The sequence below is a fragment of the Quercus robur genome, chromosome 2 (genome assembly GCF_932294415.1).
Source record: "Quercus robur chromosome 2, dhQueRobu3.1, whole genome shotgun sequence".
In the NCBI taxonomy this organism is placed as follows: domain Eukaryota; kingdom Viridiplantae; phylum Streptophyta; class Magnoliopsida; order Fagales; family Fagaceae; genus Quercus; species Quercus robur.
Window position 1 is genome coordinate 39,189,155 of NC_065535.1, and position 65,389 is coordinate 39,254,543.

Sequence of the window (65,389 nt, forward strand, 5' to 3'; positions counted from 1 at the left end):
ATAATTTTCTTCTTTTGGTGCCTTTTCCCTAAAAGCCTTTTATTGACTTTCCGTTTTGGGGTGTCTCTAAAGAGCTAACCTCTAATCTCTCTTTCTTCAAGGCTTCTAAACCTCACCCTTTTCAGACTCAGCTTTTTTGGCTGTCTTTCCTTTTGTCATTTTCCCCAAGTGAGCCGATTTCATCCCTGCCAGGTAGAAAGTTTTCCCAGCTACTTCCCTTCATGGTTTTTCTTCTCCAAGCTCCCCGAGGTACTAGCCCCTTGTTCATGAATTGTTAGTCCCCAAGCTTTCTGGTTCCTTTCTGCATCATTGGTTGGCTGATAAGGACGTATCTATTCTTCGTTTCTTGTGTTTCTTGGCACTCCTTTTAAGCTGTCTTAATCTCATCCTAGTTTTGCTGCACATTCCAAGGACCCTGAGCTCCTGAAAGTCCTTGGGTATCCCGACCCAGTTCTTACCACTAGACTCCCTAGTGATTTTTTGATCTTGGCGGGCTGGGCCTTTTTCTTTCTTCCCTTCGTTTCATGGGTCCTAAGGCCCATCCATTCGTGGGTCTTGGGCTTAGATCTTTTTTAATGGATTTTAGGCCTACCATCTTTTCCCCTTATTGTGAGCTCAACCCTTTTATTTATTTATTTATTTTATGGAGTTCAACTCACTGTGACATTTTGGGCCTTGGTGCAATATTGTAACTTTTTAGACCTCAACATTTAGCCCCCTGAGCTTGTGGGTTGCCTACAGCCCATGTGTAAGTAGACCAGAGCCTTTAATTTCTGTAGGGATTCATTCTTCACTATTTTAATTATCCTCAAGGTCCCCCCTCTTCTTCCTTCAGGGTCCTGTCTTTTCCGCTACTTTTGGGTATCCTGGTTTTCTTTGCATGTTACACTTCTTTCTTTTTGTAACTCCCCCCCCCCCCTTTGCACGGGACGTGGCAGTTGAATTTTGGAGCGAAATCTTTTCCATCCACTTCTCACATTCCCCATAACTCCCATTAATAACTGTCAATAATTCTCCTTTTTTAAAATTAAATTTTGGCAACTGGTGCACCTTTCCATACATCGTCTTCTTTAACTGCTCTTTGCACCATTATTGTAGTCACTTCACACTTTCTTTTTATCTTCTAGAGACCTTTGTTTCCAAACGCATCCCCTTTCTTCCAATCACTTGGTTTCTTTGTTTCTTTTTCTGTGTTTTTCACGCCTTTGACTTCCTTATTCCTCAGTGTATTTGCCGCTCCATGGCTTCTTCTTCCTCACAAAAAAGAAGGGAGCGCACTCTTAGTCCTTCTGAGGGCGAAAGCTCCTTTGGGTCTGCACAGGGTGAGACATAAGGGGTCACGAAGCGCCCAACTTTCCCTTTATGGTACCCCTGGTACACCCCTAGCCTATTTTTCCCTCAGGTGTCTCATAATGAGGCTCCTCCCTCCCCTCACACTTGGGTGTTCTCTGGCCAATCGGGGTTTGCCAGTTCTGCCCAAGTTCCAGATCCAAGGGAGATTTTAGATATTCAAATTAGGCAGGGATCTCAAGAGGCTGTTCCCATTTTCTTTGATTTTGTTCCAAGGAAGATCACCGGTTGGCCTATTTGGGTTGACAGGGAGCTTTCAGATGGTGAAATTGTTAGTTGCTTGGAGCGCGCTGGGATCCTGAAATCAATAGCAATTTCCTAGAATCTTGAAGGTTTTAGAGATACCAAGGGCCTTAAACACTTGGTATGTCGTTGATGCCCTCATTTCACACCTTCTTCTTTTCTGTTAGTGAGCTTACTATCACCTTGGAGGATGTGGTCAATAACTTCCTCCTCTCGGTGTTTGGAGATGAAAATCCTTTTGACATCAGTCTTTCCAGTGAGGATCTTGAAGTGGAAGACAAACTATTCAGTTATTTTGGTGGGCGTACTGCTTCTCTTGGTGGAAAACCAGCCAGAATGGGCAAGTGGGTCATGAACCTTTCTCGAGAGAAGGATAAGGTAGTTAGGTGAGTTAGGTTCTGGGCACTATAGTTCAATAAGTTTTTATTTAACGAGTTCCCCAAGAACGGGGTTAAGTCTATTTTCTTCCCTTTGGCAATTAGACTGGCCCAGGGTGCTCAGTATCCTTTAGCCCCCATATTCTTAGGCCATGTTTACTCCCAATTAGATTTACTTCATGGGGATGAAGCCAAGGGCGATTCTTACTATGCTATCACTTTATTTCTTCACTGTGCCATTCTCTAGGTATTCATGTGGGACCGCTTTTCTGTTACTTTGGTGAAGTGTAGGAGTTTAAAATTTGTAAAAGATAAGTTTCAGGAATCCCTGAATGTGATTAAGGGTTTGTGTGTTAGTCCTACTGACAACCACCCCATCATTTTTCGTTAGGCCAACTTGAAAGGTGGCAGCCTCAATTTGGTCGAGTTGTTTGATTAAGTAGGGCACTTGAGTTGGAGTTCTCCTCGAGAGTTCAGCCTCGAGTTTGCCTATGATTCTGTGTTGGCCTTTTTTCTCAACTATCCAGGGAATACCTTTGATCTGCGTCGTGGGGATGAAGGCAGTTTGGCCTACTTGGCTTGTATCAGTCCCTCATGGCTTCAGGTGGTCCTAGGTACACCCACTATACAGCACACCAGGTACTTCGGTAATTTAGCTTTGATCAAGACATCCCACCAGTGTTTAAGGATATAGTACCTTCTCTTCCTTTTCTGGATTCGTTCCTAAGGCTTCAGGTCTTTTCTTATTGATCATGGAGGAGTTCTAAATTTGTTGTGCCAAACTCCTAGAGGGGAGTCTTTACTTCCAGTGGCTTTGCTGGTTACTGGAAAAGAGTTCAGAAGTCCTTCTCGGACTTCATTGTTTCTAGCAAAATTGGAAAGGTTCCCGATCCTAATATTCTCTCTGCTCCTACCTCCAACAGACACCTGTCCCTCCCTACTGCTAGCATTGTGTCTGCTACCATAAGCAGCAAAATAGGATTTGCGGAGTGGCATGCTTCTAGGGGTGGTTGGGTATGTTATACGCATGATTTTCCGGAGACTTGATCAGGGTGTGACCTCATTGTTGGTGCCTCTTCTGGTGTGCCAATTAAGAGAGGGGCAGTAGAGGCAATTGGTGCTACCACTCCTGTAGGCAAAGGTAAAGAGAAAAAAAATTAAATAGGAAGTTGTTAAAAGAGCTGAGCTTGAAGAAAGTGCTGAAGGTACTGAGGCTGGTCCTGAGACTAAGAAGTGGAAGACTGCAAAATCCTAAAAACAGTTAGTCATTTCTAAGGAACCCGAGAGAATGAGCCCTCCTACAGTTGGAAAGGAAGTTAGCCACCCCTTAATCCCAAGGACTCGAGTGAAGACTAAGGTAGAGTCTTCTCTCTTTCAAGTTCCTATGAGTTCCTCAGCCTAGGGTTCTTCGGGGTCCTTTGATTTCATACCCCAGTCTCCCTTAGGACCCTCTGGGCGTACCCGTAGTAGACAAAAGACCTTTGGAGAATCTGTAGAGAGAGAGAAGGGCAAGGCCTCTTTCCTTATTCTCTCTTTTATTTTGCAGTAGTTTATTGTTCTTGTTGTGTCTCTCTCTTTCTCTTTTAACTGATGAATGGTCAGACCCCAAGAAAGGCAAGAGTTAGTTATCTGGTGATGATGTGGTATGGCCCTTTTCCATTTATGCCTTTTCTGTTCGCTTCCATTCTTTTTTGGTGCTGTGTACATATGCCTTTTGTGATGTTTTGCCACTTGCTTTTCTTTTCCTTTTGCAGGTGGAGGTACCTCCTCTCATAACTGGTGGGACTCAGGTGAAAGAAGTAATGACAACTTCCTCTGCTGTTCCCCAGGCGTGGAAAAGAAGCCCCTTAGTGGTGATATGACTGGGGAAGTTGGGCAACCAGTGAGGGATGTCTAGCCCATTCTGCTTTCTGTTCCCTTGACTGCTCAAGATCCTGAAACTCCTCAGCAACCTATTCCCTAAGATCCCCAACCCATACAGACTCTCAGTCCTACCAAAACTGTGTCACTTGAGCCCATAACTGAGCCTGCGTTAAGCAAAAAGTCCTTGGGGATGCGTTTTCATCCATACAAGCAAGTGAACCTCATCCACCCCTTATAAATATGCTTAATCTTATCTCTTTTATCTTTTCTTTTTTAGGGTTCTCGTTTTCTCCTCCCTTTTAGGTCAAACTAGTGTTCGATCTACCCTTGAGGCCTCCTCTTCCTTGGAGTCAGAGGGTTCTAAAAGTGCGTGTTGTCCACCCTCACTGTACTTTGTTGAGGTCTAAAAAGGATCATGGTGAAGGAAGCCCAAAAGAATGAGTCAAGCCCAAAAGGAAAAATTAAGCTAAACCCAAAGTAGCAGATGCAGGAAACCCATGAAGGAATAAAAAGGCCCAGGGGATCTTGAGGCCCAGACGAAGAAGCATCCAAAAAAAGAAGAAGAGAACCACGGCAAGGGATAAGAAGCGAGGATCCTTAGGAACCATCAAGAGGCGCGGATCCCTTCAGGCACAAAGACAAAAGAAGACTAGGACAGCTCGAAAGAAAAAAGACAGAAGAAGAAAACAAGAAACAAAAGCAAAAAGAACGCGAGCGCCAGTAGAACCCAGCGACCTCTCATGGCACAGACAGAAAAAGTCTCGGGGAACCAGAATAGGGAAGCACAAAAAAAAGAATGATAACAAGCAGCTTTCAAGTTGGCAGAACAAGATTCCGCCCAAATGGGAAAGAAAAGGGAAAAGTGGAAAACGCCAGAAACGGGATGCCGAGAAGGGCATACCTCAGCACATCCCAAAGAGGATGGCCAACCAGGAACTTTCAAAAGGATCAGAGCTGAAAGAAGGAAAGAATGAGAAAAAACGGAAATGGGACTTATTGAGATGATGGGTACAAGACATGCTCTATTTGCAAAAGGGTAAAACAGGGGAACCAACGGTTCCCCGGGAAGACCAAAAACTCCATTATAAAAGGAAGGGATGGGTTGCGAAGAAAGGGCGGCGAAAAAAGAGAGAAACACAAAAAAAGAAGAGATTTTCCAGAAAAACTATCAGTAAAATCTGTGGTGAAGAGAAAATACTAAGGGAAAAACAAACATTGCTTCCCGGTATCCTGTAAAAGCCACTATTGCACATACTCGAATTCAAAGAGAATCAAACTTTGCAAGTTTTGAAGGCTGAAATAGCCATTCAAGACTGTAATTTTTGAGCTTGATTGAACCTTGTATCACGTCCTAGTGAGCTTTCTGTAATTAAACAGACAATGTATTAATGAAATATGCTTCATATTTTCCAGGATCCTCTCAGCATTAATTTTTATCGCTTTGCTAATCTTGTTTCTTTCTGAATTTACCTTGTTAATTTTTTGGCACTCTTCGATATCCTTGCTTGTCATTTTTTATATTTTCAGGAGCATCTCCTGTATACCACTTGATTCTTAAACAGCTCGTTAGCTGCGGTGAGTCAAGGCCCGGTTCACCAAACCTTTTATTTTGGCCCAAGATCCTTGGGCTTGTGTGCTAAAGAAAAAAGCACTCTCACATACTTCCTTCTCCTCATTTTTTCATACTTCTCCCTTGCCTTTTCCTTCTATGGCGAAGCCCCTAGTATCCTTCACTTCCTTTAGTAATTTTGCCAAAATTTCCTCACCCTTTTTCCAAGAAATCAAAGGGGCAAGTGGAGGAAGCTCTACCTCAAGAAGCTGATACTGGTTTCTTAGCTGTCTTTTACCTTCCCACTTTACATTTCTTCCTTTATTCTTTCCCCTTTTTGAATTTTGTCTACTTTTGTAGGTGCTGACATAGGTGTTAAGGGTCCTAAGCTCGTAGTTCCTGAGGTAGCTGTGGAATCTGCTTCTGATGTCCAGGTCGTTGAAGCTTAGGTAGGGACCCCTTAAACCATCTAGAGGGTTGAAAGCTCTCTAATTCCTGAGAGTGGAGATACAAAAATGGAGGAGGCTCCAGGGGTGACTGTCTCGGATTCTGGCTCAGGGCTCCCTGCTTTCCTGGCCCGCTTTGATCTCCTGGAGTCAATAGCCTCCCTGCAAGCCACTTTCATCGCTTTGGGCCTCCCTTTGGTAATTTCTTATGCTTCACTGTGCCATGGAGAGCCTACCACTCTTTGGAGGAGCTGTTCAAGGTCCACGGGTACTTCACCAGTGGATTCAGGGGAGGCGTATTCTTAGGCAATATTTTGATGGAACTCCTGTGTGTTGTTTTGATTTCCCTGAGGGACTCCTCTCCTGATTCCCTGTCTGAGGAGAGGCTTTTGGAGTGGAGAGGGGTGGTACAGGATCTTGTGGAGGCCAAGTTCAATCTATCTTTCCTACTGGAGTACTTGCGATCCTTAGCCCATATGCTATTCCAAATGAAGATTTCTAAGGACCTTGATGCCGAGATTGCTGCTGTTGAGGAGGCCCTGGCCCGTGCTCATAAGGTTTTGCAAGATTTGAAAGTTAAGAAGCAGCGTTTTCTTTCCTCGTCACTTGTCACTGTGATTCCTTTAAGAGGTTCTTTGTTGGCCGGCCTTATACCTTAGTTCCTAGCTTCCCCCCCCCCCCCCCTTTTTTCCGGATGTATTAGTTTCTTTCCCCCTTTTTTTTAAACAATTAAGGCTGTATAAATTTATCTTTACTCCTTGCTTCTGAACAGTACTCCTTGCTTCTGAATAGTACTTCTTTTTTTTCTTTGCAATGTGGATCTGTTTTCTTAAAAAAAAAAAAAAAAAAAAAACTTACTTCTAGCTTTAACAGTATGTGGATCTATTCACAATGTGCACTTTGCTCTTTATTTTGCTGCTTTTCTCTCCCCCCCCCCCCATTTTTTAACTGAGTCTTAAGCCATGGTTCCTACAAGTTTTGTAGTAGGTCCTGGACTAGGTACCCCAATAGTTGTGTGATTACGTGATACTGAACTGGATACATTAAATGTTCTCTTTCCTCTCTTTTTTTTAAGAGAAAGTCCCAAGTCATGAACCAGGCAAACCTTTTTTGACAAGTACTGGGCTAGATATCCTAGGTACTTGAACTAATTGTGGTGTGAGTCCTGGGTTATACGCTAAGGTTCTCCTTCCCCCTTTTTTTGCGTTGACCCAAGTACCCCTCCTAAACTTGCCCATACTTGGGTTATGTGATACTTTACAATTATACGCCTTAGCTATAGTTCAGAGAAAAAAGAAAAGGAAATAAAGAAATTTCATTAAAACACAGCATAGTTATCATACTAAGGAACACAAAAGGGGTTGACAAAGATAGTAAGGATCATAGAATGTCCTCCAACCATGGGTTCCTAAACAACAAGGGAACTTAAACAAAAATCATGATAAAAAAAAAAAAAAGATAAAAAAAAAGAAAAAGAAAAAGATAAAGGCAATGAAAAACTTAGCAGATTGGGGAGCAGGCAAAAGTTCTCGGTGTATTGAGATCTCCCCCTTTTATGCGTAGTATTGTTTCAGCCACTCCCCATTTATGGGATCTGTTAGAACCATCCCATTTTCCTTTGTGAGGTAGTAATACCCACGATCATGATTTGGAGGGTCTTGGAAGATTTTTCCTTACATGCTCTACTGCTCTTAACACCAGCTGCCCTTCAGTGAAGGCCCTTGGGTGTACTGTTTGTGCATATGCCTTAGCCATCCTCTGCTGGTACCTCTGGCCACTTCTCTTTCTTCTTTAAACCCCTTCAGATCTACCAACCTTCTTTCATTATTTGTGTCATCTGGGCCCTCTTGATTTTCTTTAAACACTACTCTTGGCATAGAAACGACTAGCTCCACTGGGCTTATGGCTTCTGTCCCATAAACTAGAGAAAATGGTGAAAATCCCGTGGCTGTCTTCAAAGAGCTTCTGCACGCTTAGAGTACATTTCTCAAGTGGTCACTCCATTTTCCCCTATACTCATGTTTCATTTTTTTTGAGGATCTTCAGCATTACCCTGTTAGTAGTTTCAGCCTAACCATTTCCTTGTGGATAGTACGGGGTAGATCTTTCATGCTTGATGTAATATGCCTCGATCAGGTTCCTCATGTCCTTGTTTATGAACGGGGTCCCATTGTCACTGATCAGTCTTCTGGGGATCCCGAACCTTGTAATGATATGCTCTCAAATGAAGTTTGCCACGGTTGCCCCAGTGGCCTTTTTCAAAGGGATGACTTCTACCCATTTTCTAAAATACTCGGTGGCTACCAAAATCCATACATGGTCGTTGGAGGGAGGGTTTATAGGTCCTATAAGAATAAGTCCCCAAGTGTGGAAAGGCCATGATGTTGTCATATCTTGCAGCACGTTTGGATGAGTATGAATTGCATCTCCAAGTACTTGGCATGCATGACACGTCTTAACCAGTTCCTCGGTGTCTCTTTTCATTGTTAGCCAATAGTACCCAACTGCAATAGCTGCTTGTAGAGTCTTCTTTTCCCAGGGTGACTTCCACAGTCAGCAAAATGGACTTCTCTTGCTACTTCTCTGGCTTCCCTAGGTCCCAGGCATCTTAGGGGATCCCCACTGTACCCCCTTTTGAATAGGACCCCGTTCTGCAAGAAGTATCTGACTACGAGTTTTTTGAGTTGGTGGGCCAATGTCCTGATAGTTGGTAGGGTCTCTTGGGCCAAGTATTCCATGAATGGGGTCCCTCAATCTTCCGTAATAAATATAGCATAACTTTCTTCCTTGTTTACTGAAAGTCAACACTTTTGACATTCCTCTTGCATAGTTGCAATCTCTTTGTTCATATTTGGCTAGTAGTACCCCATGCGCTGCATCCTTCTGTATAGACTGACTTTTTTTTTTTGCAACCCCACAGCTTTCCTTCTCTCTCGTTGATACATCTGGATAGGATCCTCCTGGGTAGCCTCCTATACAGCTCTCCTTTTATCAAAGTGTAATCCTTTAGCTCCTTGATACTTTCTCCATGTCCTAACTCTTTTATTTTTTCTTTGACCTTGTTTCTCCAATCTTGTTGCTCTGATTCTTTAGGGAACATCTTTTTGAGGATCCTTATGATGGAATGTTCCTGCTTACTTACTCTTATCAGAGTGTTTCTTCCTTTGAATGGTACTTGGGATCCTAGGGTGGCTAGTGCATCAGAGAACCTATTCTCACTCATTTGGGCGTACTCCACACTAAAGGTCTGAAATTCATGTTCCAGGATTTGCGCCCAAGTTCTATAGGCTGCTAGACTCTGCTCTCTTAATGCAAAGTTACCCTTCACCTGAGAGACCACAAGATTGAAGTCTCCTAAAACCCTTATATGTTTTACTCCCATGCTGAGTGCTATGGTCAACCCAGTCAAGTATGCCTTGTACTCAGCAGCATTACTCGAACGGGAGAACCCAAGCTTGAAAGATAAAGGCATGGTGTCCCCATCTTCACAACTTAGTATAATTCCCAGTCCATTTGAGGTTGTCGTTGCTGACCCATCAAACCTCATTGTCCACTTCTTTCCCGGGAGCTTTGCTACTACCCCTTCCTTGGGGATCTCCTCGCTTAGTGAAAATTCCTCTTTCCCTAAGAACTGGGCTAGCAGATTTTCTATGGCTTGACTTTTGACAGCCTTAGGGGTCCTGAGGTCAATGTCATATTGAGAAAGTAAGACCAATCACTATGCTATCCTTCCTGTTAGTAGGGTCTGATGAAGGAGTTCTTTTATGGGATGTGACTTAGTTACCAAGAGGATCTGGTGGGTTGAGAAGTATTGTTTTAGCCTTTGGGACACGTAGATAACCACTAGACATGCTCTTTCTATCCTAGGGTACCTGGTCTCGGTATCCTTAAGTGTCTTGCTCACGTAATAAACGGGTTGCTCATTCCCATCATTGTCTTCCTGTGCTAGCAAGGCTCCTATAGCTTGAGAGTTTGATGCTAAATATAGCAACAGGGGTCGCCCACGTACTGGTGCTTGTAAGGTGGGAAGATGATTCATGATCTGCTGGATCCTCTGAAAGGCTTCCTGCTGCTCGATTCCTCAAGTGAACTCAGCTCCCTTTTTCAACAGTTTGGATAAACCACTTGTGACTGAGGCCAATCTTGACACAAACCTCCTGACGTAGGAGACCCTCCCCAGGAAACTTTTGAGCTCTCTATCGTTGTAGGCCTTTTCATTGTTACGATGGCTGTGACTTTGGCTAGATCCACACTTATGCCTCTATGATGTACTAGGAATCCAAGAAACTTTCCAACAGATAATCCGAAGGCACACTTCATAGGGTTCATATGTAGTAAACTTCCTGCACCTTTCAAAAACTTGTTCAAGTATCTAGAAATGTCCTGCCCTGGTCTTTGATTTTACCACAATATCATTCACATAGTCTTCCATTTCCTTATGCATTATATCATGGAAGATAGCTGTCATGGTTCGCTGGTACGTGGCCCCTGCATTTTTAAGGCCAAAGGGTATCACAGTGTAATAAAAGTTTCTGATTGGAGTTTTGAATGCTATCTTCTCTGCATCTTTGGCAGCCATGCAGATTTGGTTGTACCTACTATACCCATCCATAAACAAAAATACAGAGCTTCCTGTAGCTGAATCTATGAGGAGGTCAACATTAGGCAGGGGAAACTCATCTTTTGGACATGCTTTGTTCAAATTGCGAAAGTCCACACAACACCGGATTTGTCCATTCTTTTTCTTCACAGGTACTATGTTGGAAAGCCACTTGGGGTGCTGGATGGGCTTGATAAAACCGGTCGCTAGCAGCTTCTTAACTTCTTGAGTTATTTGAGCTTCTACATCAACATGAAAGACCCTGGCTGGTTGAACTACCAGCTTGACTCCTGGGTCTACGTTGAGAGAATGGACCACCAGTCTTGGATCCAGACCAGGCATCTCATCATACGACCATGCGAACACATCCACATATTTCTTGAGTAAGGCCACTAACTACTCCTTCTGTTATGCTGTCAACTAACTACTAATGAAAACAGGCTTCTGGGATCCCAGCTCAACCCCAAGATTATCTCTTTGAATTCTTCCTCGGGTTGAATTTGTGCTTCCTTAACTAGGTCCTCTAGGATTTCTTCTCGAGCCATCATACAATCCGGTGGTCTAGGACCCTCCTGCATGATGCATCCTGGCCCCGCGCACCTTCATAAACAAAAAATTAACCTTCCTCTAGGTTCCCGTACTACCACGCATTCCCAGGATCCTAAGAAGCTGGGCTCCCTCTTTTGCCTCTTTCTGTCCAAGAGGTTTCTCAGGTCACGGATACCCCCTCTTTCTTCTTTTTCTAAGACAGGTGCTCCTGGGGTCCCCTGCATGGAGCTTTCATCATCTAGTTCCAACTTGTCATAAAATATTGTCTCCACGAAATTCACTTCTCCTTGGCTGAAAGGGTTAGGGTTGATAGGGATCCTTCCATTCAATCTCCCCTTAACACATTGATGGTACGTGGAAGGTATAAGGCGGTGCTTATAGAGCCATGGGCATCCCAACAGAACATGGTAAGAAACTTCTGAGTTAATCACGTGAAATCTTGATAGGGCTACTATTGGGCTTACTATTAAGGCCAACTGCACGTATCCCTCAGTTGATTCTGCTAATCCTCCAAATCCTGTTATCTCCATCGGAGCCCCCAGGATCCTCTTGCTAGTTAGGCCTACGGCTTCCAGAGTACTCAGGACTATAAGGTTGAGTGATGCACTTGTATCTACTAATACTCTTCTAACTTGGACACCGTATATAGTGGCCATCAGGTAAAGGGGCCTACGATAGTCTAGATGCTCAACCTCCATGTCCTTATCAGTGAAGGTTATTACATTGGTTGTTTTCAAGTAAGCTTGACTAGCATGGGATTTTGTTGTGAAACATTTCATCCCTGAATCTGCTGCTATACTCATGAGGGACTCTGTGGCCACCCTTCTTGCTTTTGGCCTAAACTGATTGAATAGCGATCTGAACTTAGGGTTCTTCTAAAAGGTCCTGACTGTGCTTGGATGGAAGGATCCTTTCAGATTCTTATGCTTCAACCAGGTTTCCATGGATCACTACAGCCACCACCCCTTTTCCCTTGTGATTAGGCAGAGGGTTCTGCTGTGACTTAAATAATGCTCCTAAGTGCAGGATTGTTGTGAAGTAATAACTTGGTAAGTCCAAGATCGAATCCACAGGGAAAAGGGAATTGATTAGCAAACCACAAGACAATAAAACTAAAATAATAAAGTTTAATTGAAGAGATTTTTGGTAGTTTGGTAAAGGCAATTTAAATTGAGTGAAAATAATAATATATTAAGGTGCTAAGATTTAGGGATCCACACACAACACATTTATTGATATTCTTAACAATATTTATTTTATAACTCAACTAAAATTCATACGAAGGATGATTTTAGTCGGATGATTTAACAATAAAAACTCAAGAATTAATTGTCTAAGGTAGTTTCATGCAATTGATTGATTTTAGGCAAAACAAAACTAGTGAATTAGTTCGTAGGGAATACTAAGCATTTAATGTGCCCGGAGTCAATGATAAATCAAAGGATTATACAGAACTAAACACTTTTCTAGATGAGTAAAACAATAAAAAACATAAAAACATAAGCATTAAAATCAATAAATAATTGTTAAGAATATACCAATAAACGGTTGGGTTCCACCCCTTGCCTTAGCAAGGCTTCTAACAAGCCATAACACAAATAAAACTCTAAAAACTGTAAAGAAACTTTAAGAAAACCTAAATTATGTTCTACAGTAGCTCCCCCTGAATTTTTCCCTAAAAAGCTGATAAATAGGTCAAGGAATCCTATTACAAGTTGAATTCCCGTTTGGAGGAAATCCCAAGTTTTTAGGCTCCACTTAACCAACATTTTTGGCCCATTTAAATTCATAATTAAGACTTTTGGTAAACTACAAAGTTGTAACCCTTTAAGTTATCTTTCCAGCCCAACTTGAATCACCTCGATTGGACATTGGAGCCAAAAGTTATGCTCCAAATACTAACTGGTGCATAGGCTGGAATCCTAATCCGAATTGGACTTGGATTAGGTGCAAATTTCCTTTGATTCCTTACTCCAATTGGACTTGAATTTAATTGGGTTGGCCTTCTTTGACTTCATCATGGCCCTTGTAAAATTAAAGTCCATTAGCTTTCTTCTCTGCACAAATCCATTTATTTAATTTCATTATCCTACAAAAACAAATTCATGCATTAAAATTCAATTAAGCACAAAATTGATTATTTAGCATTATTCCAAAACCAATTATAAAATGCATGAATTAACTCAAAATAAGTATGATTATGCTTTCTAATAATGATATAAATATGCAAAATTAAGCTATTATCAGGTTCCTTTACACTTCGGGTTTCTTTTGAGTGAGCTCCAAGGTTCCCTCCCTAAGCTTCTTGTGAAAAAGCCTACGGAAGGTCCAACAGCCCTTGGTAGAGTGCTTGACATAGTTATGAATCCTGCAAAACAAGGGATTCTTCCTTGCTTCCTCAGTCGGTGGCCTGGACATAGTAAATGGCCTGACAATTCCATCTCCAATCCATTTATCCAAAACATGATTCAATTCCTCTGTAGTACATAGGATCACAGGTGATTCCTTGGCAATTTTTCCTTTAGGTCTCTTCCTATTTTCTCCTATTGATGCTGTCATGGCCTGGGAAACTGGCACTCTCTTTGTCCTCATGGTTAATGCGATCCTTTTAGTTCTTTGTAACAGATCAGCAAACTGGGTTATGCATAGATTTTCGAGATTAAGCCTGTAGTCAAAAAGCATGTTGGATATGCAGGTCTCCACGAGCTCCTTTTCTTCATGGTCTCCATAACAGTCTAGAGAAACGTCTTCAAACCTTTTAATGAACTGGATAAGATCCTTTCCAAGCCTTTGCCTCACCATCTGAAGGCTTTGGAAGGTAACCTCGTCCTCACCTAGGTAATATTTTGCTTAGAACCTTTCCATCATTTCATCCCAGGTCTTAATGGACTCAGGCCTCAGGGTGGTGTACCATGTATATGCTCTATCCACTAGGGGCTTAGCAAACTCCCTTAGACATAGCTCCTTGTCTCTTGTGTAAAGGCCCATAGTGTGAATAAATCTACTCATGTGTTCCACAGTACTTCCATTTCTTCCATCAAAAGGATGGAACTTTAGGGTTCATATCCTTTGGGATATGGCTTGCCAAGGAGCTCTGGCGGGAATGGGGGATCTCGAGAAAATTGCTTGAGGATCTCCAAGAGTTTTTCCCTTTCCTATTCCAACAGGGCATTAACATCTACTAGCGTGAGGTACTAGGGGTTAGCTCCACCTCCTACCGCCGACCCTCCCTCTGGTTGGGCTTTATCTTGGTTGACCATAGGCGGCGTTATCCCTGATTTCTTGGGTCCTACCCTCTTTGATGAGGTGGATCTCTTACTGCAAATCCTTCAGCATTTTTGCCATTCGGGCCATAGGGTTTGGCTCCTGCCCTGCGCGCCTTTGTCCTGAGATGATCTCCTGTTCCACCAGAGGTACTTTGTTCCTTTGTCTAGAAGCTACTTCATTTTCTCCTACGGGCTCGATGCCGCAAGTGGCACATTGGTACCTTTGCTGTTCCTTGGTCTTGGAGATATGCTTTGCGAAGGGACTACTTCTTCCCTCTCCTTTACCCAGTCCTCAGTGGAGTCGTCAAAATGTAAAAGTCCTTTTTTTGGACAGTGTCCAGGCCCAAGTAGAAGCAAGGACCTGGGGCCTTTACTTATTGTTTTAAGAGACTGGGATTGGTTCACTGCAGCTAAATGGGCTGATTACAAACCGAGTGATGCACAGAACAAGAATTCTACAATACATACATACTACAAAATAACGTTAAGGATCTTTAAAACAATGTGAGATATTCCTTTACTTTTCTTAATTGTGTATTATAATATGCTTACTAAGACATGTTACAAGGTCTAAATAAGCTAAAAAATAACAGACTTAGATGGCTCTCCAAGTCTCTAAGACTTGCAAAGTTTGAATTCCTTTGAATCCAAGTATGTTCTATAGTGGCTGTTTGAGAATACTGGGTGGTATTTTCCTTTCTTTTGCTATTTCGTTTGAATCTTTAACAGAATTTTCTCAATGATTCTATTCTAATTCACTGTTGCTGAATACCCCTTCACTGTTGGCTACTTCCCCCTTTTTAAGTGTCATTCTAGGGTTCCGGGGTACCATTGATTCCTCTCATTTACTTTCTTGGGTACTAGAGTCAATGTTGTGCCAGCAACTTTGGTGGCTGGTCCCTTCCTTATTTCTCATAATTTTTTTCTTTTGATGTTTTTCCCCCAAAAACCTCTTGCTGACTTTCCGTTCTGGGGTGTCCCTAGAGAGTTGACCTCTAATCTCTCTTCCTTCAAGGCTTCTAAACCTCACCCTTTTCAGACTCAACTTTTTTGGCTACCTTTCCTTTTGTCATTTTTTCTAAGTAAGGCGATTCCATCCCTACCAGGTTGAAAGTTTTCCCAGCTACTTCCCTTCATGGTTCTTCTTTTCTGGGCTCCCCGAGGTACCAACCCCTTGTTCATGAATTGTTAGTCTCCAAGCTTTCTGGTTCCTTTCTGCATCATTGGCTGGCTGATAAGGACATATCTATTTTTTTGTTCCTTGTGTTTCTTGGCACTCCTTTTGAGCTATCTTAATCTCATCCTAGCTTTGTTGCACGTTTTGAGGACCTCGAGCTCCTGGCAGTCCCTGGGTATCCTAATCCAGTTCTTACCACTAGACTCCCTAGTGATTTTTTGACCTTGGCGGGCTGGGCCTTTTTCTTTCTTCCCTTCATTTCATGGGTCCTAAGGCCCATCCATTCTTGGGTCTTGGGCTTAGATATTTTTTAATGGATTTTAGGCCTACCATCTTTTCCCCTTATTGTGAGCTCAAGCCTTTTATTTATTTATTTATTTATTTTATGGAGTTCAACTCACTGTGCCATTTTGGGCCTTGGTGCAATATTGTAACTTTTTAGACCTCAACACATGTACACAGTAGAGAGTCGAACTTGAATCCAATTTTCTTTATCAATAAGATGTGAATGAGAACAAAATTTTTCTCACAGTGAATGTACATAGAGGTTTAATTTTGGTGAGAAATCATATAGAACACACAGATAATAAGCATAATACAATGTGGCTTCAATTTAGCCTTACTTTATAATAGAAAAAAGTCTTAGCTCCAAACTAATTTGAAGCGATCTACCTACAACCCACTATATGGCAATTGAAAAGCCATCTATGTGTAAGTTTAGTTATATGAATTTTAATGAATTATATGACTTGTTAAAATAATACAAATGGATAATCTAAATCATAACTTGTTTAATAAGTAGCTATCGTCATGTAGTTGGTTGAAAGAGATAGCTCCAAACTAGTTTAGGGCTAAACTTTATCTCTTTATAATTTGATTTCAACTCTCTTTAAAGGACAAATTTTGCCTATAAACTAGTTTGTAGCCAGTGGCTACAAACTCTCACTAAAAAACAGACTACATATTTTGAAAATCTAACTTTTAGATTGCATGTTTTTTTTTTTAAATATTTTTAACATGTATGTGGATTTATTAAAATTCACATCCAATAAAAAGATACAGAAAGAGTTTATAGTCATTGCCTACAAACTACTTTGTAAGAAAATTTTGTTATCAAAGAAAATTTTGTTATCATTCTTTAGTTGCTGTTGAACTTGAACACAAGCAAGCAAAATAGCCCTTTTCTTTTTTAGGCTTGTAATAAAAAGAAAAAAAACAAAACAAAATCATTACATAACACCAAAAGAATTACAAATTGACCGTCCGGTCAAAAATAGATGAGGAAATGGTAATGGCTCATTAAGATTATGAAATGAAAGTGCCCCCCACAATCTAAAAATAAATAAAAAAATCCACAACAAAATTCACATTTGATAAGACCTACCAAAAAGTTAAGAAAAAAATCTCATTTCTGCAATACACTCTGAAAAACTAAAAGACAGCCAAGACCCTCGTGGCTCTATTAGTACCTAGTGTTTTCAATGGAAACATCTAAGGTTTAAATCCCTCCTCCCAAACTATCGAATTGTTAAAAAAAAAAAATGTCGTTTTATTCCTAGTGCCTTCCGCCAATTAAAAATTAGACGGCAAGACAGCCAGATGCATCAGGGTGTATACTGTTAGTAACACCAAAGGGATTTACAAAATGGCCCACTTTGTGAGAAAATTTTGCGAGGAGGAGACGTGTTTTAAATAAAATTTTTTTTTCTTGTTTTAAAGAAATTGTAAAAATGAACCAATGTGATCTCTTTTAAACAAATCTCTGTAAAGATTTCAAAACTAGTCATTACTTGCAACATCTTCATCAGATGAAGAACGTAATGAGTGCTTTGCATTAGCTGGACCAAATAGCAACTCCAAGCAGAAATCAGGCCCACATATTGATCTTCCTTTTTTCCCAACTTTATCCAATTCCCCCATAGTGAGCTGCAATTAATGTTTTAGAAAGTGTAAGATAAGTATGTCAAAATCAACTCCAAGCAGAAATCAGAAAAAGTGTCAGCTTACGCTTCAGCATTGAAAGGAGGTGATTATAGTTTATAACAACTTACTGATGCAAAAAGCACCAATGTTACTTATTTCAGCTTTACTTTGAGATACCAGATTTTATTTTTAATTAATTTTATGATTGAATTTATGGGTTGGAATCGTGGCTTCAAATAATCCCTGAAGCCTATTAAAAGGATGCTGCAGTGCAAATTGAATAAGAAATTTATTATTAGAGAATCTTTCTCTTGCTTGGAGTTGGTGGTGATGCAATTAAGGTGGTGGTATTTTAAGGTTTTCAGGCAATTGTTTTTTAATATTAGAAACTGTTCTCTCTTTTATCTCTATTTTTCTACACCTGTCCTGTTCTGCATCACTTTCCTGAGTAACTACAGTTCTAATAAGGGTTGTTTATTAGCAACTAAGAATTCTCTTCTTATTATTATAGATAGAACTTAGAAGGCAGACAAAGCCCTGTGTAAATAACCATAACAGTACCTGTAACAAGCTGCTCCTAATAAAAGCTGTATTGAAGCAACAATAGAAAAGTCGACCTCCAAACATTTTTTCGTAGAATATGACGCGCACATCACCGGTAACCTGTCCAATCAAATATACTCAAATTAAGACTTTGGCATGGAACAATTAAGTGGCAAGGATACAAGCTTCCTTAGACACATAAGCTGTCACAAATTTCAATAGGTTCTCAAATTATAAACACTTTGAAGAAGTGGCAATGATATCCAAATTTCCCATGAACCAAAAGATTCCAGATGTAAAGATGAATTTTTTTTTTTTTTTTTTTTTTTTAAAACATGTAAATGTCTCTCAAGATTACTTTATCAATCATACTCAATTCAATACATGTACGCATAAGTCATCAATTACTTACACGTAAAGGTTGAACGAAATAATGGTCAAGGCATGTTTTCTGGTAGATTATGGCATTTTCAGTGTCCATTTGGACGACACGATTTGGTTCTTTTAACTCCAATTCCTTTTCTTCTTCATCACCTCCAATGAAGGATAGATAATACCGTGGACTGCTACCTCTTTGATAACCCTTCTTAACTTGTCTGCAGCTACTCCGTAAAACTTCCACAGATGGACGGTACAGCTGATTGGGTATCTGTAAAAAAAGGGCGATGATAAAGTTATTGTGAGCAGATAAAGAAAGTAGCTAACCAAATAATATTCAAATCTTACAGATTGGTTCAGAAATTAGAGGATCAAAATAAAGAATTCTTGCCGGGAAACAAACAAGCAAAATGGGAACAAAAAAGAAAATAGCAACTGCATGCATGCTTCAAGACCTGTTAAGCAACTTACTTCTCATCAAAAAACAAGATAAAAACATAATCCCAAGTTCTGACATAATGGAATAACAAAGTCACAAGCTTTTGAAAACGAGTCATGTGAATTTCCCTTTGATGAATTTTAGAAAACTTGAAAACAACGATAAAGATCAGAGTTAAACTTTAACCAAGAGCTGAAATAATTGCAGAGTACATTCAACTTAATTGGAACAAAAGAAAATCTTAATGAAGTTTCAGTGTATCATGATTTCCTTATAAAGAATTACAAAGATTTGCATATGAGAAAACCAAGTCCAAGTCAGATCATAAAGCCCTTTTTTCTCTAAGAACTCTTACCTCTTGCATTTCTGAGACCACAAAGAAAACTGTGTCAACATTAACCATGTCATAAAGTCGAATCCGCCACAATTCTCTGCTACATGGTTCAGGCAAATTCACATCTGGCAGTCCATTAGTATTTCCCCCAGGAGGTGAAAGTATACTCTCCCAGTATCCCACATAACGGCGTTGGCTTGGTATCGAGACCTGTGCAACATATGCAAAATAATGCATTCATTTATCAACTTATGGTCAGAAAATATTCACACCATCCATTAAAGAACAACGACAACAGCCAAGTTTTGGTTCCAAAATTTTCGGTCAGCTATAGATCGTTAAGAGACCATTCAACGTCACATGTATTCTTTTTCCACCATTCACTATCCATTAAAGAACATTTGCAGAAAACATATAGGACATTGCACAAAAGTTCACCCAAAAAAAAAAAAAAAAAACTGAAATTGACATTTTTCAGCAGATTTCTTTTATACATTATAAGTGGTCTTGAATGTCTTTGTTAGAAACTCCAGGAAATGTCACCTGAAGTCTCCTGATAATCTCACATCCAAAATTCATGAAAAGTTTCTGTTTTTCTCATTCAAACTTTTGATCTGACCTGCTTTCCTTTCATTTCTTTTTTGTTTCTAAACTGCAGTTAGTTTAAATCCTATAGGTTTGATTACTAAATTCTTGAATAGTTTTAAACAATACTTGTCATATAGATTAACGCATTTGTACTCAGTTATAATTTTTAAACAACACTTGTCATATAGCTTTGATCACTAAATTCTTGAGTTTTAATGGATCACTTATAATTCTATGAGTCATAAATGCCCCCGCCTGGGGTGCCTCAACGGTAAGGGAGAGTATCTAGACTAACTATAAACCCAGAAGTCCTTGGTTCAACTCCTAGCTGAGGCATTTCGTGATTTACCAGATGCCTGCTCAGTGGGATGTGTGTAGGCATCCGGGGTTTGCCCCTCAGGGGTGGTCCCACTGGCCCATAGCTTGAGGGGATTCCTTGTCATAAAAATAAAAATAAAAAAAATAAAAAAAAAAAAGAAAAAAAAATTCTATGAGTCATAAGTGTCACAAATTTCAAAAAAATTTGAATCACTTTTGCATCTGAAGTGGTCTTAGAATGACAATATTATATGATGACAATTCCCTTCTTCTAACATCCATAATTTTTGTGTCACTCAAATTCTTATCACAATATTGTCCTGCCTAATTAAAAAAATTCCAAATAATTTCCACTGGCAAACAATTCAGAATTCTAAATTTGTCAGTAACCATGTCAGCATAGGTTTCACTGAATGAAAGGATCTGGTTTCAAAATTATCAAGCGGCTGACATTGCATTTCACTGCCACACAACAAAATGATAACTTTGGCATTTTAACTTGTTTGTGTTATACCTAATATGACTTACTCCTTCATTATTGGTGGTCCGTCTATCTGCATATAACTGAAGAGCTGCATCTCCAGTCATGCCAGTGTACACTAGATAGGCACATACCATTAAGCCTGTTCGACCTTTGCCTGCCTGCAAAATTGTAGTGAGAACCATTTACACTAAGGCCAAAAAAAAAAAAAAAAAAAAAAATTAATGTTTCACTAAAATTATGAAATCCAGGTTTCTAAACAGATATATACAAAGTTTGTGCATTGTATATTCAATAATTATTTTGAAACAATGGACTGTGTTCAGTGGTCATCAGCAAGTCATGCCACAATGCAATTGTATGGAGATCCATTATACTGTTGCACCAATGAAGGAAACACATGGGAATTATATAACCTGATCTTTCAGTAAACATACTAAAGCCTCTTGTGTATCTTGATATAGTATTTTGTACTTACTAAATGAGCCAAACAAATCTAAGCTAAAGAAATTATTACAAACCAAAGAATGGCAAGAGATATTTATGCTACATGCCAAGCTGCTAAGATTAATAAACAGTAGAATGCTACAAGGATCTTAAGTTGATTATTGAGGTCATGCAAACCAGTCTATGTTTTGTGGTCAGCTAAGTGGCTAGTGGAGTTGTAAGTATTGAAGCTACAATGACTAGATTTTTTAAATTTTACCATAGAAAATTGTAGATTTATCAAAAACGGATATAGGGAAAATGAAAACCACAGGAAATTGAAAAGATAACAAATAAACGAACCCTCTTTCAAATTGAAATGGCAAGTTTGCAACTATTACCATGCAGTGTACAGCCACAATATTTTTTGGATCACTTGATAGCCATGAATGTACACTTTCACAGAAAATCTTGATCAGTTGGAGAGGGGGAACATGGTTGTCATCAAAAGGATATAACTCCACTCGGCCATCAAAATTTGATGGATCATAAGTTTCTTCTATACAAAGATTGTAAATCTGCAAGATTCCATCAAAGAAACATTATATTTACAGAGAGAGGGGAAGAAAGAGAAACTCTATCAGTAGTATAATGCCAACATTTGCGAAGTAAGCAAAAGTGAGGTGATATAATAGATGAGTCAGGGTTGAATGTGTGCACCTTATAATGACCCTGATGTGTCATGTCCAGCACAGACTTGACCTGCCAAAGAGGATTACGAAACATTGCTCGCATACGTTCTGCAGGGAATGACATTGCAAGCACACGATCTGTGATATATGACATGTCAAGATCATAACCAGCAACAAGCATGCGCCTTCGTTGCTTAGATACCATGTTACGGATGTAACAACTTGTGCTGATATAATTAATCAGATGATGCTGTATGGTAAGTTCTTCATCCTGCCCTGGCCCTTGCTTTGAAACTTTTAACCCCATTTGGCTAATTTGGCAAAGCAAATTATAGATGATAATATACCTGTTGAAGAAAATTTAAATATAAGGTATCTTTCTATTCCGAACTATTAAGCCCAAAAGCATAGATTTTGGCTTTCCACAGTTATCAATATTTTTCTGAAAGTGACGAAAGTTCTCTTATCCAATTGACTAAAGTTAAAAAGGTCAAAATCAATGCACAAAGCTCCCATTTTTGCAGAGTTAAGAGAAATGATTTGTAGGTAGCCTTACCCCAAGATGACTAGAGTTGTAGGAAAAAAAATTGCTAAACTTATTGAATGTATGAGAAGCTCTATATCAGTCAAAGACAAACATTTTGATAAACCTGACCAACAATTTCGAAAGGATGGTTGGTCATCTTTAACTCTGTAATTGAGTAGGCTGAGGTGCTATGCATCATTTCTTTCTTTCAATAAATTCTTTATTAGCTACTTAAAAATATATAAATAAATGAAATAAATTCTTTATTAGCTGCAGTATACAATTGCAGAGTCAATAAACATTCAGAAGCATAGGGCATTTGACTATTTGAGGAGATATACCTATGATTTATCAATTGTGGCCGATCATCCATCTGAAAATAAAGTTCAACAGTGGCTAATCAAATGGCTTCATAAATTTTTTTTGATTTATTGAGATGATTATCAAATCTTTTTTGGCTAAGGGTTGAGATTGGAACATCTTCATATTATGTCACAGGCCATTTAATGTCACTTAATATCCATTTGATCCCTCTAGGAAATATGCAATACCTTGAAGAAACAGAACCACTGGAAGTCCCACCATGAAATGCCAAAATTGCTTTACATTTCAAAACAATTCCACATATTGTAATATCTCAAAGTAATTAGTGTCATCGTTATGAACGCACGATAATAACATAATAAGTATAACAAAACTTCTTTCAATGGTTAGTAATTCATCCACAAACCTCCCGCCTCTATAACTCTTATTTAAAACAAAACGAACTTCAATAAAACAAAAATAAAAATCATAACTTTGAATCATTAAAAAAAAAAGGCTTAAAACTTTTTCATGTTCCAAAGCTTTCTCAAAAATATAACAAATTGGAGGTCGTGAGTTCAAGATCCACTGGGTGCGCGTAACAATCATTAAACAAAGGAAAATGGGCTTTTTTTTTTTTTTTTTTTTTTTTTTAATTATTAAAAAAAAAATTGTACCTGAGGTGAACATGAAGCTTGTGATTGAGTCACTTAGAAATACCCCCAATGAAAAAAGAAAAAAGAAAACCGAGAGGGAAGAATAGAAGCAAATCCTAGGGTAAATGTATAGGAAATGATAAAACCCTAGAAAGTGCTATGTGAGAGATGAGGTAAGGGAGGGCGGGAGGTGAATATGAGCTCCTCCATATTTTGGGAGTCCAAAGAAAAAGATTGGAATTCATTTTGTGCTAATTTTGTACCTTTTTCCCTCAGCCCCAAATTTGGAGCAAATCCGGCCGAAAATTTTGCCCCTTTTTTTAATTAAATAAATAAATAAATAAAAGCAATGGATGAAATAACATATTTTAGATGACTATTTCGTTTTGTTTTTGTTTTTGTTTTTGAAAAAATAAAATAAAAAAGCAGACCTTGACCGTTGGAATGAATGGCGGGGAGTTTTGGTTGTGCAGGGTAACTGAAAATGTTTAGGTCATGTTGGCTGTTGGGACATGAAGTACCTCCCTTAAGGTTTTTTTTTTTTTTGGTAAAAAGGGTCTTTCTTTCTTTTTAATTTTTATCGAGGAGAAAGTATGGTGGGAAATTATTAATAGAGAATCATAAATATGTTTCTTTAATAGTATTTTCGACTAAGTTAGAAATTAGATTCTTTAATTTTATCAATTAAAATCCTAAACTTATGAAACCATTTCAATTTGAAGCCCTAGCTATCTTAGTTATTCATTTATATCATTTTGGGCAATAACGAAGAAGAGAAAATTTGTATTTCATCTATATAACCAACTTCAATTTTTTGGCAATCACTTTCTCACTCTACCCTAAATTTTATCTCTTAACTATCTTTATTCAATTTATACCAAATCAATTTATGAACAAATACTAAGTGAAGTAGAGTCTAAGCAATTAATGGTTTCCCACTTTTTTTTTATGCCCCATTACAGCCTAAATTTAAAATAATGAAAATGGTCAAATATTTCAAATTAAAATGATTTCATAAATTTGAGACTAAATTGATAATATATATATATATATATATATATATTGTAGGGATGAAGGGTCCGAATAAGAAATTGGGCTGTGGACCGCGCCCGAGGACGTCAAATAGTTCAAGGACGGATAAGTACTAGCAAAGGCAGATAGATTATTGGGCCACGGAAGAGGTCTGGTCATGATGAGCAGAAGACATTGTCCGAGGAGCAATCTCTCCTCGGCCAACAAAGTGGAGGCCTAAAGTCTGACCACCCATCAAGTACTGGGTAGTAGGCAATCATGTTGGGGAGGATAAGCTTTAGAAAGAGATAAGTCAATAAAGAATTAAGAAATATCTGGGAAGAAAGCTGCTACCACTACATTGAATGCTCTGCATCTAACCCCCTGGTCGCATTAATGTGGAAGTAATACCTGAACAGTGATTTTCAGCCTTACAGCTACCTACAAAGATTTTAGGAAGGTGCTAATGGGACAAGTATCAAGATTATCAATCTGATCTGCACGTGGAGGGCTGAGATGAAAGAGGGAAAGGGAATATAAAAGGGAAGGACTCCATTACAGAAGGGGATGATTAGAAAAACCAGAAGAAAAATCACTGTGTAACCTAGAACTGAAATTTTTGTATAAGTCTAAGAGAAATATATAATAATAGACCTTCCTCGGACTTGATTGAGGAGCACTTTCTTTTTCAAACTGTTTGTTTTGTTCATCTTAATATTAACTAGCCTATTGTGATCAACATCCTAACTCATTGAATGTTCAGTAACAGGCCCACTCTTTAACAAATTTATTGTTTTGGGCTCATTAGGCCATTGTCTAAACCATTTGGGCTTTGGATCAAATCATGTCCTTACATATATATATATATATATAAAAGATCTAATTTGAATTGTGGTATAAATTTTAGTCATTTTTATATAATTTTTCTTAGTATTTTTTAATATAAAAATATTGATGATGCCGTAAATATCACCAGTGAGCTACACGATCTTTGCACGCTCGTAACGATACCTGCATAGCAAAGAGAGAAGACCTAACAGAGAGCATCGGTGTGGTGCTGGCCGAATACCCTCCGAAAGTCAAGTTAGAACTATTCTCACAACTCTAGAGTGTTAGAGAAGGGTAAATTATGCGTACCTCGATTTGTGAAGGTATTGGGGTTTTTATAGTAGTAGAAGGTTGACATCTCTTCCTTGGTGTAGAAGTCTTTTTCTTATAAGAATCCTCTTGAATTGTCCCAAACGTGATGGATAAGACATTTCCTTATAGAGAAGATTTTCATTAATGCGCGTATCCTCCGAAATCCTCTTTGTGCTAGGATTCCATTTACCTTGGGATTTTATGGTGGCTAAGTGTGTGTCGCAAGTATTTCCCATTATGGTTTCTAGCTGCCACGTGGGTGCTCGATCCGTCCTTGTTGCATCCATTTATGCAGGATCCATCCATAATAGACCTTGCACAAGTTGGGCCCGTCCTCTATCGACCCACGGATATGGAACCGTCAAGCCCATTTCATGGAGATCCGTCAACCTAGATTTTTACCCTCTTCAAATATGATAAAATTTGAACTTATTGACACGTTATATGATAATTACTTTTTACTATCAAGCTAAGACATTAATAGGTTCCAAAAAGAAAAAGAAAAAAAAATGTTCGTCTTTTTTGACTAGACAAGATTCAATCTCATGTTCTTTATTCAATAGCAAAAAACTCTATCAATTAAGTTAATTAGTTTCCATATCTTTAATATTACTTACATAGGGGACTTATATTATCAACAAAACTTGATTTTCTTGTATTTGCTACTAAATATTTCCATATAACTAATATAAGTATGTTTAATCTTGAAAGTTTTGTAGATTCAAAATTTTGGAACTGAATAATATGGGAAAGGATCTCCACTCATTTAAATCTTTCAACTCCCTTCAATTTTAATTCAAATGTAATATATATGACATTTAAATAATCCAATGGTCTTAAAACACTCAAGTAAAGCACACAAAATCAAATAAACACCACGTGTCGAACATCTTACAAAAAAATGGAAGAAATTAGAGGATTTTAATCCATATGTTAGTTTGGAAAGCTTGCTACTAAGCATTGCACTGTAGCTCTCATATGTAGCTCTACACTCCATATAAAATGTGTAAAGGAAAGAATCATCCAAATTTTAGTTGATATTAGTAGTGAGATGACTTTAAAACTAACAAAAAATAAATTTTTATTATTCTTTGAGGAAAGATGCAATTTTCTATCTCTCATATTTTACATCCAATGCGATTTCCATGGCTTCATCGGTGACTCTAGGGGTTGACACGAACAAGATTTTATTGAATAATGGGGTAGAAAAGAAAGATGAAGAAAAGATTGCAGACATGATTTTATTCTAGATGGTCATGTGGCCTTATCGACATGAACATTGCAGCATACTGCAGAAGCCTTCTCTCACTGCTTCCATTTTCAGTGGCACAAGGAATCATTGGACCCCTGGTCCTCATCCTGTACCTGCGCCAACCTAATTGTATAATCACAGCAGCCCATGTTCGCCAATTAGATGAGTAATATCTCGCAGTTCGCTTGAGTCTCTCATTGCCAAATTTGTAGCGGAAATGATCAGTGATGTATCTAAGATGGGCAGAATCAAGGCTAAATGCTTCTGTTGATTCAATGCAACTAAATGTTGCTGATGAAGCTGGAAGGCGATCCATAAACGGGCGGCGAAGGCACCAAGAGAGAAGTTCATCACCTAAAAATCCTCCAGGTTCAAGTATACTTGTGGCCACCATGCCTTTGCTTAGGCTTTGACTACGTTTTACACGTCCACGAACAATGAACATTATCCTCAGTACAGGATCTCCTTCTCTGATTATCTGTATCATGGAAATATTTAGAAAGTCAAAGCATATTTATAGTAGTTTGTGATGTGGTAATGTTAAGATTCTAGCAGTATAATTGTGCACCTTCTCGTCTTTAGAGAAGACAAGAGGCTTAACCCGATCACAGATGTTGTCAAGAATAAGATCATCCAAGTTGTGGAAGAGTGGCACCTATCAAAATTGAAATCGCATTAGTTTAAATCAGTCATAATTTCAGAGTCCTGTAATTTATGGGAGAAGGAATAGGATGATTGATTTCTTGGTCACAGAACTCCTTATGATAAGGACTTCTATATTAGATGTTGTTTCTAATCGAATGTGTTCCAAATCACATGCTCAATAATGTTACCTTCTTTACAAGGTCTAGGCAGAGATAGCGCTTAATGTCCCTTCGAAGACCTTCAGGAAGGTCTTTGATCATTTCCATCTCATCTTCTCCCCCCATAATTGCCCATCTTTGGCGTTCAAAATGGCGAACTCTTTGTCTTAGTCGAGAAGGCAACTGTCTCCGCCTCATCCACCATTCCATGTCTCGACATCTCAGCTGCATTTTTCTCTTCTTTGCCATGACTGCATGCAAGAATACCTTCATAGCAGCAACAGGTCCTCATTGTTAGACCATGCTTTACCTCCAAATTTGCATGTTCAACAAATGATTAATTTAAGCATTGATAACAATTAATAAAATGCGCACACCTGGATATTCCCTATCAACAACGTGAAGAGCATCAGGCCACTAAGTACAATGATTATGCTGAAAATCACTTCTAGCCAGTGACTTGTAGGCTCAAGATCATTGCCGAAAGTGCTGTAAATTGTAACAAGAATGTTTGAAAGAGGATCTTAAGATTGTCAAGGTATAATAAGTAAATGTAAATCCTATCTTAAAATTTTTTACAGGGCCATACGGCATGGAATTTAAACATCGTCAATGGCATAATTTTCTTGAATTCCAGTTTTTATCAAGTTTTAGCACCCTTCTAGGTGGATGATGGAGTTCTTGGATCTCAACATTTTAGAGTAGAATTTACATCATTGTCTAAGGCTTGAATTATTAAAACTTGTCTAAACAGAGATTTTAAAGGCTCAAATTCTGATTTCTAGCCACAGCAGAGAAGAGACCATCAAAAAAGGCTTAAAACAACCTATCCTGAAATTTCATTGTACTTTCAAAATCAAATTTAACTAAAACTAATGTCAAAGATGCGAAGCCTGAAAATCTGGCACCCGGAATGCCAATCAAAAGATAAAATCACTCCAAGGCAAGTAGTATCGTTTTCAGAGAAATGCTGTTAATTTCCAGGAGATACATTCACCTAAAAGTTGAATATGTCTTCAACTAATTATTTTGAAGACAAAATTATGAATCTTTATAATTTACCTGAGAGTCATTAAGCCCCAAAATATGGGATAAAGGATCTTAACAGAAACTGAGTTACTAGAAATGACTGGAAGAGCCCACTGGTAGATCCCATAATGGAATGGCCCATTAACATCTAAGCACAATGGCTTTCTGGCCATGGTTGTTAAGTTACCACCACATGGATTTCCAGCTGTGCCTGTAGGTACCAGAAACTGGTAACAAACCTCCTCGGAGCAAGACAATGAGAGATTGCACTTATCTCTTCTCTCACACTGTTGCTGGAGGCACGATGCTACACGTTGTATTGCAAGAACATACCAGCATCCTCCAGCAACCTGTTGACAGGATACAGCACTCATTATCAACAAGATCAAGATAGTCCCCAAATTGGTCTAAAGTGGAAACTTAAGTTCTATACAAATACAATGGTAGATTGAAAAGTAGGCTTACATGAGAGGCAATGAAGTAGGCAATAAGATTGAGGCCAAAACCCCACCAAATGGTGCCAAAGATGTAACCTGTGACTTTTTGCATTCTTCTCATCAAATAAATGCTGTGATAAACCTTGGGGAGGTATTGGAACAAGAATATTAATAGAAGTATTGTCATTATCACTTTAATCTGCTCTTCTCTTATCAACCTCGGTACTACTAACCAAAATACTGCCTGCAAAAGAAACAAGAGAAATATTATGATCAAAGAAACTATCATAGAAAGGAATATAAAAAATAAAAAATAAGAATAGATGGGATGATTTGAGCAAACTAAGTAGCTAGTGTCCCCGCAATTTTGCCACTATAACATGTTGAATTTAAAAGAGAAATAAATCAATAACTTCAGTTTAACAGTGTGCTTTGGAACACATGTGGATCTCACATTTCATGAGAAGGTGGTTTCATAGAACCACTCCTTTGAAATACCTCCTCCATAGCGTAAACATCATTATTGCCTTATTGAAGTGACCCGTGAAGATGGAGGATTACATACACTAGGGAGAAAGCTATGGACACTAATTAACTTTTGCAAAAAAAAAAAAAACAGTATTTTAGAGAAACCCACTAAACCATATTTTGACTAACTTATTCCCTTGACATGATCTAAGGAATCGAGTATTTCATTCTAATCAACCTTTATCTTTATTTACCAGGCCTGAATGCCAGGGCAAACCTGAGGATTAGGAGCCTTGTATTCAGAATTTCAGATTATGTGTGGCTTAACCCATCAATAACGCCAAAAACACAATTATAAGACAGATTATTTGTTCAAACCCCGCCCCCCCCCCCCCCCCCCCCAAAAAAAAAACAGAATCTTTGACTCTTTGCACATTTAGATGATACTATATATGTAAGTAAAAATATGCACATGAATTTTGTATTACAATTTCAATAAAATTAAGATAGATAATTGATGCCGATGGGACGTCGTCCCCTAATATTTAATAATGCTTTCTTTCACGAGACGCAATCCCCAGTTATTTGTGAGAAATTTATGTAGTGCTTAAAGAGAATATGCTTAAGTAAATAGATGTAATAATACACAGAAAGTGTATCCAAAAGAAGTTACCAAATCCAACCACAAAAACAGAAAAAGAAAAAGAAAAAGAAAAATTATTTGTAACAATGCATGGAAAGTCCTTACAAATTAAAATGATCATGATTTGACATTTAAAGGCTTAATTAAGCTTCTTCTATTCAACAATAAAGCTATCTACTATTTTCACCATGATGGTTTTACCAAACAACTAATCAAAATCGTCATGAAAGCAAACAAAACAGTTTCTATCAAGTTAGCCATTAATTAAGATGAAAGATGCTTTTTTTTTTTGTTGCTCTAGCTCTATATCAATTATTTCACCAAAAACAAAATGGAAATATTCAAACTAACAAACATATGGACAGCTTCGCACACAATCACCCATGTGTTAGGCCACAACCAGACCACTTCTTTTTTGCACTATCGCTCTTGAATATTGTCCTTCATGGGGCCAGATCTCTATAGATAAAAACCAAAAGGCACAAAGCACAACCATTGGTTTGCTTCTTTTCTTCACCACGTTCTACTCGTGTAGTCATTTTGGAATCCTATATATAATTATTGATGCCAAAACTCAGCGACTTCATCATAGCAAACAAGAAACAATTACCACTAGGATATAAATTTTTTTCACTTTTTTTTTTAAACAATAATTACCACAGTAGTATCAAGACCGGATAATAGTAAATTGTGTTATTATAGTAATATATATATATATATATATATATATTTACTGCTACAAGTAGAGAAGTAGTAATAATTAAAGAACAGTTACTGCACAGAACAATGGAAGTACACGTGCTGTATGTTTTTCCCTGTGACGGTTACTGCATACTGAAAAAGTGAGTGAACGGTACACACACACAAACACAAACACACACCGAACCAACGCAGAAACGGGGGGTGGGTTGGGTGGCAGTTACGTACGTAAAATAAAGAAATTAATTATAGACTATAGAGGGTGAAAGAAAGAAATTGATAGGTATCCACCTGAGGGACAGGGAGGATGACGAAGGCGTCGAACCAAAAGCCCTTGAGAGAGCGAACATAGTGAGAGGCTATGGCACGTGCGTCCCATACCAGTTTCCCGCATCCCACAACCAGCGACTCCCTCGACACGTACGCCACCCTAAACTGCAGCCACAGGTGGCAGAGGTGCACCGCGTCTACGCAAGTCCGGAGCACCGTCACTATGGCCGCCAATCCACCGTCCATGTACAGGCACGGTTCCCCACCTCTTCCTATCGACAGCGCGTAGAAGAACAACGGGTCCACCGCCAACGCCATCCCCCGTGCCAGCAAGAACGCTCTGTTCCAGCGTTGCACGCGCTTGCTCCTTGGGTCCAACACTCGGCCGAATGGTCCCGACGGTGGCCCTCCTCGGCTCGGGTTTCTGCTCCTGGTCTTTATGGGTGCTAGGTACGAACCCGCTCCGGCCTCCCACTCGGGTTGGTGGGCACCGTCGCAGCTCGTCGAGTGGAACACCGGTACGCCCACTTGGGTGCATGCGTAGCATTCCACGGAGTTCGAAATGGGGTTGTCCTCGTTGACATTATTAGCGTTGTTGCTCTTGCTGCTGCTGTTGTCACTGTCGCTGGTTGTGAAATTCTGGCGACCACGTAGTCCAAGACATCTGTAAATACATTTAAAAAAACAAACAAACAAACAAATGACGAGAATATATTATCAGAACCCATTGAAGAAAACATATATGTGACCAAATACTGAATGGTCTGTCAAGGATTCGTAACTGAATTCAAAACTTGTTGTATGATGAAATTAAAGAGAGAGGGTGGAGTTAATTAATTAGGTACCTTGAGAGGGAAAAGTGGAAGTTGGGATAGGAAGGCATGGTGGAAAGAGTGGAATCATGGGCGAAGAGAGAGTGTTTGCGCGTTTTTTGTTGTTTGTGCGTGTATGGGAACAAAGTGAGAGAGTGGTGGGGTGGGTATTAAATATTAAGAGAAGAGAAAAAGTGAGGTGTGGGGGACTAGATAGGTTTTGTTTTGGAAAGGATTTAAATAAAGAGCGATTACTAGTACTGTTGTGTTTTGTTGTGTTGTGTTGTGTTGTGTGTCAGTTAGCACATGAAGAAGAAGAAGGTAGGTAGGAGAGTGGAGAGAGTTGTCCTGGAGTTTCTTATGAGCGTGAAGAGGTAAGCAAAGTAAGTAGTAACTAGCTATCTTCTCACGGAACGTGGTGGCGATGGTATTGGTGGGGTTCAATATTGTCCGGTGAGGCAGCTGGGTCCACTACCGTTCAAGTGATTACTGACCATTCGAGACAAACGCAAGTAGAGCAGAGTAGGACCACTCCCGCTCGGTAATATCACACTTCACAGCTCATCCTATTTTTTGATTTCTAGTTTGCATTTTCTCTAACCTCTCAACTGTGCCATAGATGAATTATATATGCATGCTTATGATTTTTTGTATGTTAAGTCCTAATCATTTATCACATCCTCTATGACTATCTTCTTCTAAACTTTTGTTTTCTCTTTTTTAATGAAAAATATCATTGGAATCTAGTTTAATTCAAAACCCCACTAGAATCCCTTTTGATTTTATGGTAAAATTATGCAGGTTGTTTCCGGGCTATTTCTCACTCTAGTTTTGAAATTGTTTTGAAATTGGAAAATTCTCTCAATTTATTAGGTGATAATTCATAAAACTATCTACATATAATTATAGTTATATAACCTATTTAGGATCCATTTGGATACAGCTGAAAACTGAAAACACTGTAACAAAATAATTTTTAAATGTGTGAATAGTATCGTGAGACCTATTTTTAATGAAAAAGTTACTGAAAAGTGAAGCTTGTGAGTCCCGTGAACAGTGTATAGTATGCATTGTTCACGGAAATAGTCAACAATCACAGCTTGAAAAAAAAAAAAAAAAAAAAACAACAACAACAACAAACAAACAAACAAACACAGACGCAGACGTGGGAAGCGCAAAACACACTTCCTAAACGCACACTTAATGAGTTATTTGATGATTTTATAAATTTTCATGTAATAAGCTAGGGCTGAACTTTGTTTATTTAATTTTGTTTTTAAAAGATGTTTGATTGGAATTGCCTCAGTAAAGAGGACTTTACCAAGGCAAGATCGTATAATATAATACATGAAACTCGAATTCATGATACTAAGATGGATGCTAAGCTACTCTGACTACATTAATTTTGGCTAAGTGCATGAATTAAATCAAAGATATTGGAAGCAAACCAACTATGCTACTTTGATAGATGCTACAAGGAAATAAATTAAATGTTATAAATTTTAACTAATTTGCAAAACATATTAAACTATGAAAGGAAACTTATTTGAATAAACATAATCAGAAAATCACAATTGATGCTAATTTTACTTTATGATGGAAATTATAAGGATAAACAAGCATACTATGGGTGTTGGATGTCAGCTTTATATATTAATAATTGAGGCTCAATCATTATTAATAATTGTTTTATAACATGTCACGTTTGTCTTGATCCTCTACTTTTAGTTTTATTCTAGTTTTCCAATTAGACTTTAACTCATTTAAATTTTTACTTCATTGTAACTGTCGTGCTACTGCTATATAGCTTTGACACGTGTTAAACATGCTGAAGCCTTCTTTTTCAAACACCAAAACCCTTTTGTGTTAGTTGTCATGTCAGTCCTTTTAAACAATTATTATACAAAAATAGCAGTAACATTAGGAGCGTTTTAAGTTGCCTAGCAATTTTGATGGAAGAGTATTAAAGCATATATAGTTTTCACTATCTTGTTTGGGGGGAAAAAAACACTCTTAATTTACTATAATAATGTAATTGAGAATCTTTTGTTTTGTTTTGTTTTGTTTTTTTTTTTTGAGGAAGAATGCATTTGAGAATCTTAAACTCTTGTGACTTAAGATTTCAGTATTTATTATAATAATGTATTTATGTATGCATGTTATGGTTTAGTTAGCTATCACGTTTCTAAAAAAAAAAAAAGGGAAAGTAGTCACGTTTCTCTCAATCAAAGGTATCACTTTTCCATATCAAAATGAGTAACCATATAGATAATACATATAAAGGAGATATAACATGATTTTTTTTTTTTTTTTTTTTTTATATATATATATAGGATAGAATTCTACTCTAGCCTAATATAAGTGTATATATGTGTGAAGTTCCCTCCTAGAGACTTGAACCTCGGCCCTTGCCCCCCGCACTCCACAAGCACTTATATTTGTGGAGTGACCATCGCATCAAGGGTGTGCGGTGGTAACATGATTTTTAAATACAAGTATGGGTGATACTGTTCTCTTTTTTTTTTTTTTTTTTTTTTTTTTGATAACTCCAATGATGCTAACTGTTTTATTTTTTTATGGATGAAAGTATGAAGAGTCCGGTTAATGTGTGCCCTTAGGACACACATTAAGTTTTCTTTTTTTGGAAACATTTTCTTGGGAATTGAAAAAGCTATCATTACTTTTTCAATTCTCGAGAAAAATTTTTCCAAAAATGGAAATTAATGTGTGCCCTTAGGGCACACATTAGTAAAATCCAAGTATGAAACCCATCTTCCTAGCTAATGTTTGGCATCTGATATAAATTGTGAACATTTTAAAATACATTGCTGTACTTTTTCATGTTAATTGTGTTAATCATTATCTCGTCTAGTTTGCTAGAAAAGTTAGTAGTCCTAATTCAAACTCCATGTCTATCATTTAATTAGGTGATGGATTAATTTATCAGAAAAGACTAGGTGGACTAAAGCATGCATGAGTATCTTAACCCCTCAAAGAAAGCTACATAATTATCAATTTTCGAAACTATTAATGAATTTATTCCCTAAAATTATTTGGAACTAATAGTTTATATTGTACCAGGATATCCACTCCAATTGACAATAACTTTTGTTATTATTATTGCCTTTTTTTTTTACTCTCTCTCTCTCTTTCTCTCAACCGAGCACAAGTCAAACTTTTTAATGCCTTTTCTTAAAGTGAATATATTTTTAATATAAAAAAAAACACCTATGCAAATTGAATAATTTATAGGTATACTATTGCAACATATAATTACTACGACACATTAATAATTTACTATAGTGAAAAAGTTAAGAAAATTTGTTGCCCCATATAAGGATGGGAAATTTTTTTTTTTTTTTCACCTTAATCTTTCATCATGATTACACTTTAACCCATGAACTACTAAAATAGATTAACCCCGCAATTTTAAAAATATGCTACACTTATTTGTAAATTGGTTTTTCAAAACTAAATTATATCAAATTAAACCCCAAGACATATGATAAGGGACACGAGTTATAACTTTGAAAGTTAATGCATTTTGATACTTCAGAGAATTGGGGTTAGTAGTTAGAATGAAAAAGTGTAATTTTTGGCCTATTAATATAAGGATTTCTCAATGCTCATAGTATGGTACTATCCACTCTAACCTAACTACCTGATGTGATATCGTAACTGATGCCAAAAGGAAAAAGTGGTTGAATATATTAAGTTTTCAACAGAATGCGATGACCTAAACTATAAGTAAGCTCTAAAAACATTTTTTTTTTTATGTTTGTTAAATTTTACTAATGACGTTCGATTTACGTATGTGTGTCCTCTGCAACTAGGAAATTTTAAGCCTCCAAAACCATTATGCAGAAAAAAAAAATCATTTTTCATTCAAAAAGCCAAATTCTTAGAAAGCAACAAAGAGAAAATCGGTGTGACTAATTAAACATATCATTCGAGTAGTTTCTTACTAGTGTGCAGTGTGATTATGAAATATGAGACCTATTTGAAAAATCTTGTGAGCCAAAGTCAAGGGAAAAACATATATATATAGAACAGTACTCATTCACGCTCATGACCTTAGTAGGTAGGCATCACCATAATTCACTTTTTTTTTTTCATATTTGCATACTGAGTAAACCTTACTCTTCCCCTAGTAGTTCGTAACTTAAAGCAGATTAACACAAGGTGACGAGATGGAATATCATTTCACCTCTCTTCATAATTATATTGCTTTAAAGCAGATTAACACTAATAAGCTTTTGTAGTTTGTCTTGCATCAAAATACTTTATCCTGTGGTTATCATTATTTTCCAGTACAAATTAATTATGAACTGTCAATCATACTTTGAAAAAATAAAAATTCACAGAAGATCCAAGAAAAAAGAATGGAAGTCAATTTTAATTTGTTGAGCAAATAGCGTTTTACACCTGGCCTCCTTTTATGGGCCGGAATGAAAGTCAATGCTTGTTTAATTCAACCTTACCATGATATGCATGGTAAGGTACGATGATGTCCCTTGTTTAATTCAACCTTATCATGATATGCACCAAGGGCCATGAACCAAAGTTTTTTGAATTCTCAAGTTATTACAATTAGCAACAACTGTACCACCAATTGCAATTAGTCATGAGACTAATAAACGTGGGAGTATAATTTTATAATTTCAACAGATTCACACTTCAATAATATGAAAAATTAGATTATAAAAGAATAATATGAAAAATTAGAATGTTACTACCTCAAGGTTTACATCATCGCCTTTTATACTAGTTTGAATCTCTTACATATGCACGTGGACAATTAAAAAAAAGTACACACAAATCATATATAAGTTTCTGCCCAATAAATAATGATTGTTTATAGTATTATGTAAAAACTTGATATATTTGAATTATTTTTAGCTAGACAAACAAATGATATCGGAAAGAATAATCTTTCAGACTCTCTCTTTTGCTAACTCTAGAGTTTATAATTAGATATATGATTGAGTTTCTTATGATTCATTTATATTGGACTCTTCATATTTTGCATTAAATTAACTTTAGAGAATTTTAATCTTATTCAACGTCATTTGCATATTATTAATATGTACATACCTTTAACGTATATCTCATATATATGTAGTGTTGATATAACGTGTAATTGTTACATCTATGATACAGATAAAAATCCTATAAAAAAAAAAAATGATAGAGATAAAAAGTACACACACAAAACAAAAAAGGTACATATAAAAGATATGCCTACATATATAGATGAGCTGATTTTTCAAAACAATATGCTATGCATGGTTTCTAGTTTCTAGCTACTATATAGTACAAAACTATACTAATTCTCTCTCTCATCATAGCATGTTTCGACGTGATTAATATGAAATTAAACCAACTCATATATAAATATGGTACCGGTTGAGTGAAATCTGTATTTACTGAATAAACTTGACAAAGTGAACAATGATCAAAAGCAGCTGCTAGCTCAGCTTCTCCTCCTTTTTCGTCTCTCTCTCTCTCTCTCTCTCTCTCTCTCCGTGCATATGATGATGACAGTATGTATGTTCCGTTCCCAATTAAGTTGTTTTCTCCATTAGGTGTGTGAGTGGAAGGTTCCTAAAACCTAGGGTTACCGTACGCCACATATATTTTTGTGAATGCATGATTAACAACCATCCAAAAACAATGGAGTCAGTAATATTACATATATGGTAAAACTATGTGGGGGCATTTGGGCCTTGTTTTTCTTTTTATTATATTCTTCAGCGTGTAAGAATCATCTACTTATGAACAATCATCCAAAAACTTTTTTACAACCGCTGCTGTTCCAATATTCTCTTATCTTCATGGATCCACCGTGTTTAATTTGATTCCTCGAGAATTTCAACAAACCCCATTTCCCTTTAGTAGATTTGACAAGCGACTCGATTTGCTAACCAAATCGCATTCAAAAAATCTGACTCCCACTTGCCTTTTTTTCTTTCCATTATTAATCTTACATTACATTGTAGGTGTAAATGCACTTTTAGTCTTTACATTTTAACTTTTTTAAAAATAAAATAAAATTTAGTCTCTACATTTCCATTTCACCACTTTTAGTCTCTAAACCAATTAGCGTGTGTTATTTTAGTTTTTTCCGTCACTCAACAAACGGAAATAATTGAGATGATTAACGGAGGGATTAAAATATTATTAAAAATTCAATGTAGAACTCATCACTCATGCCACATCATATTATAATTTAAAATATTTATTTCTCAATTTTAACAAAAGAAAAAATATGAGTTAAAAATTTTAAAAAAATAAGACCACACCAGAATATAAGAACAAGAATAGAAACCCAAAAACCCAAATTTGGCTCAACGTAAAATGATTTCAAAGTATAAAATATTTTCAAGTGAATATTTTTCAGAAATGAAAATGATTTCAGGTGTTTGGTTGCATTACAATAAATGTTTTGGAAAATATAAGGTGTTTGATTGTGTTTCTGAAAATCCTCTAGAAAACACATTCTCTCATATTTTCTCAGCTTCCAAACAAATATTATAATAGGAAATCTGGATATATAAACCAAATCAACAAAAAAACATAACAAAAAAAATTCAATCTTCCTAAAAAATAAGCATCGATCGTGAGAGAGGGAGAGGGAGAGATAGATTGAGAGAAAGAGAGAGGTAAAGGACCACAGATTGGTGGGTGGGTCTGAAGGAGGCGAGATGGGTGGGTGGGTCTGATAGTGGCGAGATCGGTGGGTGGGTCTGAAGGAGGTGACGGCGACGAGATTGGTTTGTAGATCAGAGATCGTGTTAGCTTCTCGACTTTGATTGGTCAGAGGGAAAGAGAGAGGGAGAGAAAAGAGAAAGCTTTCTTGACCGGCGGTGTAGATTTGTGGCAAAGATGATGACAGTTCGGTGAGGCTAAGGCCTGAACCTACGGCACGATCAGACCGACGAAGGTTGGGTTGTCTTCTTCATTATCCAAATTTTTATTCTTTCATTTTCTTGGCAACCAAACAAAGACTGAAAAAGAACTGAGAAATGATTTTGCTTGGGTTTGAGGATGGGGGCTTTGGAATTTATGATTTATTTATTTATTATGGTGTTTTTATGCTGAATTTTCTGGGTTTATGAATTTTATTTGCTGTAGATTTCGTCGTTGATTGAAAGATGAGAAAATCTGGGTTTGAATTGTGATTTTGTATATCTGGGTTTTGTGGTTTGAGAAAATCTGAGATCTACTACTAGGTTTGTGTTTGTGTTCTTGTTGGAGATCGATTTGTGTTTGTGTTTGGTTGACAAGAAAGGGTAAGAAAATGCACATAAATCTGGGCATGTGTTCTTATGTTTAAAATCTAGGTCTATGTTCTTTGGTGTTCTTGTTGAAGATGAACATAGATCTTGATATATTTTTGGATTTTAATTTTTTTTTTCAATTTTAACTCTGCTAAAAACTTAAGAAGGTTAGATTTTTTTATTTTATTTTATTTTATCTGATGAGTGCTACAGTGAATTTTTAACAATATTTTAATCCCTCCGTTAGTCACCTCAGTTATTTCTGTTTGTCGATTGATAGAAATGACTAAAATAACACGCATTAATTGGTTTAGGGACTAAAAATGGTGAAATGAAAATGTAGGGACCAAAATGGAAAAAAAGCCAAAATGTAAGGACTAAAAGTGCATTTACGCCTATATTGTATTAATTTGTTTAAAATCACAAATTAATCTCTTAACTTATATATTAAAGTATGTTAAACACACAATATTGTAATATGTAGTATGCATTTGGCTTGAGCTTATTTAATTTTTTACTGATTACTTTTTATTAAAAATGTGCTAAAGTATACTTATATTTAAAAAAAAGTGAAAAAAAAGAAGTTTTAAAAAACTATACATAAAAACTAAAAGGTAATCAAATAAGTTTGAGACAAATAGATACTTAAATGGACTCTAAATTTTAATTTATTATTTTGAAACTATAAAATTTATTCATTCGATACATCTCTAATTATTGAGGTGAAAGGGGTTTAAGTGATAGTGTAGCGGTAATGACATCAATTTTTTGCCTCATATTTATTGTTTGAATCCTATCCCCTCCCCACTATCTACTTTAAAAATAAAATAAAAAAATATTAAAACACACTTTTAGCCCTTATAATTTGAAGTTGTTTTTACTTTAGTCAATTTACATTTCAAAATTTTCATTTTGGTCCTTCATATTTGATATTGTTTTTATGTTGGCTTTGTTGTTCATTTTTGTTAGTAAATTGGTGACACCTAGCATTATAGAGGTGTTGTGTCTTAATAGACAACACTAATTTGGCACATAACAGTATAATTACTAACATAATAGACTTATGTAGGTGATGTGTCTTAACGGACAACACTTATCTAAAACTAATAAACCAAATTACTAATAAAAATGGACTTATATGAGTGGCATGTCTTAAAGGATGACATTTCTCTGGCTCTTAACATACCAAAATCACTAATATAAAATGTACGATGGCATATGAAAATGAAATTAAACATGAGGTGTTAAAATAAAAAATTTGAAATGTAAAAATCTAAAATGAAAATGCTAAAAGTATACTTTAATTAAAAAAATATATAAAAATCAAGATTTTTTATATGAAAATATTATAACTTTTATTTTTATTTATTTTTATTTTTTAAGAAACAAACACGCACATACATGAGAGAGGGAATAAAGTAAGTATAAGAAATTTATTAGAAGTAAATTTTAGCTAAATCGACTGATAGAATTCAATATCATTAAATAAAATATATTAATTTAAATATCATCTACACCAATAATTAATTGTTATTTAAGCCTAATTATAAAATGCAATCATAACAGCCTAGTTTAAGGTCTATCTTATCTATTTAAAATAAATAAATTTAATAAAGAAATAGTAATCAAAGGGCAGTAGGGATTTAGATCCCAGACAATTATTGAACGGCGCGAACACTGTGGGTCTGTGAGATGTAAAAGTTGGATAGAAGAAGAAATAATAATAATAATAATAATAATAAAGTTAAAAAAGTTTTTGACTCAAGGGCTGGGATTGGAAGTGAGTTTTTAATTTTTAATCTCAGCCATTGGTTGGGTGACCAAATGTGGATCTGGGCAAGAGTTGCAGGAGTCATTGATGGAGTAACTAGTGTCATGTCACATTACTATTTACTTAAAGCTAAGCGTGATGCACGGTGGCTTATAAAGAAGTTGGGAGAGAGAAAATTTTATCAATGATTGGTTCTCAAAAGCCTAAAAATATTCCTTGGCTGAATCTTTTAAAATTTAAAGTAAAACAGGAGGCATAAAAAATAAAAATAAAAAGGGATATTTCTTCGGAATTTACTATTAGTATCCCGTGCTTCACTACTGGGCTTTAATTTGGTTCCTATGATTAAGAAAGAAAGATATCATATATATGAGGTGGAGAATGGAGATGCTGGGTATCTATATATGTATAGGTAAGCCCTCCTCTTCCATGTGAATCACATTTTCTAAGTATTTAACTAAACGAATATTATTGCACATTATAGTTAAAAAAAAAAAAAAAAGCCAAAGTACGTATTTACTCTCAATAAAAAAAAAAAAAAAAAAAAGAAAAAAAAAAAAAAGAAGAAGAAGAAGATGTTTGGAGAGAATGAATTACTAAAAGTGGAAAGAGCTTCAAAGTACGTATGGGGATGGAAATACCAATAACCACAAATTTGAGATGTCCTATATTAATCATAGCTGTATCGTATATGTATGGAGGGCCACTTAAATTAAGCTTTCGGCGTTTGGCCACTTGACGCATGGCCGTTTGTGGTGTAAGATCGAGGCTAGCTGATGATGAAGAAGCAACATTTCACAACTTGTATGCCTGTCTATATATAAGAGACGACTGATGTTTGATGATGATGAAGTAACATTTAACAACTTGGGTGTTGGGACCATCCATCCTCATGACATTTGCAACATCTGATTGACATGCATGTGAGTGAGATTCTTGCGTCTCTCTCTCTCACTTGTAATTGTATATCATATATTCTCATCACAAAAATTATTATTAATTTTTTTTATACAATATAAAAATTCTACTATAATTTAATTTAAGTATATATATATGTGTGAAACTCCTTTTTGGAGATTTGAATCCCAACCCTTACCTCCCATCACAAAATTAAGCCATCAAAGAAACACAAATATTAATGTAGAGTATCAATTATGCATGCCTTTAACTACTACAAAATTACTCCATTTTATTTGGAAGCAAAGCTATGATCGATGATCTTTTTAATTTATAAGTGTGTTGTCAGAGATATTTGTTTGGGGTTTACTTTATATTGTACTAGTAATACAATACTTGAATTGCAAGCCTATCTTCTGTTATACCCTAATTAAGGCTGCCTTTCAAGGGTTTTCTACTGTGTATGTAAGCCTCTAAAATTGAATCAAATTAATTTTGCTGTACTCTCTCTCTCTCTCAATAACAATTCTAATACGGTGTACTATGTCCTTGTCTACTTCCCCAAAGGTCATCAACTCATTCACATGCCTCACTATGACAATGTCTTCTGATTCCCATAAATAATACTCTCCTTTCTTAATGTCTTCTAGCCTGCAACGGTGTCTTCTCCCCGATATATATATATATATATATATATAAATGTTGCCATCATCTAGCCACCACCTGTTGCCTACTGCCACTAGTACTACCATCGTTTTTCTCATGTCTGTCACCATTTCTCTATCGATGCCCTCCAAGCACTAATGCACCTATATATCCTTAGGCCATACCAACCATCCTCCAACTATATTACTTAGTCATCTTTTGACCACAATTAATTGCTAATAGTTTCCATTCAGTACTTCTAATAACTATCTCTTGGTTCTAGTTAACTCAATTGGTAAAGTTTTATAGTGGTTAAATAAGATATCTGTGATTCAATATCCGCCTACACTAAAAACCAATTGGTGTCTTGCTCTAATGATAAAAAACTATTATTAATTAAGAGCGAACGACATAGGTTGAAACTCTCACTCAAAAAAAAAAAATCTCACACATTCCACTTTACATTAAGCTCAGTCCATTCTATATTATATATATTTGATCTGATGACAACATTTTTTTCCCTAATTACTCAAGGCATCCTTAAAATTTTGCCTTGAGTTTGAAGGGAAATGTTAGAGATATTAGTACTACATCTATTGTAAGCTTATCTTGTACTACTATAAGGTTAATTTACATCATGATTAGAGCTAGTCTTTATAAATATCCTTAATTTACTTAGTGTATGGTACACATCTTAATAATAAAGATATAACTTCTTAAGGGCTTTCTATTGTGGACACAGATCTCTAAGGCCTAATCACATTAATTCTATTAGGAATGGCACTAGGGCAGGATGTGGGGTGTCACATCCTTGCCCCATCCCCTCTTTAGGACAAAGAAAACTTGTGTGAGGTAGAAGTAGGGCAAGCCAAGACAAGATTTCTATGCTAATGAGATAGAGACGATAGAAATATGATTGAGGTGACAATGAGAATACCAAGAGAGAGATGAGTGCCGATCTTGAAATAATAATAGAATAGGTCTAATAAATAAATTATAAATGAATTATGTATAAAAAAAAACTAAATTATATAAATAAATAATTTCAATAAGATTTGTGTGATTTCATATAAATTAAAATATGCATGTATATTTCAATTCGCACAAATCTTTTGAAAATTATTTCCATTGTTATCTTTCCATTGTATTATTTCTTTATCTTTTAATTCTTTTTTATGAATTATTGTTGATTTGCACAATTTCATATAAATTTTAATTATCTTATATTTTTATATTCTTAATAATATATTTAACAAAAGATTCTAGGTGAGGTTTAATTAAATTTTTTATTTCTCTCTCTCTCTCTCTCTCTCTCTCTCTCTCTCTCTCTCTCTCTCTCTCTCTCTCATATCCAAGTCAATATTTCTACCAGAATTTAGAATTAAAAATATTTGGAATTAAAAAAAAAAACTATCTACTATATAAAATTTTAATATGATAAGAATAAATATTTTTAAAGCAAAAAAAAAAAAAATTAATTTATCAAAGGCGTTGATGCAACTTCACTTAATAATATAATCATGTAACAGTCTTCACTTGTCAAAAAAAAAAAAAAAAAAAAAAAAAAAAAAAGAAGAAGACAAATTCAACACATAACTTGATAAATTAATACCAATCAAGTAAAGATTAATTTTATATAAAGAATCATGTATCATGATTCATGTATAAAATTTTATATATAAGAAAGAGATAAATTTTTCAAAAGGAGTGTTGAGAGAGAGAGAGAGGGATTGTTTGTGTGTGAAAGATTTAATGACTAATGTTGACAATCTATGTTGTAGATCCTTGGGAGACTAACTTATGAAAGTTGAAATCCCAAGTTGTTATGAGAAATTAATTATCAATAATGATTTAGGACATTTACATAATTTTTTTATAAAACATTTTAGAATTTTATTTGAGTGAATTTATATTATCCCATAATTTTGGAAGCCTTATTGAAGTGAGTAAGCTCACATATCCACGTTTTTTTCCCCCAAAAAAAGAAACTAAGTATTAATTAAAAATTTGGGGGAAATCCAGTAGTTGATCTATCGAATTAGCTAGCTAGCTAGCTAGAGGAGCTAGCACACACCTCATGATATATGGTGGTAGCAAAAGTCGCCAAAGTTGGGTAAACCAAGCTTCTCGAAGATCACCTGGCGTGCTGCGGTTGGATGTTTATTCTTAATTAAATTTAAACAGAGAGACGTTAGACGTACAAAAATACCGAAATTGATGTGACATATCTAGCACAAATCATTCATGAGATGAGACCATGAACACTGTTAATTTCACACTCCAAAACCATATATACGGTCTATCTAGGATTCGCTTATTTTATTGAAATTAAATTTTTTTTATTAAAAATATTATAAATAAATGTAAAAGTTAATTGAAATAATACAGTGTGATCCATAAAAAATACAATAAAACTCATAAATAATAACAAAAATAAATTAAATAGTAAAATAAATTGGTAAAATTAATCATATCATACGTAACGTTAGATAGATCTTAAATGGATTTCGTGATCTCCTTCTACAGCTCCACAACCCTTAGGGGTGGATCCCACTAAAATTTGGAATTTTGGGAGTAAATGAGGAAAAATTTGACAAAAAGACAAGAGGGAGAGATCGATCAAGATGCTCATCAAAATTCCTCAAATAATTGAAAACGACAATGTCTTACAATCACATGCCCACTTTATACATCACATAATGTAATAGTGTGTGTGGTCATTTTCAAATTTTTTTTCCGTACTTTATTAATTATATGCCGTACCACTTCTTCCTTCCTTTCCCTTCTCTTCCCTTCCTAGAGTAATGCTCAAGTGATTGCCCATCCTCATGTTATATGTTCCAATCAAACCAAAATTTTGGTTAATTTAGAAATTATAGATTTCATAAACTGAGAGAGAGAGAGAGATAGAGAGAGAGAGAGTGATGGAATTATCCCAGATGCATAGCTCATTCTAGGAATTAACACATATTCCATTTTTATTCACTTAAAAAAAAAAAAATCCCATAGGAGTCCCATTTCATCTTTATAAATTAAGGTCGTCTACATAACAAATTTTCTATAATATTCATATATAAATTATTATTCTAAACGTTTTGGAAACACAAATCAAAAGAAACAAAGAAAACTAATATAGATAATACATATCCCATTTTATGAAGAAAAACCTAAAGTTGTATGAATGATTTTGGTTGAGATTTTTTTTTTCTTATAGATATTAGGGGATTTAAAATGTATGATGTTCTCTTCATGTTAATTAATCTTAACTATCAAGTCAATATACCAACGCATTTCTTTCTTGTGTAGGTGAAATATGAATTCAAATCTTTTATTCAAACAAAAAATTTTATCAATCACATGGGGGACCCTTACGTAATAATGAGGTCATATTCAATTTTCCGTAACTTATATGCTTTACCACTTCTTCCCTAGAGTAATGTTGAAGTGATTGCCCACCCTCAAATGTAGCAATCAAGAAAATTTTGGTTAGGAAAACTACAGATTTGAGAAATTGAGAGAAATGGAATTATCTCAGATGTTAACTTCATTCTAGACATACATGTTTCTTGGCTCTAAAAACAATCCACCGTCGGTTTCCAGATTCATCTTGATAAAGGTCTAGAGAACAATGTTCTATAAAATTCAGATATAAGTTATTATTCAAACTCTTAGAAACGAATAAAAGGGGACAAAGAATCTTAATTAATATCGATAATATATAGCCAAAGTTATTAAAAATCTAAAGTTGTATGAATAATTATGGTTGGGACTTATATTCTTCTTATAGATCTATGATGGGATTTGAAATGTATGGTGTCCTCTTAACCATTAAATCAATACAACAACGAATTCTTTTTGGTGTAGGTGAAATTCAAATCCAAAACCCTTTTTTAAAGACAATAAATTTTACTAGGTCATTTATATGGAAATGCTTTCACCTGTAAATTCTTGTGCCTTTTCATTCATTCATATGCAAGATTATGTTTACCATTGAGTATTGAGGTTTCTGAAAATGAAGAATTAAAGCAAAGGTTATCTCATTCTCATGTAACCTTAGCACAAAATAATTAATCCTAAAAAAGGCCACAAAATTCACCAGCGGCTTCGCATGGAGTTCAGGTGGTCACAGGACCACCCTGACCTGGCAAAAAAATTAATTATTATATATAAATTTTAAAAATTTATGATTTTATTATCCTTAAAAAATATTTTTATCACCCAAAATTTTTTTAGGCTCAACATAATTAATTTTTGGACAAAATTTGGTAATAAATTTGATTCTAGACTAAGACTACAACCCCACTCAATATATATATATACATATATATATATATCTTTTTTGGATGTGAATTATGATAAATTCCATTCACCATTGGATTATATTTTCTTTTTATATCCTCCATATTTGCCAAATTTCAAAAAGATCAGAAATTAATAGCTATGTCATCAATCAAATCTTTAAATTTTGAGTTTTTGTAGTCTAAAATTACATAAAAATTTAAGTTTATGAATCAAATAATAAATAACATTCGATTAACATGAAATTTGACATATGTTTTAAGAATAAAAAGAACATGTAATTCAATGATTATATGTTCAAAATATAGTTGTAGTCTTAGGCTACAACTATATTTGTAGCTAAACTTTGTTTTGAATTTTAGCCCCCTTAACAATATATTAAGTCATTACAAACAAAAAGAAAAATCCCAATAAAGTTTTTATCTAACTAAAATTTTTAAGAGATGTAACTTGTAATATTAATAATGAGACTATCATGCAAGTATTTCAAAATAAAAAAATTTGTAGAAAAAAATTGTTAAACTTTATGTATTTGTGTGTGCACGCATTTTGGTCAATATATGAAATTATATTTTTATTAAATTTTGGTCAATAATGACCCCAATGAAAAAAATTTATGAAGCCGCTACCGACAAAATTGCCTAGTATACCCAACAATCTCAATGATGTTGCTATGAGTGTTTAACCCCAAGGCGTAAGAGCGGAAAAGGAGAAATGTACGTGTACGTAGCACTAGCGCCAATGAATTTGTTTCCTGTTATGTAAATATGTTTTACACTTCCAATTCCTTTTATTAGGATATGAATTATGAAGACGACACTTTTTTTTTTTTATAACGATCTAGTTAAGAGAACATAGAGAAATTCATTCAGTTTTCGGTTTTCATTGATTCTGGAAAGATGTAGACAATATATATGTATATAGAATAAAATTGTGTGATATTGGGTGAGTTTATAATTATACATGTGGCCAAATCTAAAGCAGCTGACACAGCATCTCAATTGCAAATAGGAACGAAACAAAGACTTAACAAAAGAAAAAAAGAACAAAACAAAGTGGCCCATTTCGTATTGTCCTGTCCATGTGCCTAAACAGGGTATTTCGTGCCTCCTCATGGCATCATCCACGGAATCTTGGTCTAACTCTAAACTCTAAACTATACAGTGCTCCACAAAGATTGAATTTCTAGTGTATCCAACTTAGGCTCACATCATTGCCACGTTAGTTATATAATTAAGCTCCTTAATAAATTAAAGTTCCCTATATGTATAAAATTTAATCGAGTAAACCTACCATATCTATATACTTATTAGGTTTAGCTAAGGACACATAACTTCTTTTTTTAATATTATATTTAATTAAGAGGATCATCCTTGCTTGGTGAGTGGTGACACCTTAGTCTACCCTACCTAAGATGTATTTTTTACATTAACATGATAATATCAATAAATCCATCACTGCATGATTGATTGAGTTTCCCCCAAACTAAATCCAGAGTAATAGGTTTTTTTTTTTTTTTTTTTTTTTTTTTTTTTTTTTTTTTTTTTTTTTATAAATGAAATATCGTGTTCTGCTACAATGCAAACATTGTCAGTAGAGTCAACAAGACAGGGCAAAGACGAAGACGACGCCGACAAAAACAAAAAAAAAAAAAAAAAAAAAAAAAAAAAGACAATAAGATATATGGAAGAACAGTTCCAAGTTAAATGCATGGAGATTCCAATGCATGCAGGAGCAGGACCACCGGTATCTGGATAATTAATCACATTGAAGCAGACCTATTTGTATGAGTAGTAGTCGTGTCGTTGCTTGTTAGTTTCCCAAATGGCCTCCATCATTACCTACCTGCAAGCAATTGCCAGTTTGTTTGTCTTCTGCATTGGCAAATATCTGCCATATATACCTGCCTACTTGCAAGAAGAACAATTAATGATTTGCTCAGTCAAGTTACTTATTGCTATCTACAATTGCTTCTCTTATACTGGCTACCAGACATGTATATCTATATATAACTGGTTGGTACATATATGCATGGTACATGTCCTGGGCATTCCAAGTGGAACATACCCTAGCCCTAGCTTATTTAGCTAGCTACCCTTACCCATGTCTTTCTTTGCAGATGCAAATTAAGTTTGCCCACCACCTGCATTTCTCAGTTTGTGAGAAGTTACTCGGTTATCTCCAAGTGCTACTTCTATATATATATATATGCACGCTGAAATAAAGATGTTTTCCCACGGTTAGAACTATAGATTTGCCTGCAAAACTGCTTTTTACCTGGAGGCCCGATCCAGATTCTAGACTTGCTGGTTGGGTCGAAGCCCATCAAACTAATAAGGTAGCTAGACCGACTCAATGGCGAAAATAGCCAAATAGCATATTTTTGCAAACAATGTTGTAATTTAACACTGTTTCAGAAATATGTAGGGATCTACCACTTTTTGAATACTTGAGTTTGTTGAAATTGAGTTTTCCATGGTACTCAAGTTTCATGAACTCGAGTACCATAAAAAATGTTTCAGCAAATTTGAAGTATATTTTTTCAAATAAAACAAGTTTTTGGAACTCGAGTTTCACGGCAAACTCGAGTTTCATAAATTCGAGTTTCAAAAATGTGGTAGATTCTTACATAATAGTAGTAGATTGCTAATTTTTTTACTAAATAATGGTAGTGGGCCATTTTCGCCTCGACTTAACACCCGAAATTAAAGTCCAACCAGTTGGCTACCATTTGGTCGGCCTCAACCACATATCTCCACCCTAAATTGCATGTACCATCCAACCTACGTTGATAGTTAACTGACTCGAAGCCCCACAAAGGTCAAGCTTGATTGAGGGTACCCTATCCAATTTAGGTAGGTCAATCACAATACACTCGTCTAAAAGAGAAAACTTAATTTGTGGTTTGATACTCTTAAAGTATAGTGGCATGATACTCTCTTTTCTCGCATAATGAAATTTATTATCATGTAAAAGAAGAAAGTACCACATATAGTTGTACTCCTTATGAAATACTTAATAATGTTTTCAAAAAAGAGTGGCCGTAAAAACTCATTGCCTCTCACATTGTCATTTGTTGCAACCACAACCCATCTCATGTCCTTTCAACCACTTTGGGGGGTGATGCATTCTTAGGCCTATTCCAAATTTTGGAGATCCCCACTTTCCCACTCTCTACATATAATATACAAGGTGACACAATTCCACTCTTCTTTTGATTATAAATATTATTTATAATTAGTAGGAAATAAATTTACAATAGGATAAAAATGAGTGATTGTCAAGAGTCTCGTAACTCAACTAGTTAACTCCTCTTAATTCTACAATGGAAAAATTCAAGATTTAAATCTCTCTATCACCATCAAATTATATATATATATATATATATATATATATTTATATAAAAGAGTGCACAATAGTTTTCCAAAATCTTCTTTAAATAATTAGATTGATATAAAAAATATGCAGTTTTGTATTATATTGGCTTTCCTTAAATCTTTCACATCAACATTATTATTATGTAACTTTTTTGATAGCATTCATAAACTCTATATTAACTGATAGACCAAATAATTACAATCCTCCAGACGGTCCAGCCTGGATGAAGAAGGGTGCCACAAAGACAGCCATTCAATGCCGCAACGGCTACGTATCAACGAGGAGACCATTGGAACCACCATTAAGGCCACATTAAGCAGGCCTGAGGTGTTACAAAGAAAGCAATCAAGCCACCATTAAAGAAAGCCAACGGCTAGCAAGAAGAAGAGCCTATTTATAGGCTCCCCAAAGCTCAAGACAAGGTACGGATAATATCCACTCTTATATACAAATTCTCTCTATTCTTGGATTAATTCCAAAACCATCTTTTTCTAACTTTGTCATCGGAGACTCTATGACCGGCACCACATCGGTGACCACCTGAGAGAATTCCTATTTGCGGTTTCTTACAAGACCTCTGACAAGCCAGTGTTGGGAACCCTTTGGACCAACCTAATTACTGACGATTTCAGCATCATCAGTTTGGCACCGTCTGTGGGGACGAAAACTTTAGACCTTTGTTTGAAAGTGTAGTTCCGTTCGATTCTAAGATCTAGATGGAGTCCAATACACCGCAAGATTCTACAGCATTACCTTTGCAAATCCAGACATTTACAGCTAGCGTGGAAGAACTCACCAGGCAAAACTAGGAGATGAGGTTACAATTACAATAGGATGAAAATCGCTTACCCACGAGGATTAGGACTAACAAAAACAATGACGAAGATAGCCACAAAAGAGATGATTCTCAACGACCAAACTTCCAGATGAAGCAAACTCAGATCTCCTTAGGAACATGAGAAAGGAGATGGATGAACTAATGAACAAGATGAAGGAAAAGACAAATAGAAACTTGAACCGGATGGTTAAGAGGAAAACTCCCCCTTCACTACACAGATTTTGGAGTGTCCCCTGCCACCTAAGTTTCGACTTCTGGAGCTTAAGTCATTTGATGGCCTGAAAGACCCACTGGATCATATAACCACATTCAAGACTACCTTGAGTCTACAACAGACCCTAGATAAGATCTTATGCTACTCTTTTCCTACCACCCTCAAAGGGGCAGCATGAGTGTGGTTCAGCAAAATGGCAACCTCGTCCATCGACAACTTTGAACAATTAGGCAGTTCTTTCGTGCACCACTTTGTTGGCGGGCAATGTCAGAAGAGGCCGGCAGATCACCTACTCACCATCAGGCAAGGTGAAAAAGAATCCCTGAGGTCATATGTGAAGCGTTTTACTAGAGAAGTGCTAGAGGTTGACAAAGCTAATGACAAGGTGTAGTTAACCACTTTTAAAGCTGGGCTGAAATCCAGAGAGTTGATAGTAGCCCTCACGAAAAGTCCTCCGCAAACAATGGTCGAGATCCTATTGAAAGCTCAAAAGTACATGAATGGAGAAGATGCCCTGGCTGGGATAGGAGGAAAGAACATGCCTAAAGAAAAGTATAGCGCTAGAGACCAAAGAGGATGTAAGAGAGAGGGGATTGTTAGACCAGCTCTAACGGGAGTAAGCAGAGAGACAATAAAACGCCAAGAATGGTAAAATTTACTCCTCTGGTTATGCTTGTTGACAAAATTCTGATGCAGATTAAGGACGATCACAACCTCAAGTGGCCAAAGCCATTGCACTCCTCACCCAATGTACGAGACAAGAGGAAATATTGCCACTTCCACAAGGATCACGAACATTACACTGAAGATTGCAGAGACCTAAAGAAGCAGATAGAAGAACTGATTCATAAAGGGAAGCTGTAGAAATTTGTAACAAAAAGGGAGTCCAATTAATCTAGAGACGATCGCAAGGAGAGGTGCGAGACTAATCCTAGGGACAAGGATAATTCGTATAGTCGTCCACAAAGAGCGATAGGAGAAATAAAGATGATCACTAGGGGACCATTCACTGGCGGATCCTTTAGATCCCCAAGAAGTCACAGCAGAGATATATAAACAGTGTCCACAAGATACCTCCCTTGAAACAAAGAAGAAAGACATGCATGGACATCTTGTTTTCAAAAGAAGACTCTAGAGGGGTGAAGCAATCACACGAGGATCCCTTGGTTATCATGCTCATGATAGAAGGATTCAACACCAGATAAGTTCTAATAGATAATGGCAGCTATGCTGACATTATCTACCTTTCGGCTTTCCAACAGTTGAAAGTGGATCCCAAAAGATTGCAGCCTTTCGAATCTCTCCTTGTCAATTTCAACGAAGACCAAGTATACCCCAGATGGATAGTGACACTAATGGTCACAGTAGGATCACATTCCCTACAATTAACCTGATAGCTTCACTTTTTGTGGTGGATTGCCCATCATCATACAATGTGATTATTGGAAGACCCACATTCAACCATTGGAAGCCTGCAACGTCTACGTACTGCTTGAAGGTGAAATTTCCAACGGAGTATGGCATAGGTGAGGTGAAAAGAGACCAAGTGCTAGTTAGGGAATGCTATCAAGCAGTGCTAGCTGCAAAAGAGAACCATACATAGATGATTGAGGAGGAGGAAGAAAAGAAGATAGAAGCCCTGAAAACTATGGAACTGGTGGATGGAGAGTCGGCGAAGACGAAAAAGATAGGGACAAACCTAAATCCTCAAATGAAGGAGAAGCTAGTACAATTCCTTAAGAAAAATTTGGATATCTTTGTATAGAGTCATGAAGACATGCCCAGTATAGCAACAGAAGTCATCCAACATCGTCTACATGTAAATCCTAAGAGAAAGCCCATCAAACAGAGACACGATTCTTTGCCCCTGAATGAAACAAGACCATCATGGACGAAGTAAATAAGCTACTTGCAACTGATTTCATCCGAAAGGTAGACTACCCAGACTGGCTAGCCAATGTCATCTTAATGAAGAAAGCAAACAGAAAGTGGAGGATGTATGCGGTGCCTACTCAAAGGACAATTTTCCATCGATAAGAATAGATCAGCTCATGGACTCCACAGTAGGACATAAGCTCCTCACGTTTATGGGCGCATTCTTAGGCTATAATCATATTAAAATGTCAGAAGAAGATTAGGAGAAAACTGCCTTTATCACCAGCCAAGGGCTTTATTGCTACAAAGTGATGCCTTTTGGGCTAAAGAATGCAGGAGAAACTTACCAAAGGTTAGTTAACAAGATATTCAGCAAGCAGATCGAGAGAAATATGGAAGTGTACGTTGATGATATGCTCGTCAAGAGCAAAGAGGAAGACACACACTTAGACGACCTTAAGGAAACCTTTGCGACCCTCAGGCAGTACCAAATGAGGTTGAATCGTAACAAGTGTGCATTTGGGGTCTCGTTAGGAAAATTCCTGGGGTTCATAGTGTCCCAAAGAGGAATAGAAGCTAATCTAGAGAATGTGCAGGCTATATTGAAGATGACTTCACAAAAAAAAAAAGTGAAGGAAGTGCAGAAGCTGACTAGGAGGGTCGTGGCCCTCAATAGGTTTGTCTCCAAAGCAAGGGAGTTAATTTCGTTCCAGAGGTCATACCGATTTAGCCAATGGAACGATTTATTTCGGAATCGGTCAATATTGGTGTACCGTTTCGGGACTACTGCTAATTCTATAATAATAATAATAATAATAATAATAATAATAATAATAATAATAATAATAATAATAATATCAATAAAAAGTATACAATATTTTTTAAAAAGTTAATACTATTTAACTAATGTATAGAATATGTAATTTATTATAATATATATATTTTTTTGATAACCAGTTTATTATAATATATATATATATACACACACAAACGCTATTGTACTTTCTTTCTTTTTTTGAGTTAAGAGCATCTCCAACAAGAGAGCTAAACACAAAATGCTCTCTACTTTAGAGAGTAAACCCACAAAATAGGCTACTGTTCATTCTCCAATGGACTCTCTATACCCAGAAATGTTTTTGGCTCATGAGCAGTAGCTCAACAAGTTTGATGGGCTATTGTTCATTCTTCAAATTTTTTTTTTCTATTATAATAATAAGGTATTGAATAAAATAATGTTGGAAGATGTGTAGTTGTTAAAAAAAAAGAATAAATAATGAATGAAGAAATAATATTCAAATGAGATAGAGAATGAGATAGAAAATCTATTGGAAAGTGTATTTGAAAAAGTGGATAGTTAAAAGGTAAAAGTCACTGTTCATTCTCTAAACAGTACAAAAATTTGCCTAATCTGCTGGAGATGCTCTAAAGACTAGTACTATAACATAGTTAAAGGGAATAAAAAATACACCATCTATAGGCCACGTGAGTGACATGACCATTTGGATGGGTAAAAAGTGAACTTGAAGACTTGTCTTTTTCACTTCCCATCACTGACCACAAGTTTAAAAATTTTTCATTGAGATTAATAGCCAGATAAAACAAAGAAAAAGAAAAAGTGGGGGACAAGGAACTTGCTAGAAGTAAACGAAGGAGAAGAAGTTCACGAGGTAGCAGTAGAGAAATGAGAAGAAGCAGCAGCTTGATTAATCTGCAATGACGGGTGAAATTTTTTTCAAAGATTCACAAAAGTCTCAACTGCATCTTCTATTTTTATTCTTCTTCAAAGACAAATCTACACCAAAACAATGGAGATTTTTATTTCGGCCTACCGGCCGAAATCCGATATTCACTCTAGTATTGTCGAAATGACTCCAGTATGGCCGGTATTTAAATCAGAACGAAATACTAACATTCCTGTACCGGCCAAGGTTTTGGTATGGTAAACACTGGCCATATCGGCCGATACAGTACAAAATCGACTCCACTACTCCAAAGCCACAAACAAATGTCTACCCTTTTTCAAAAACTTGAAGCAAGCTTTTACTTGGACAAGTGAGTGTGAAGAGGCGTTCCAGGAACTGAAGCGCTATTTAAGCAATCCTCCCCTTCTAAGCCCATCGAAGGAAGGTGAAAATTTGTTTTTATACTTAGTGGTATCAACCACAGCCGTGAGTGTAGCGTTGATTCGAGAAGAAAATAGGGTACAACTTCCTGTTTACTACATCAGCTAAGCATTCCAAAGAGCTGAGGCAAGGTATCCATGCATTGAGAAGATCATCTTTGCCCTAATCATCGCTTCACACAAGCTTCATCCCTACTTTTAGGTAAACCTTATTTTGTTAATGACAAACCAACCAATGAGGAAGTCGATGAACAAACCTGAAGCTGTAGGAAGAATGGTGCAATAGGTAGTCGAGCTGAGATAGTTTGACATCGAATACCATCCCAGAATAGCAATTAAAGCCCAGGCATTAGCTGACTTCATTGTTGAGTTCACTTTGCTAGACGATGAAAAGTTCCAGGACGATTCAAAGAAATGGACGATCCAAGTAGATGGCTCGTTAATTAAGAAAAGATGAGGAGTTAAGGTCGTCATTAACATTCCAAAAGGAGAAATCCTCAAGTATGGGATATAGCTTCAATTCCCTGCCACCAACAATGAGACAAAATACAAAGCCATACTGATAGGACTCAGGGTTGGAAAGGCTTTAGGGGCCAAGAACATGCTCCTCAAAAGTGATTTCAAGCTGGTAATAAGGCAAATAAAAGGAGAGTATGAGGCAAAGGAAGGTAGGATACAAAAATACCTCAGGCTGACAAACCACCTGATCCAAGAATTTGATCAGGTAGACTTTGCGCAAGTCCCCCAAATCCAAAACTCAAAAGCAAATAAAGTAGCAAGGCAGGCATCATCAAAAGAAGGAACAGGATCGCTAGACTTGAAAGTAGAAGTAGAAAAACATCCAAGCAATAAACTCCACACTTTTGCAATTTAAGACCAAAGTAGTTGGACAGCTCCAATCTTCTCTTTCCTCCAAGATGGACGACCCTTAGCAGACAAAGCAAGGAAGATCAAGAAGCAAGCAGCCAAGTTCAAAATCTTGAATGATGTTTTTGTATAAAAGGGATTCTCCATGCCCTACTTGAGGTGCGTCAAAGAATATAAAGCTAAGTACATCTTAGAGGTGGTCTATGAAGGAATATATGGAGACCACGCAGGCCTAAGATCCTTGGTAAACAAAATCATTAGAACAGGTTATTTCTGGCCCACCATGTAGAAGGATGCGAGGGAGTTCGTCGAAAGATGAGACAAATGCCAGAGGTTCGAGAACGTCCAACGCATCCCAGGAGAAAAGATGATGGCCATTACCTCCCCGTGGCCATTTGCTTAGTGGGGAACAGACATCATAGGCCCCTTACCCTAAGGTAAAAGGCAGGTAAAATTTTTGTTAGTTGCAATTAACTATTTCACTAAATGGGTAGAAGCAGAAGCACTATCAACATTCATGGAGGCGAAGATCCAGAACTTTGTGTGGAGAAGCATAGTTTGCAGGTTCGGCATACCAAGGACGATAATATCAGATAATGGTCGTCAGTTCAACAATCAGGAATTTAGGACCTTCTGCTCAGGGCTTGGAATCAAGAACCAGTTCTCTTCACCAGGACACCCATAAGCCAACAAGCAGATAGAAGTGATGAATCGAACGTTGCTAGAGATCATCAAAGTTCAACTGGAGGGGGCAAAGGGTGCATGGCCAAAAGAATTACCAAATGTCCTGTGGGCCTACAGAACCACCGCTAGAACCCTAACGGAAGAGACGCCATTTAGACTCACCTATGGCACTAAAGAAGTGATACTAGTCGAGATAGGAATCACCAACATGAGAAGATAATTCTTTCAAGAAGGCAACAACAACGATCAACTGAAGGTTAACCTGGATTGCCTGGACAAAGTGAGGGAAGAAGCATCTTGGAAAATGGCCAAATACTAGCAAAAGATGATCGAATATTACAACAAGAGAGTAAAGCTCAGAAGACTCAACATAGGAGACCTTGTTCTACGTAGGATCATACCAACAACGAAGGACTCAACATAAAGAAAGCTTGGACCAACATAGGAAGGACCCTACAAGGTCGTCCACTCTTCAAGATAAGGAAGCTACCACCTGGAATCAATAGATGGGAAAAAATTGCCATGACAATGGAACATCAAACATTTGAAAAAATATCATCAATAGAGATAAGTCACTTTTGTAGTCATGAAAGTAATCTCCTTATTCAAAATAAAGCAATAAAAGTACTATTCAACAAATATTTTTGCAAATTGTGTATAAGTATATGAGGGGAAGCAAAGGAAATGAAAGTGATAAAATTCCTTAAATAGATGTAAATCATTGACGAAGCCAAGTAATAAAATTTCTTAAATGGATGTAAATCACTAACAAAGCCAAGTGATAAAATTCCTTAAATTGATGTAAATCACTCAAAAATGGCTATGTGATAAAATTCCTTAAATGTATGTAAATCGCTTAAAAGACAAGCTAAGTGGCATGGTCACTAAAAGATATGATGAGATTAAAAAGAGGTAGACCATATGGCAAAGGTTAAACAACAAAAAGCTCACGCAGAAATTAGTAAAAGATGATCATCAAAAGTAAGACAAACAAACATACGATGTGTGTGTGTGTATATATATAATTGTAAAGTAGGAGGAAATTGTTTCAAAGTTACCATTTAAAGCCCATAAAGTACAAAGAGCACCAAAAATAAAGCCCAAAAACACACTTGGCACCAAAGTAAAAAAAAAAAGCGTTCAAGTAACAGCCTCGTCCCCTCCAGCTGCATCAATAGAGGCACATTCAGAATTAGCAGTGTTTTCCTCTGAAACATTCTCTTCAATAGTAGCTGCTTCAGTAGCCTCGTCAATCTCTATCTCCTTGTCTACCTCCTCGAACTCTAGGTTCTCCAAGTCAACACCAAAGGGGTGCTTAACCAAGTATCGCTTGAGGAGTTGAAGCTTTTATAATACCAATTGAAGAGCACTATATTGTACTCTTCAGTTAGTTGAAAGGCTTGAATAGCCTTGGCAGCCATGGTCTTAACCTTCTAGTTTGCAGTTTGGAGTTGCTCGTCCTTCTACATTATCAACTGCTTCTCAATCTTCAGATCGTCAGCCGGAGCCTTGGCCTTCTCCTTGGTAGATTTGGCCTTGGCCATGGCAAAGATGAGGTCCCTCCTTAGCTTAGAGTTCTTAGCCTCCAAAGCCTCCACTTTGGACCCTGCTGCCTCTGCCTTCACCTCATGGCTCAGATATTCAGAAGTAATGTGGATCGTCTCTCCTAGCACTTGAAACTCATAAGAAAAGAAAGTTACAAACATCAAAAGGAGTTCAACTTCGCATGTTATACAATCCCAAAAAAAAAGGAGGAAAAAGAAAGAAGTATCACCTAAACGAGTTTATGGATGTGACGGCTCACAACCTCATTAGAAGGGACACCTGAAAGCATCTTGAGGTTCTCAGTAGTGACGGCATTATGGGCCCTCATCAAGGCTAGACCAGTATCGTCCCAGACACTGGATGTCTGGGAACCCACCTTCTTTTTGCCTTTTGCCACCGTTCTCTACCTTTTGGTATGAGGAGTAATCTCTTCCAATGAGGTGGTGGAAGAGGCAGTCCTCGTGACCTCAGGGATGAAAGTGGCTGGAGTGATCGAAGTTCCCTTCTCGACGACTCGCACCACTTTCTTCCCCAACCTTGACAGAGGCTCATTCGTCCAGGCCTTCATCTTGGCATACAACTCTTGGTTGAATTTGGTCGTCATCTCTACACAATAGGAAAACGACGAGATAAAAAATAAAAATAAAAGGGGAAAAGAAGAGACTGAGAAAAACTCAAACAAACCAAACTCACTTTTTTCTTCAATCTTGATAGTACGAAAGACGAAGGGAGAATGTTCCGGACCAAGGAAGTGACGAGCTAAAGTTCTGGATCGACAAGGTCGTTAATCATCTTCACGTGTTCGGTGGCTGCCTGGATGCGTGTCTTGTACCTACTCTTAAGCTTAGGGCACTTCTTAACTACAAAAATATAGTAAGTAAAAGGAGAGAAGAAAATAGAGGAACTAACATGAAATAAGTAAAAAGACAGCGCACCTAGCCTCGGGGTCGCCCACCAACGAAGCAGCCTAGGAACTTCACCCTAGAAGTTGCCAGAAAGAGTCTCCCATCCATCCCAGATGCAAAGAAGTACCTGGACTTCCATTATCGGAAGGATGAATGAAGATCCATAATGATCCTCGCCTTCCTAACCTAGGGCACAAACTCATAGTACCCATACTCCTTGGACTCCTTCAAACGGTACAGGTGAACAAACTTGTCCAACCTGATCATGTCCCCCTCAATGATGACCATCCAGATCTCCATACAGCTAATCACCATCCTCCACGAGTTTGGCATAAGTTGCCTAGAAGTGATGTTGAAGTGGTTCAGGAGTTCCATGATAAATGGATGGACGGGAAATCTAAGGCCTCATTGGAAAGGAGGCTCATAAAAGCATACTTCTCTAGGCGAGAAATCACAGGCTTTTTCCCCTTCTTAAGGAAGACAAATCTTGACTTCCTCAGGGAACTAGAATCTATCTCTAAACTTGAAGAGGGTGTCAGCATCTAAAGCACACTCCTCTCTGAGTACATGGAAAGACCTAATATCTATCCGTCCAGACAATGAAGAACCAAAGGCAGCAGTATCTACCTCTGCCTCGATGGGGCCATCGCTAGATGACAACCTAATACTGAGCTCACTAGACCTCACCTCAGACACCACTTCCTTCTCACCTACCATTTCCCTAAACCAATTTAGAGACTAATATAGAAAAGGGGTGCAAATCAGCCAACACAAAACCTAAGCTACTATCCCTAGACACGAAACCCTCAATTGGGGGGGAGAGGGTAATAGGTGCTAAAAGAACCTATAGATGCCCCTAAACGAGCAAAGAAAACGAAATAGAAGTACAAAGTTGCCTAACCTCAGAGCTTCTGACCATAGAATTAAAAAGAAAAAAAGTACGAATTTCTATCCCTAAGTGGAAAAGGAAAGGCAAATAAACTTTGTTCTAAAAGGAAAGAGGAAAAGGAGGAGAAACCATACCTCAAAAGTGAAAGTCAGGCTCAAGAAGGAAAAAACGCAGAAGATTAAGCTCAGAAAAGAAAAGCGCAGAGTAAAAATGGTGAGAGAGAGGAAAAGTGAAGAAGAAGAGAGAAAAATGAGAAGTTTAAAAACCAAACTTTGGAAACTAAAAACCAGCGGGAAACCCAAAAGTCCCTTGGACAAAATAAAGGCATCCACCACTCAAAATGTGCCACGCGGCCACGACATGCACATCGCTGCCACTTCGCATTAAATGCGGATAAAATGGAATCCCAAGAGTCAAATTTGACAAATGACCATTCATATTCTCGAGTTCGTCATCACATGCATGGACGACCTTAGAATAAGGGGGAAACTGATAGACTTGATAATTGCAATTGTCTAGACAGTCCAGCCTGGACGAAGAAGGGTGCCACAAAGACAGGCATTCAATGCCCCAACGATTATGTATCGATGAGGAGACTGTTGGAACCACCATTAAGGTTGCATTAAGCAGGATTGGGGCATTACAAAGAAAGCAATCAAGCCACCATTAAAGGAAGCCAACGGCTAGTAAGAAGAAGAGCCTATTTATAGGCTCCCCAAAGCTTAAGACAAGGTACGGATAATATCCACTCTTATATACAAATTCTCTCTATTCTTAGATTAACTCCAAAACCCAAACCTTCTTTTTCTGACTTTGTCAACGGAGACTCCGTGACCGGCACCACACTAGTGACCACTTGAGAGAATTCTTATTTGCAGTTTCTTACAGGACCCCTAATGAGCCCATGTTGGGAACCCTCTAAATGAACCTAACTACTGACGATTTCAGCATCATCATTAACTATTCGCAAATTGTTTCCAAAGGCCATTTACACTCCATTGTTTTACAACACGGAGGAAATTTATAAGTTTCTATTATTAGTAATTACGAAATCCATATCATTGGTGATGCATTCTCTCCAAAGATTAGAGTCAAGAGAGGAGAATGTCTCTTCTAAAGTAATAGGGTCACCTTAAATATTATGAGTAAAATAATGGTGACCAAAATATGTTTCAATTCTAAATCTTTTAGCCTTCTAGTAAACCTGACAGAATTGGGTAAGAATTTGCTAACCTACCCGAACTTGAAACATATATAAAAATGAGTATGCATGGGTTGGGCATTTTTAGACTTATGAAAATAATTTTCTCTTAAAGATTTGAACTTTGACTCTTACCTCCCCTTCTCTCCACTCCACAATAACTTATATTTGTAGAATGGTCATCACGTCAAGAGTGCGCGGTAGTTGTACAATTTTTAAATATAAATATTTCCAACATTAGATTTATCACTAACATTGAGTAATTTTTCGTAAGTGTCAAGATTTTATTAAGTAATAGTTATTTACTTATTTTTATTTACCTAGCATATTATGTTTTATTCTTAAAATTCTTTATATTTAATTACTTTTTTTTTTATTGGTAATATAACTTTACATATTACAGATGCTCTTGACGTTTATCTTTAGACTATGGCATACAATTTATTTTATTTTATTTTAATTTTTTTGTCTAGAATTATTAGACTAGTGAACTATTAAAGTTAATTATCATACATTACACTTACATCTTTATGTATTATCTAATTTTTTTTTTTTAGTAGTTTCATTTCTTTGTTTTCTTTTACCTATATGGATAGGAAGACAAAAAAGATATCTTTAGTTTTTAGTTTATATATATATATATATATATATATATATATATATTTACTAGTTTGGGTTGCCCATGCAAGGCACGTGCCGTCCTTTTCATGAGAAAATTAAGATGTAATTTTTTTTTAGAAAAAGTAAAAAATTATGTACTTAAATTTAAAATAGTTTTTTAACATATGAATATCTATTTACTATGACATTTTCTTAGAACCTATTTGCTAAATGTAATATCTACTCACTAAAAAATTATGTTAAGAATGATAATGAATGTCATTATCTTTCAACAATAAACAGCTAAATTTTGATAAGACTATATTTTAACAATATATAAAACTTCCCAATGAATAATAATATATACTACAATTGAAATTCTTAATCAAATGAAATACTTGCAATCATCTACAGTGAAGATTTTGTTATCCATGCATACTTCTCTCTTTATTTTCTTATTTTATGAGCATAACTATGATGTTTAACTTAATTTTTAATATGAAAAACCCTTTTGAGCAAGAAAATAAATTAAAAAAGAACAAGATAACAAAAGACATATGCCATCAAAGTTTTCATTAGATAAAATTATAAGTATGAAATATTTAAACTTAATAAATTAGTGTTTTCTAGGTAACAAATAGAATACCATATATCACCATTCTCACTTTCTAGGCATGACTATCATATAAAATTCAAAATACACAAAGAAATTTTTTGGGACATTAAAATTCAATGGGGCATATTTTAGACATTTTCACAATAGAATATTTTAGAAATCATAAGATTTCGATAGGGTTTATCTAAGAGTGTAATAGTTGGGGTATATGCTACTTTACAAAATATAGAGGAAAATTTCCAACTTTAGTTTAGGGAAGGAATGAAACTACCCCAAATATAAAGGGTGAAAGTGCTTTTTTGCCTCTCTTTTTGTGTGTGTGTGTGTGTGTGTGTAAAACTCTGTGTGTGTGTGTGTGTGTTTTAAACATTAAACAATGTGTTTAAAAAAAAAAAAAAAGTCAATCTAGGAAAACTGTGCATGAAACAATAAATTTTGACTCAACAAATTGACTAATCCAAAAAAAAAAAAGTCTAGCAACATAACAAAATTTCACGATATTTTTACAATACTTTTATTTTTAGCTATGGTGGGTTCTAGTCTAATATTTTATTTTAGAGTAATGCTACGTGCACAATATTTTCACAACAAATTGTAGTTGATAAATTGTTATTGGTTTTAAACTGTGCATTTAAAAAACAAACGAAAAGCCAATTGAAGAAAATTGTGTCTGAAACAATAAATTTTGTCTCACCAAATTTTACTAAACCAAAAAAGAAGTCTAGGAACACAACAAAATATCACAACATTTTCAAAATATCTTTTATTTCCAGTTGTGGAAGGTCCGATCTGATATTTTATTTTTTACGTTCACAATAATTTCAGAAAAAATCTTAAGTGACAAATTGCTACTAGTTTTAAACTGAAACCACCCCTTTAAATTGTGTATTAAAATCAAAAACAAAAAAACCAGCACAAGAAAATTGTGTGTGAATAATGAATTTTGACTCACCCAAATTGACTAAAAAAAAAGTCTAGGAATACAACAAAATGTCATAATATTTTCACAATACCTTTATTTCAGCTATGGTAGGTCCTGATCTGATATTTTATTATTTTATTTTAGAGAAATGTTACCTCTACAATATTTTCATAACAAATTTTTGATGACAAATTGTTATCAGTTTTAAACCAGGTCCATTATTGATATCTGTAGGGACACGATTCTCAAACGGCCCAACGATTACGTTGGGCTCGCACGTGAAGGATCCCTCACAATAAAATTTGTAGAGAGTGGGCTTGAAAGGCTAGCGTTTGGTCACAGGGTGTTGGTACAAACCGGACTTCAGGGAAACCCATATGAGAAAAGGCCTCAGCCTGGATATCCAAGCCCTACAGCTTTGTAACTTGAGGGATTGGACTCCTCGAATTATGTCCGAGGAGCACTAATGCCTTTCTCCGGTTACCCGGCGGTGGGTTTTCCGTGGGGGTGTACATATCTTGTCTGGGCATTCTCATCCCTAGAGTTTTTTCCCCAGGAAGTGAGATGGGGGCCCCTTCCCTCATTAGTTTAACTTTCCTTTTATACTAGCCTACGTTTGTTGTCCCTCGTCCACGTGTAGGGTCAATTTTTCCAGGACTGATATTTGTCCCGTCAATCTAATCCCAGAATTGTTGGGGATGGTTAATAAAGCCTAAAAATCAGGTTCTGTTAGGTGTAAAGTCTTATCAGTGAAGGGTATTAAGGACAACTTCCCTGAAATATTTTAGATCTTCTTACGGATTTTTTCTTATAGCTCTCTTTTACCCCTTTTGTCAAGGGAGTTTTAGGCTTGCCGAGGACTAAACTGTCCTCGGCTGCATATCTGGGCCATCCTTGGCCCTATACTTTTAAGCTTGGGCCATAACTTTTTTCAGCTTGGGCTTGCGGATTCCCCACGAGCAAGTGGGCCTGGCCTATAAACTATCGGGCCCCACAATAGCCCCTCAAAACCCTGCTGTCCAACATCTTGGTTGGAAAGGTGGGTTTTGGTAATGCCGAGCCTTTATTATGGCTTATTCATTTCAACCCTTGAAGGACGCGGGTAACTCTTCACATGCCCAAGGAATGTACCGGTCTACGAGCTGTTCCCCTTGATTTGCGCACGTTGCCCTTATGCCGTTTGGGTATTCAAGACGCGTCTTTAATATCCTCCTTTTACGATACCTCCCAGATCTGACGGTTATTGATGGTGTGGGAGAACGAAACAGCGTATTCTTATTTGTAGGTTTCCCTGGGGATCTGAACGTGTTATGTTCCCTTTTCTTCGTCCCTTATATAAAGAGAGAAGACAAAAGGTGATTCTCTCATATCTGAATCCTCCAGGCTCTTCCCAGAGTTCACTTCTTCCCTCTGGTTATACCCTATCCAATAATACGTTCATCATTATAGTCAGCCATGAATAAACCATTCCTTTCCCAGAAACGCCATGTCTCAATAAAGCTTGATATGGCTCGGTCAGGGTAAGGATGGCGGAGACTCAAGATTTGTCTCCCCTTCCTTTTAGCCAAAATCCGAAGCAAGGACTCGTCACATCTCACTTTCGGTGTGACTGAGTCAAAAACATCCATTATCACCACCGTCCGCTCTCTCATGAGCATATCTAACATGGCGCCAGCGTGTTAGGAGTCAGGACTGGGGCAGGGTCTAAGTGCCCTTGCTTCTTCCTCTCTTCATTCATTGGCGCTCCCCTTTGCCTCTCTTTCTTCTTCTCTCCACCACCAGATCCATCCTGGTGCGTTTCCTTCTCCCTCTTTTGCTCCTTTCTCTTTCTTTTCATCTCTTCTCTCTTCTTCTCCTCCTTCCCACTCATGTCCTCCATCTTCTTCATTCATCTCCTCCATCTTCTGCTCATGTCCTCCATCTTCTTCTTCCTTTGCGCTCCTTGATGACAAGAGCTTGCTGAAGTGCTTCCATGTGTTCCCATTCTTCTTCCTTCTCCTTCATCTATTTCTAAAGAAGGTTTTTCTCCTGATATGAGCAGTACTGAGGCAGAGATTGGAGAGACTTTGAAGGCGAGTTTAAAAGACATCTGACTGTTTACTGATCTGTATTGCGGATGCTATTGTTGCTTTAGCAATTCATTTTTTGTATAGGCTTGTTTAAGCCCTTCTTTGTACGTTGTAATAATTTTTCATATTAATAAAAATTATTGTTATTCTATTTCGCATGTTCTGTTTATATGTTTTAATA

At 36.6% G+C, this 65,389-nt stretch overlaps 2 protein-coding genes across 2 annotated transcripts; both read right to left on the reverse strand.

Moving 5' to 3' along the window:
* Positions 1-16,748: 16,748 nt before the first annotated feature.
* LOC126706483 (phosphatidylinositol 3,4,5-trisphosphate 3-phosphatase and protein-tyrosine-phosphatase PTEN1) lies at positions 16,749-23,292 on the reverse strand. The gene is made up of 8 exons (XM_050405980.1): positions 23,049-23,292; positions 21,571-21,889; positions 21,252-21,428; positions 20,472-20,585; positions 19,059-19,247; positions 18,299-18,535; positions 17,905-18,006; positions 16,749-17,346 (listed from the first exon to the last, which is right to left on the reverse strand). The coding sequence occupies exons 2-8, from the start codon at positions 21,847-21,849 to the stop codon at positions 17,200-17,202; spliced, it is 1,245 nt and encodes a 414-aa protein (XP_050261937.1). The 5' UTR covers positions 21,850-21,889; positions 23,049-23,292; the 3' UTR covers positions 16,749-17,199.
* Positions 23,293-26,234: 2,942 nt separating this feature from the next.
* LOC126713644 (cyclic nucleotide-gated ion channel 2) lies at positions 26,235-31,875 on the reverse strand. Its single transcript, XM_050413458.1, has 8 exons — positions 31,625-31,875; positions 30,801-31,443; positions 28,728-28,943; positions 28,296-28,612; positions 27,611-27,722; positions 27,264-27,500; positions 26,999-27,085; positions 26,235-26,908 (listed from the first exon to the last, which is right to left on the reverse strand). The coding sequence occupies exons 1-8, from the start codon at positions 31,660-31,662 to the stop codon at positions 26,420-26,422; spliced, it is 2,139 nt and encodes a 712-aa protein (XP_050269415.1). The 5' UTR covers positions 31,663-31,875; the 3' UTR covers positions 26,235-26,419.
* Positions 31,876-65,389: the final 33,514 nt, after the last annotated feature.

What these genes read in the sequence shown, in the direction of transcription:
- LOC126706483 (XM_050405980.1), bottom strand. Translation starts at nt 21,849, where the DNA reads ATGGGGTTAAAAGTTTCAAAGCAAGGGCCAGGGCAGGATGAAGAACTT. An exon ending in CACATCAGGGTCATTATAAG is followed by an intron (nt 21,429 to 21,570) that starts GTGCACACATTC and finishes GGAATCTTGCAG; the next exon opens with ATTTACAATCTTTGTATAGA. An exon ending in TGGTCTCAGAAATGCAAGAG is followed by an intron (nt 18,536 to 19,058) that starts GTAAGAGTTCTT and finishes CTTTTTTTACAG; the next exon opens with ATACCCAATCAGCTGTACCG.
- LOC126713644 (XM_050413458.1), bottom strand. Translation starts at nt 31,662, where the DNA reads ATGCCTTCCTATCCCAACTTCCACTTTTCCCTCTCAAG. An exon ending in TTCCACTTTTCCCTCTCAAG is followed by an intron (nt 31,444 to 31,624) that starts GTACCTAATTAA and finishes ATGTATTTACAG; the next exon opens with ATGTCTTGGACTACGTGGTC. An exon ending in TGTTGATAGGGAATATCCAG is followed by an intron (nt 27,501 to 27,610) that starts GTGTGCGCATTT and finishes GCTGCTATGAAG; the next exon opens with GTATTCTTGCATGCAGTCAT.